Source organism: Balaenoptera physalus, assembly GCF_965194825.1.
Source record: "Balaenoptera physalus genome assembly, contig: HAP1_SCAFFOLD_1323, whole genome shotgun sequence".
NCBI classification, from domain to species: Eukaryota; Metazoa; Chordata; class Mammalia; order Artiodactyla; family Balaenopteridae; genus Balaenoptera; species Balaenoptera physalus.
The window spans coordinates 38,075-110,163 of NW_028125473.1; the positions used below are offsets into that span (position 1 = coordinate 38,075).

General features: G+C 42.1%; 2 long non-coding RNA genes and 1 pseudogene across 3 annotated transcripts; 2 read left to right on the forward strand and 1 right to left on the reverse strand.

Moving 5' to 3' along the window:
* Positions 1-15,566: 15,566 nt before the first annotated feature.
* LOC309653853 (myosin-8-like) lies at positions 15,567-40,866 on the reverse strand (annotated as a pseudogene). The gene is made up of 36 exons: positions 40,756-40,866; positions 40,514-40,670; positions 38,125-38,152; positions 37,916-38,024; positions 37,740-37,832; positions 37,542-37,605; positions 36,150-36,248; positions 35,955-36,058; positions 35,661-35,799; positions 34,449-34,567; positions 34,222-34,371; positions 32,928-33,098; positions 31,707-32,025; positions 31,540-31,607; positions 29,818-29,904; positions 29,615-29,732; positions 29,132-29,255; positions 28,904-29,040; positions 27,182-27,437; positions 24,928-25,175; positions 24,659-24,835; positions 24,438-24,583; positions 24,263-24,353; positions 23,788-24,176; positions 23,227-23,353; positions 22,774-22,892; positions 22,450-22,646; positions 21,130-21,313; positions 20,880-21,045; positions 20,660-20,784; positions 19,415-19,723; positions 18,248-18,451; positions 17,149-17,274; positions 16,895-17,065; positions 16,606-16,710; positions 15,567-16,045 (listed from the first exon to the last, which is right to left on the reverse strand). The product of its transcript is annotated as a myosin-8-like (transcript).
* A 6,596-nt stretch (positions 40,867-47,462) lies between these two features.
* LOC309653854 lies at positions 47,463-50,878 on the forward strand. Its single transcript, XR_014259571.1, has 2 exons — positions 47,463-48,612; positions 50,322-50,878. It is a non-coding gene; the product is annotated as an uncharacterized lncRNA (long non-coding RNA).
* A 2,927-nt stretch (positions 50,879-53,805) lies between these two features.
* Positions 53,806-60,274, forward strand: LOC309653856. The gene is made up of 3 exons (XR_014259572.1): positions 53,806-54,092; positions 59,846-59,932; positions 60,196-60,274. It is a non-coding gene; the product is annotated as an uncharacterized lncRNA (long non-coding RNA).
* The last annotated feature ends 11,815 nt before the right edge of the window (positions 60,275-72,089 follow it).

Consider the following 72,089-nt stretch of genomic DNA (forward strand, 5'->3'; position numbering starts at 1 on the left):
AAACAAAAAAAAGGAGTCATAAGTTCCATGGGAAGTTCTAGAAGTTCTAATGGAAATACATGGTCTTTGTGACAACTCTTATGGTTGCTCGGGGTTGTTTTTTGGCTGAAACATAAGTAATGTTTGACTATGTAGGAATTACCATACATTTTAGAAGTTAGAGCCATTTATAGCAATACAGTCTGACTTGTTTATGTTGTATATGATCAATGTGTACTGAATTATACTCAATATTTTGTAATAACCTATAATGGAATATAATCTGAAAACAATATAACTGAGTCACTTTTCCGTACACCTGAAACTAACACAATATTGTAAATCAACTATACTTTAATTAAAAAGAAAAAAAGATTCTCTAGTCTTCCAGTGGGTAGTCTCATATAGGTGAGGCATTTCCAAGGACAGTTTGCATTAGTCAAAATGAAATTGTGGACAAAGGAGAAACAGATAGGAATAGGACTTCCACGTAGCATTTTCCAAAGTAGATTTGACAGAATGCTGATTCTGAGAGAAACTGTGAAATAAAAGGTCCCGTGGCTAAATGAGTTCAGGAAATGTGGCCAACTCTATTCCCTGTTGCTGGAGATTCACCATAAATACTAGCATGTTAAGGGGCCTGAGAAGCCTTTCAGTAAAAAAATATGAAGAACTTTTTTGTACCTGGTGATCTGATGTTAGAACACCATCTTACTCCCTGCTTGAGAAAACAAGAGAAGGCTGAAGGCTGCAATCCACAGAGAACTTGTCTCATTTTTAGTACCATTTGGCCCAGAAGAAAGCAACAGAAAGTGATCAGGCATAAACACAGCTGCTTTTATCCAAGGGACAGTCTTTTGTATGTAACAGATGCTCAGTAGATTTTGTTCCTGTGTATAAATGAATAAGGACGATTCATGGGGAATCTGTGTTGAAAGAGGGCTGAAGTGATAAGACAGAAAAGAATGGAATCAGACTCAGTCTCACTTAATAGTAATAGTTTATATTTATTAAGAACTCACTACGTGCCAGGCTTTATCCATATTGGCTCACTTAAGCATCATAATAATTTTGTGGGGAAGGTGCTAACATCATTCCCATTTTATGGCTGAAGAAATTTGGGCCACTGAGAGTTTAAATAAACTGCCTAAGGCCACACAACTAGTAAGTGGCAGAAATGGGATTCAAATCCTCTCTGGCTCTAGAGCCAATGCCTATAACCTTTCACTTTTGCAAGCCCATCACTTTTGAGTGCTGGCAATGGGGAAAGGAGATATGAAATAGGGACACTGCTCCAAAGGAGGAGATAATGGACATGGGAAGAGAGTACATAGACACGAAAAGATAAATTACTTTTCGAAGGTTAAGTGCCAAGATGAGTAAGATGCACAGTGGACTAGATGTATGGACAAGGTATTTAAAACCCGTAAGGTATGTTGTTTATGTAAAATATTCTCAGAATTGTTATTAATGATAATGATACTGCTTTGGAGGAGAGAAGAGATCTGAAAGGGATGGTGACTGTGGAGGTAATAATAATAATAAAAAATAATAATAATAATGCTTTTTGTAGTTCTTTCCAGTTTACATAGCACTTTTGTATATTTTATTATGTTTATTTTTCTCTGCAAGCCTTAGGGGGTTATACTGTTTATATTCTTATTATTCCCATTGTCCATATGGGGAACTGAGGCCTAAGGGAGTTAAGTGATTGACCAAAAGGCCCCACAGCTAGTAGGCAATGGAGCCAGAATTGGAATCCCAGGTTGTTGATTCCAAAGCCTCGCCTTTTCCTCTATCCTCTACTCTCTCTTAAAGGAGGCAGATTTTAAGAGTACAGGGAGGAGGTTCCAGGCTTAGGTAACATAGGGATTGTGGTTAGAAACAAGACTTCCCAGGGTGTGTTTCAGGAAGGTGGAATGGGCAAGCCTGGATGGAAGGGTTGGGGGTAACACGGAGGTGAGGCTGGAGAAGTGGGCTGGGCTTGTCTGTGATGGGCTCCCAATGCCCATGGAAGGAGTCAGGACATTATTCTGAGATCATTGGGGAACCTTTCAAGGTTTTAAGCAGAAAAGTGAACGTGTGTGTGTGTGTGTGTGTGTGTGTAGACACACACATATATCTGAAGATTAGTATAGAACTGATGGTGGGATATAATGGAGAGCGAGAACCTGAGGTCCTAGAACCACTTAGCAACTATTTAGAAAATCTTGGTGTACAACTTGCCAAGATGATTATACAGGCTCTGATATGATTTATGGGAGTAGGTGGGCAGTTAGAATTAACCCCTGGATGACCCTATAAATTCAGATGTGTGTTAAAATTCTCCATAGCACCAGAGGGCTGGCTTTCCCAGTGATTGTCCCCTGATATCTCCGGGTCCATCCCGTAGGTTCAAGAAGAGTATTGTGTGGGCTTGAAGTTGTCTGCCTCACTGTCCCGTTTAGGCCTGGCAAAAAGAGAACCCCAGGAGGTGAAAGGAATATGTTTCTCTCATTTAAGACCTCTCTGAGCTCTAGACTTATTATTATTATTTTTAACATTTATTTATTTATTTAGGCTGCTCCAGGTCTTAGTTGCGGCATGTGAGATCTTCGTTGTGGCATGCGGGATCTTTAGTTGTGGCATGCACGTGGGATCTAGCTCCCCGACCAGGGATCGAACCCGGACCCCCTGCATTGGGAGCGTGGAGTGTTACCCACTGGACCACTGGGAAGTCCTCTAGACTTATTTTTCGAGGCCCTATCCCACATTAATATATTACAGTCCTCTCAACATGATATTAAACATGCAAGTGATATCTATTTGCATTGAATATAAAAATAATCATGGTGTAAAATGAAGAGGGCCTTGATTAAGCAGTACAGAAATGAGATGTAAAAGGAAAGAGAAAACCCAAGGGATACCCTGAAGGCAGGATCCACAAGACTTTGATGATGCCGAGTTTGAGGAGGAAAAAGGAATCAGAGGATCCTACCTTTCATCCAGCCCTCATTGCAGCCTAGAAATCTAGGGGCATGATACCTGCCCAGGAGAAATAGTGAAGGGGGGGAAATAGGAATTTCGATTTTGGACAGATTGAGATTGAGATGATGGTGATATCCAGCTAAGTAGGTAGAGATAAGGATTCAAAGTTTACATACAGGAGACATTAAGACTGAAGATGTAGGTCTGTGAGTATGAGGGTGTCACCTGTATGCAGTTGATAGTTGAACTTATTAAGGAAGCTGGATTCTCAGAGAAAGGCTGCATGTTGAGGAGGTGAGAGGCGGAAATGAAGACAAAAAGAGTGGGAAAAAAAAAGGTTATTCTTCAGGTAAACAAATACCTGAGTGAGATCTTGCTGGAGTCAATAGAGCCACGTGGATCCATAATTTACTTCTGTCATTTTACTGCCATAAATGGCAAGTCCCATCACCTCTCTTCGCAGCTGTGATGTTTTCTCCTTCAGCTGTAAAATCAGAAACATAATTCTGTTTCTGCCCAAGTCATGAGGACAGTGTGGGGATCAAATGAGATACGGTCAAGATGTGGCTGTCTCCGCAGTCAGTCTCTTTCCAGCCAGTGCCAAACAGTATGCTTCAATCTGTATCAACCTTGACACAGACCTTGGCAAATAATCCACTAGCAGAAAAAACATAGGTGAGCAATGCAGGCTTTACTGAAGATTTTGTAGAGCAGACTAGAAGAGGATTATATTACATCCCCTAAAGTATTCAGTTTCCATCAGCAATGACTTCCACGAAGACCATTTTCCTTCACACTGATGCAGGTGGTTGATTTCCTTTCTTCCCCTGAGGTGTCTGCCCGACCCCTACAGGTACTCAGTTGTTCCTCTGTTACATGGGGCCCTTTAGCTCTGCCATTGACCTTCATGCCTACTCATCTGGTTACTCAACAAAATAAAAGTCCTCAAGTAAAGAACACCACTTTTATCCTTAGAAAGTTTGGTGATCACCTATTTTTACTCACATATTCCCCTTGGGAGCTTCATCTTTATCCCACCACTATGCCCTGTAGTCCCCAGCTCACACCCCACACCATCATTCCATCTCTCCCAACCCTGAGAGGAGTTCTGTCAATGAGGGTTTTCTCCAGTCTTGTTACAAAATCATTTTGTCAACTCTAAAGTGATGGGAACTTCATTATTAGTGTCAGAAGAAGTCAAGGGAGGTGGTATCTTCGAGAGGGTGGTATTTTCAAGAGAGAGGATATAGTAAAAAGCTCTACAGAGAAGATGGAGAAAAGGAGGACCATGAAAAGGGCATTGGGTCAGTGAGAGAGGTGATCCTGACATTAATGTCAGCAGGATGGTGGGGGTGGAAGCTTTGAAGGCAAGGATTAAGGAGTGAGCAGGTGTTAAGGAGGAGGAAAAAGTTTTCCTGATTTCCCCAGGAGCAAATCTCTCCACCAATCACTATATAAGGCGCATTCAGAGGAAATGCAGATTTGGATGGAGAAAGCAGCAGCAGGGCCAAATAGAGAGGCCCAGGAAACAAGTGTAATCAAGTTCATTCCGCAGAGGGCTACTTGAGAAGAAAGGGCAGTTAATTGTGCTGCTAGGAGGATCATCCCTTACCCGTTACAACTATCTAAGAGCTATGTAACAGATGAAATTTCCAAAAGCAGCAAGAAGTTCCCCAGCCAGAAACAGAAATTTCTGGGCAAAAGTCACAGGACAGGTATATTAGTGAATGATACAAATTTATATTTAATCGCCTAATTAAAAATATTGAGTGAGAATATTAGATCCAGAACTAGAGGGGAACCTTGAATATTACCTAATCTAACCCTGATGTTACAGAATCAGAAACTGAGGTTCTGGACAGTTTACCTAATTAATGCTAATTAATTAGACAGACCCACTTCCCATTCTACTCTCAGATCCAAGAGCGCTAGTTCAGAACTCTTTCAAGTGCAATACATAAACTTCCATACTGCTAGCATTTCTACACTACAGTTTTGCAAAGCAAAAAGTTGATGGGGGGTTATCCAGAGAAATATTTAAACTGATTTTCCTTCAATCAGTGAGGACATAGATTTATCAGTTTTACAGGTTGGAAAACTGAGGCTTGGCAAGATTAAGTGACTAGTCATACAGCTAGTAAGTGGCAGAATGGGAGCTAGAACAAGTCTGGTTTGAATCCAAGTCCAGTTTGTGTTTTCGCTACAAGACAGCTGTTGCTGGCTTTGCAAGATCCTGTTAAGACACTAACGCTCTCAGAATTATACATGCTTCTCAGAATTACACGCAAACGAGGCATCCTTCTCTGAAGATATCATGGAGAGAGTGTGTGCATGGCCTGGGAACATTGTGTTCAGAGAAGAACTTCTACCAGTTAGGTCTGTCCAGTAAACTGGCGACTTTCTTATCTGGCCTCATAATCTTGACTGATGCCTGTGAGACTTAGGGTCCATGTCATTTGCCCTTTTTTGTCTAGTAGTTGTATTTTTTTTGTTGGTTTCTTCAGTGCTTAAAGCCTCATTAGAACTAAGAAACGCGTGATCAATTACTTTTAATTTCAACTGTTGGGGTATGAAACAACATAGCCTAAAAAAAAAAAAAAAAGATTTTATGCCCTTGGCTAGGCATAGCCCAAATGCATATTTACATTGTTAAGAGCTGCATGATAATGTAGTGACTAAGAGTGGACTTTGAGAGTCAGAATACTGAGGTTCAAATCCTGACTTCACTATTTAAACTATTTGAATTTGTGCAACTTATTCTACTTTTCTGAGCCTCAGTTTCTTCATCTGTAAAATGGGGATAATAACAATACCTAACTCATGGGGTTCTTGTGACAACTGAGTTAATAAATGCATGATAGGCTACTTTTTGAAAGTGACATGGAGTGGGTGAGGCCATGTCAACAGCAGAGCCTGAGACTTAGAAGCCAGGAACTTTCTCTAGAGAATGTACCAACCATTGCCTGTGCCAGAGGGCTCCGGAAGCCAGGACAGCATCTTCTATGTTGTTCTTTCATCTCTTTTTTGTTGCTGTTTGGTAAGGCCCATCAGCTGACCACAGCCTCACTACTGGCCATCCAGCCCTCCCATTCTACCCACTACATATAGCCAATTTCCTCTCCAGATGGCCCAGAACACTCTTAAGTCACCGCCACCCCCCACCCCCCACCCCCTCATTCCACACACTCACAATAATAAAACAAGACGAGGAAGATGGAGCCTAGATACCTCAAAGCAGGGTGACCAACCTTCCTAATTTGCTTGGAATTGAAGAGATTCCTGAGACTTCAGTTTTAAAATCAGGACAGTCCTGGGCAAACCCAGATAAATTTATCACCTTACCCAAAAGGTGGTTGGGGGTATGATGGTAAAATCCTCAAACTTGACCAAGATGGGGCTAGATGGAACCAGCTTGAGATCTCTCACAAAACCAGGATGGTGATGAAATTCACATATGGAATTGCTAATTTTGAAGCTGTAATGCACAGAGCCGGTAACAGGGAGCATGCACGTATTCAATTGTTTATTCATCAAACATTCATTGAGGGCTTACTACATGCTGGGAAGATTTTAAGCACTAGGGAACAGAGCAGGCAAAGTCTCTGCCCTCATGGAAACTCTATTCTAGTGTGTGTGTATGTGGGGACAGACAACAAACAAACAGATATCAGATGTCAATGAGTGATAAATTCTCTGAAGGAAAGGAAAATTAGGATAAGGAAACAGTGGCTGTGTGGGTTTGAAATGGATCAATCAGGATAAGTTTCTCTAAAGAGATGGTATTTGAGCACTTAGAGGAAGAGCAAGCCAGGAGAATATCAACGGGGCACAGTATTCCAGGCAGAGGAAACAAATGCAAAGGCTCTGGGAGGGGAACTTGCCTGCACAGGAACAGAATAAAGGCCAGTAGGGCAGGAATGAACGGAGCCAGGGATACAGTAGCAAGGAATGAAGTGGCAGAAGTGGCTAGGGGCCAGATGCTTAGAGCCTTGCAAACTAAGGTAAGGATTTAGGGTTTTAAATGCCAGCTGTTATTATAAAGGTAACGCTATTCTTCCATATTCTCTGCTGAGCGTTGGCTCTGTTATCTGCTGTTTTTCTACTCAGCTTTGCTTCACTCTGTCAAACAAAAAGTTTAGCTGCCCTTCATTTAGCAAATGGCTTATAAAGACACCATTCCAGGCATTGGGGATTAGAAGTTGGTTCTCTCAAACAGCTTACCATCTAGTTCGGGGAGGGTGGGTGGATCACAGTATTGAAAACATGTGAAAAAATCAGCAGCCGTCGACTTCCAAGGAAACACACGGTAACTACCGAGAAGAAAGGCGGTTTCAATTTCCCAGAGAGGTGAGGAGTTGCTTCCGTTGCGCCCTGGGGCATCATGGGAGGGGTGCGCCCCGGGGCATCATGGGAGGAGTGCGCCCTGGGGCATCATGGGAGGGGTGTGCCCCATGGCATCATGGGAGGAGTGCGCCCTGGGGCATCATGGGAGGGGTGCGCCCTGGGGCATCATGGGAGGAGTGTGCCCTGGGGCATCATGGGAGGGGTGCGCCCCGGGGCATCATGGGAGGGGTGCGCCCCGGGGCATCATGGGAGGAGTGCGCCACCGGGGAAGGAAAGGCTGGAAGTGATTCCGCCAGGGTTGGGACCAGCCTGGAGACGGTGAGGGGCCCTGACCGGTGAGTGTACGTTTGGAGTTTGTGAGAGAGGCAGGCCTTTCTCGTCAGCTCCGCGATTCCAGAGCTTAACTGTGCGTGTGGTGGGAGGGTGTGAAGCCGGAAGTGGCGAGGGAATTCGAACCCCCGGCTCTTGACGTGACTGGGCCGCAAGGAAATTTCTGAAAATTCTCAAGTCGCCAAATTCCATTTGAAGTTTTTCAGTACGTTTGTAGGCGTTTTATTACATTGCATATACATGTACTTATGTAATATATAGGGCTAAATCCATTTTTGGGTACTAAAAACTGTGGATATCAATAGAATTATTTTTCAGACTATACCGGAAAAAAATATGATTCTGTTGCTCCAAAGATACCACCTTTCTCATCCATCCTCTTAACACATTTTTCATAATTTGAGGGCTCCCCCTGTGTTGTACCTCAGTTTCCCCGAGAGAGAGCCATAAGCCGTTGTTTCTGTGAGGAGCTGAGAAAATAGCCCGCCCTCTTGGGAAGGTCAGGCTACTATAATATAAGAAAAACCCTGTTTTGGGTGTGTTCCCCAAGGGGAATGTTTTTCTCCTTCATCAGCAAAGAGGCTTTCTTTTTCTCTCGTGGGCTCTGGAAGCAGCATCTTGGTGGCGCTTGGAGCCAGGAGGGAGGAATCAGGCTGGTAAATTCCATCCTTAAGGAAGTAAGGTTCTTTGCAGCTGCCCACAGCTGATTCTTCAGCCTCCCACTTAGGAAAATGGGACCGACTAAGTCCGCAGTGAAGGTGCCTGGGGACACTGGTGTCAACGTAACATGTGCCCAAACCTCTGTCACAGCCAGGAGGCAGAATTTAAGTTTGCTCACCGACAGCTGCTGTGTTAGCCCTGGAATGGTAATGCTTACGGAAAACTTGGCTGAAAGGCAACAGCTTTTAGTAGTTGTGCTAATGGTCTCGTCCATCAAATGACCCTCTCCTCTGCACCTTTCTCTTGTCAGTTATACCCATGTCTTTGATGAGAATTGGATATGAAGTCCTCTTAAGAAGCACGTTCCTTTTATTTATTGTATTTAAAAAATACGAGCCTTTAAAAAAATTCCCAAAGTGAGGTACACATTGTAGAAAGATTGAAAAACATAATCAAACATACTGAAGGAAAAATTTCAATCACTCCTAAGATTTTAGCATAGAAGTAATCTCTACCGGAATTTGGATTAAGTCCTTTTACACTTTTTTTTATGTTTGTAAACACATACACAGTTTTGTTTTGTTTTTTTAAACACGTGCTTTAAACAAGTACACAATTAGGGTATCAGCCTGTAAGCATGGTTTTGTATTCTGCCTTTGCAACTTAACAGATTATGGGAAATTTTACCATGATATTAACTCTTCTTCTACATCATGATTTTTAATAGTTACATATCGTTCCATCCTATGACTGTACTTAGTTTTCTATTTTGGGGCACTTAGGGTGCGCTAATTTTTTTTTCTTTTAAATATTCCTGTAAACATATGTGTGCATATGTTTATGCATATCTTGACGATATTTATAGAATAGACTTTCTGGGTATGACTGTTTTAAGGTTTTAAGGTTTGCAGTAGTACAATGCCTGTTATTAGAGTCTCCACAGTAGTGATGTGGCATAAGAAAACAATAAGTATTCTCTAATGATCGTTATGGAGCCCAAGCTCATATTGCTTGCCGCACAACAGGTCAACAAATCGAGAGACGAGTGGTTGGGGCAAGGAATAGTGACTTTATTCGGAAAGCCAGCAGACCGAGAAGATGGTGGGCTAGGGTCCTCAGGTAAGATGGGCTAGAACCATCTTCCCCGAGGTAGAATTCAGGCTTTTTTTATACTAAAAGGGGAGGGAGTGTTGTTAGCTGTTGCAAACTTGGTGTCGGAATCCTTTGTTCTTGTAGCTGTCCACTTAGGTCAGGTCACGGTGTTCCTGTAAACCTCCAACAAGACAAACGTTATTCTCTGTTCTGCAACTTTTTATCTCTCTATGAATGGAAAAGTGTTACACCTGTAAAGGCCAGAGCCTTGAGAATTGGCTATCCTGTATATTTCAGGCTATAGGCAACATTAAGTTGTAGCAAAAACAAAGTACAAAGGTTAAAGTAAAAGAAACAGATCTGATATGGAGTCAGTTTTGTTATTCCCTAGTACATGAGCATACTGATTATCAGGTGTTGTAAATATGCAATAGTCAGTGCAACATGACTGCAAAATAAAATGGCAAATACTGCAAAATTTTCAGAATTTAATGAAGTTGATGAAAGTGGTATTAGAAACCTGCTTGAATTTTGCAAAGCCACTGGCCAGGGTGATGCAGCAGCACTGAACTAGTTAATAATTATAAAATTCTGAACATGGACAATGATGATACAATAAGTGCTTCAAGGGAGTGAGTTTAGGATCAAAGGATTAGGAAGACCCCTAAAATATCAATGAACATCATACAGTTTTTGCAAAAAAGGACATTCTTTATGATTGCATTGCAAAAGTTAAACGTAAAGGGTGCCACATCATACAAGATTGTGAGAAGGATGTTCCTTTCCTCCCAACTCCAACATTGATTCATTCTTTGTTCTAAGAATTAACAGAGATGCAGTTATAACATAAATCTTGTGAAGTATAAGAGAAACTAAATTTATTTCAGTAGTTCTGGCTTGATTTTTATGATAAAATCCCAATCAGACTTTTTCCCCACAGTTTACTGTGTAATTTTGGACTTCATTTTAATTAATTTAGATTCACCTTAAGTGGTTGTTTTCTGAGGTACATGATTGTTGATGTAGAAAATGCCAAAGAATTTCCCCCCAAACTCAGAACTATGAAGTGAGTTCAGTAGGGTTTCAGGGTATGACATAAACATACAAAAATCAGTTGTATTTCTTTAGGCTGTATGCTAGCAGTGAACATGTGGACACCAAAATTAGAAATACAGGGACTTCCCTGGTGACGCAGTGGTTAAAAATCTGCCTGCCAATGCAGGGCACACAGGTTTGATCACTGGTCTGGGAAGATCCCACATGCCGTGGAGCAACTCAGATCGTGCACCACAACAACTGAGCCTATGCTCTAGAGCCCGAGAGCCACAACTACTGAAGCCCGTGTGCCTAGAGCCCGTGCTTCACAACAAGAGAAGCCACCGCGGTGAGAAGCACGCGCATCGCGATGAAGAGTAGCCCCCGCTCGCTGCAACTAGAGAAAGCCTGCGTGCAGCAACAAAGGCCCAATGCAGCCAAAAAACAAAAAAACAAAAACAAGAAGTACAATACAATTTACAATTACTTAAAAACAAAAAGAAAAATAAAGAAGAATTTAGGTGTAAATCTAACAAAACATGTACAGGACTTGTATGCTGGAAACTGTAAAACAAGGAAGACAGAAATTGAAGAGGATCTGAATAAATGGAAAAACATACTTTATTCACGAATTGGAAGAATCAACATAGTAAGTAAGCTAATTTTCCCCAAACTGGTAAATAGATTTAATGTAATTCCTATCAAAAATTATAACTCTGGCTTTAAAGTTGGACATACAGTATCCTAATTATTATTTTCCCAAAGCACTATAATTGTAGTATTTCCCCCAATGAAAAATTTTAACAGCTTTATGGAGATATAATTGATGTATAACGAACTGTACATATTTAAAGAGTCTCGACATACGTAGACACTGTGACACCATCATCTGAATCAAGATAATGAACATGTCCATCACCCGCAAAGTTTCCTCCTGGTCCTTTGTAATACATCCTACTGTCCTTCTGTGCCTCCCATAAATCCTGCCTCTCTATCCCTAGGCAACCACTAGTCAGCTTTCAGTCACTATAGATTCATTTTTTTTCCCTAGAATTTTATATAAATGGAATAATAGAGTCTACACTTTTTTGGTCTGGCTACTTTCCATCAGCATTATTATTTTGAGATCCATCCATGTTTTTGTGTGTGTTAATAGTTTATTTTTATCATTTTTTTTTAAAAAAATTATTTATTTTATTATTTTATTTATTTATTGTTTCTGGCTGCATTTGGTCTTCGTTGCCGCGGGCGGGCTTTTCTCTGGTTGCGGCGAGCGGAGGCTACTCTTCGTTGCAGTGTGTGGGCTTCTCATTGCGGTGGCTTCTCTTGTTGTGGAGCACGGGCTCTAGGTGCGTGGGCTTCAGTAGTTGTGGCTCTCGGGCTCTGGAGTGCAGGCTCAGTAGTTGTGGTGCATGGACTTAGTTGCTCCACGGCATGTGGGATCTTCCTGGACCAGGGCTCGGACCCATGTCCCCTACATTGGCAGGCGGATTCTTAACCACTGAGCCACCAGGGAAGCCCAATAGTTTATTTTTATCATTTTGTAGTATTACATTATATGGATTTACCACAATGTGTTTATCCATTCACCTGTTAATGGCCATTTGGGTGGTTTTCAGTTTGGGGCTATTACAGATAAATATGCTGTGAATATTTGTGTGGACATACATTTTCATTTTTCTTGAGTAAATACCTAGAAGTGGAACGACTGGAACAAATGGGTAATTTCTTAACTTAAGAGGCTGCCAAACTATTTTCCAAAATGGTTATGCTGTTTTACATGACCACTAGCTGGTGTGAGAGGTCCAGTACCTCCACCTCTTGGCCAACACTTGGACTTTTAGTCATTGTAATAGGTGTGTTGTGATATCTCATTATGTTTTAATTATTAGTCCCCTAATGATTCATGATGAGCATTTTTCATGTGCTCTGTGTATATCTTCTTTGGTGAAATGTTTGTTTAAATCTTTTGGCTCTTTAAAAATTGGGTGATTTGTTTTCTTTTTAGTGAAGATATAGATTTCTGTATGTGTTCTGGACACAAGTCCTTTATCAAGGGTATAATTTGCAAATACTTTTTCTCAGTCGGTGGCTTGTCCTTTCATTCTGTTTAACAGTGTTTTTCAAAGTGCAGAAACTGAATTTTGATGAAATCCAGTTTATCAATTTTTTCTCTCATGGCTTGTGCTTTTGGTGTTGGCATCTAAGAAATCTTTGTGTAAACCAAGGTCACAAAAATTTACTCTTATGTTTACTTCTAGAAGTTTTTGTGATTCTACTTTTGGTTTCCTCTTTGATCCAAAATTTAATTTAGGAGAGTATTTTGAATTTTTTTGTTTTAAACTGTTATTAATTTTAGACATTTTTGCGATTGAGGCCTGTGCAGTTTATACTGTAAAGGAGTGAGGCTGATAGGGGTTGGGAGACAAGGGAGTGTGGATGGTAGAAGGTGGAAGAGGGACAGGAGTGCATAAAGTACAATTTTTGTCAGGATTGCATTTTTGTTCTACTGCTTCCTCTCTTTCTAGATACCAAACTCCTCATGTTTATACTGCACTAAATCTTTCTTGTTTTATTCTTCCTCTTTTCATAAGTCCTTTCTCTCTCTCTCTCTCTCTCTCTCACCCACTCATCCATCCAATGTGTCAGAAAACCCTATGTGCGCTAGGGCTACCTTCACAGTACATCTAGAATCCATCTGCTTCTCGTGATCTCCCAGTGCCTATCTCTCTGGTCTAAGCCACTGTCATTTTTTATCTTTTATTTTGCAGTAGGCTCCTAACTGGTCTCACAGTTTCGACCTCTGCCCCCTTCAGTGTATTCTCAATGCAGCAGAGTGACTCTTTTTTTTTTTTTTTTTTAAAGACTTATTTATTTATTCATTTTGGCTGTGTTGGGTCTTCTTTGCTGAGCACGGGCTTTCTCTAGTTGCGGCGAGAGGGGGCTACTCTCCTTTGCGGTGCAGAGGCTTCTCATTGCGGTGGCTTCTCTTGTTGCGGAGCACGGGCTCTAGGTGTGAGGGCTTCAGTAGTTGCAGCATGCGGGCTCAGTAGTTGTGGCTTGCGGGCTCTAGAGCACAGGCTTAGTAGTTGTGGTGCATGGGCTTAGTTGCTCCGTGGCATGTGGGATCTTCCAGGACCAGGGCTCGAACCCGTGTCCCCTGCATTGGCAGGCAGATTCTCAACCACTGCGCCACCAGGGAAGTCCCCAGAGTGATTCTTTTAAAATGTGTGTTAATATCACTCCTCTGCTCGAAACACTCCAAAGATTTCCCATCTCACTCTGAGTGAAGAAAAAAGTCCTCAGGTGGCCCTGAAGCCCTACATGATCCCTGGGGTCCCAGGTTCCTCTCTTATGCCGTAACTATCTTGTTCATTCTCCTCTAGTCCTGCTGGCCTCCTTCCTGTCCCTGGGACATGCCAAACTGCCCCTGCCTCAGGGCCTTTGCATTTTCTTTTGTTCCCTCTGCCTGGAATCCTCTTGCTTCCTTCAGGTCTCAGCTCAAATGTGTTTTTCTTAGAGAGGCCTTGCTTGACTCCTCTCTACATAGTACTAACTGCCTCCCTCTTACTTTTTTTATTTCTCATGAGCACTTACCTGACACATTACACAGCCTCTTATATTTTTGTAGATCTTTTTACAAAAATTTTATGTTGGAGTGTAGTTGATTAACAATGATGTGTTAGTTACAGGTGTACAGCAGAGTGATTAACTTATACCCATACAAGTATCCATTCTTTTTCAAATTCTTTTCCCGTTTAGGTTATTACAGAATACTGAGCCGAGTTCCCTGTGCTATACACTAGGTTCTTGTTGATTATCTATTTTAAATATAGTAGACACAGCTTCTTATTTGTTGACTGCCTTTCTTTCCTTGCAGAATATAAGTTCCCAGAGGGAGGGAACTATGCTTTGTTCACTGCTATTCCCATAGTACTGAGAGCAGTGCCCGGCGCATAGTAGATGCTCAGTAACCACCTGTGGAGTGAGTGCATGAGTGTGTCCTGTCTGAAGGGGTAACCTCAGTGAGTGGTTTCCTTAGTAATTTGTAACAATCTAGAGAGACTTAATAAAATTAAGTCCAGTAAAAGATAATTGTGTGTGTGTGTGGTGGAGCTGGAAATGGGAAAGGGGATGCGGGGTGGTGAGGGAGGTACAGATATTGAATGTCCCACAAAGCCATATATAATGTTAGAATAATAATAGCTAGGTGAGAACTGTGTTTGAGAATAAGTAATTTTGGAAGTAAATGAGTCTGGTTCAGTTTATCAGTTCACTGTAGTTTTTATTTATTCAACATGAAGAGAAAAACATCACAAAGCAAGTGACCCAAAATAGCACATTTTGTGCATTTCTTCAGCCCCTTGGCAGCATCAGGCAGATGTGTTCGCTCTGCACTGACTTGTGTGTGAATCTCCCGGCTCTTCACCCGCAGCTTGTTGACCTGGGACTCGGCAATGTCAGCCCGTTCCTCGGCCTCCTCCAGCTCGTGCTGGAGCTTGCGGAATCTGGCAAGATTAGCATTGGATTGTTCCTCCTAAGAATAAAGTTGTGAGAGTTAGACTTTGTGGTTCTCATTGCACTTGTCACAAACAGGATTATTTCCTCAACTCAGATATTTCCTTCTTACGGTTTGTTTCTCATATCTGATTTCAAATCCAGGCAGAACTTGTAACTTCAGTTACATTTTTTACTCTAAAGAATGAAAGAAGAAATAGTTTTGAAATGGAAGAGACGAGCTCATTATGTCAAACCCATGTATACGTGAAGTCTATTTATGATGTATGGACTGAGTGGAAAGGAGGAAGAGACCCATGTGCGCTCGCTCACAGAGGTTAGACAGTAAATGTAAGGTCAAATTCTAACTTTGGGAAAATCCCAGTTGAAGTGTTTTTGCCATATATTTTGACTCTGGTATACAGAGACGCTGCGGGTCGGGGGATGGGGATAGGAAGAAAGTATGCCCTTTGTTGGTTGCACTTACTACCATTCGTGCCTCTCCCTTTCGTGTTCCCTTTTCTTACCTCTTACCCACTACATTGTGTCTGGAAGAGTGGGGAACAACCAGGAAAAGTGAAGCTGGAGAATCTTCCAACACATCCTAATTTGCTACAGCGAATGTGCAGAGATAAGTCCCTGCTGATGACAGTGGTAGTGAGGGAAGGAGTCAGCTGGGGTAAAAGATTTCTGTTTGGCTTTTGGGAACAATTGATTTTGTGCATTTCTAGAGGGAGAGGAATATTTATCATGGTGTTAGATTTTCTGCTGGATATTCTTTGCAGCTATCAAGTAAGGTGGGTTATTTGGAATTTTCTTTTTTTCCCCCAACCCCTACAAATTGCTTAATAATAAAAATATCTCATCTTGAGGTCTTATTCTATAATTAGGATTTGGGGGTAAATTCATATTTATATCATCTCTCTTAAAATAAGAATGACATATTCTTACTTGGTCTCTTTCTTTCTCATTAACACATTCTCTTAATATACTTTCTAACCCCAACGAAGTTTCCTTCTTCCCTCAAGGGCTTAAAGATACTTACAGCCTCCTCAGCTTGTCTCTTGTATCATTTCACCTTTGCCTGTAATTTATCTACCAGGTCTTGCAGCCTGAGAACATTCTTGCGGTCTTCCTCAGTCTGGAAGTTTGAAAAAAATGGTCTGCATTGAATCCAACAAAATCAACCCACTACAGGTGGTGAAGTAAATCACTTTGATATGATGGCAGGTGGGCCTGGGGTAAATGTGGTCAACTCTGAGGCTTCCTTCATAGTATTAACAGTAGCCACTCTTGTTAAATGTCCACTGTGTGCAGGCACTATATTGGAGAGTTATACACGTCTCTAATCCTTACCTCCCTACTCTGGTGAGTAGATGTTTTTATTCTATTTTACAGGTGATGAATTAAGGTTGAGAGTGTTAGGTAACCTATCCGAGTTTAAAAAGTAAGAGGCCAAACTAGGACTAATACCAGTTTATCTGTCTTTGAAACCTGTATTCGTTCCTCACTTACACGATTTTCTAAAGGCCTTCCTGATTTTCCTAGCTTAGGAAAGGGTCTGTGATAGATGATTGTGTCATTTGCCCCTTATGTATATCGAGTTAACATGTAGCTATTTGTGAGTACCACATAGTCACCAGGTTTTCAATTTCCCTTTGTGCAGGAAGTCTGGATATTCTAGAAAGCTCTTCCCCTTACCTGGTAGGTGAGTTCCTTTACTCTTCTCTCGTGTTTCCGCAAACCTTTAACAGCCTCAGCATTACGTTTCTGCTCACTTTCAACCTCTCCTTCAAGCTCACGTACCTACAATCAAGAAAGATACTTATATAGTCAGTTTTGGGGGATGTTAATTAACTCAGGACCTACTGACGATATTGGGTGGCTGTCCCCAGCCACAGGATAAGGATGGGAATCAATATACAAGAAGAGAGAAGGATGGGGGAGTGCCGTTTTCACTTCCCGGATTCAGAGAGATTGAGAGACCCACCCTGGCCTCCAGCTTCTGGATGTGCTTCTTGCCGCCCTTCAGGGCCAGCTGCTCAGCCTCGTCCAAGCGGTGCTGCAGGTCCTTCACCGTCTGCTCCAGGTTCTTCTTCATCCGCTCCAGGTGGGCGCTGGTGTCCTGCTCCTTCTTCAGCTCCTCGGCCATCATGGCCGCCTAATTAGTAAATAAACCAGTATAATAAACCTGGTAATGGCAGGTAACACACAGTGTCGTTAAACAAATGCTCATTTGCTCACGTCAGTGATGGCCTTCTCGGCCTTCTCTTCTGCATTGCGCGATTCTTGAATTACTTCTTCCACTTCACTCTGGAGTTGTGAAACATCATTTTCCAATTTTTTCTTGGTGTTGATCAGGCTGGTGTTCTGTTAAAAGTAGTGGAAATTTACAAGACCTGCAGTTTGCACACTTGGGATTTTACAAATGTCTTACTCGTTGGCTTATGCAGGGGACTAATGGCAAAATTTCACTGAACTTTAAATATTTGTTCAGTGCAAAATGTTAATCTTTGCAAGGTTGGTTACCCCGCCCCGCCACTGCCCCAATGTCCATCTGATTTATGCATAAGGACATGGAGGTTCAAGAATGTCTATATTAGTTAATTGCTCTTTCAATTATATGTCAACCAGACATCGCTAGTGTTCTGTCCTTAAAAGGTTGGAAATATTAGAAAAGAGTCGATTCTTTTTGTGAGAGCCTGGCACTGAGAGTTTCTCAGTTAGAAGGAATCTATTCTCTGTTAGCTTGAATGGTTTGCTCCCTTGGGGAATACTGAATTACTCTTACGAAACATTTTCTTAAATTTCAACCCAGTGGTTCTCTAAGGGAAGCAATATCACCTCAGTGGGTATTTGGAAATGTATGGGGGTGGATATTTGTGGTTGTCAGAATAACTAGGGCGTGCTACTGCATTTAACGCCCGGGCTGGTCAGCGATGCTGAGTGTCCTGCAAGGCACAGGGACTGTGAACATAGCAGTGCTGAACGCTGAAGCGCTCCTGATGGGAAACGCTACGCGGAACATTTTCAGATTTTGGAGTCAACAGATATCTTTATTCAAGTTTATTCCACACCATGGTTTTCAAAATAATCTAGTCAAATCTTTTTAAGTAAAAAAAGTAATACCCCTGCCCCGTTTTGGTAGAAAATCTTAAAAAGAACACACAGCAAAAAATCATCTATAATCGCATCACTTCTAGGTAATTGCAATTAATATTTTAAAGCATCTCCCCCATCCTTTTAAATATACACATATATATAAAAATAGCATACTTCCATATTATAATTCTGATTTGTCACTTTACAGTACACCAGCATTTGTTTGATGTGAGGGTCCCACCTGGGTGTGCAGGAGCTGGACGTGCTCGCTGGTGTCCAGGAGCTCCTGCTCTGCCATCTTCCTGCTCCACTCCGTCTGCTCCAGGGTGGCCGGCAGCTCCTCGATCTCGGCCTGCAGCAGGTTGGCTCTGCGCTCCACGATCGCCAGCTGCTCCTTCAGGTCCTCTTGGCCCCGGAGAGCATCATCCACGTGGAGCTGGGTATCCTGTTAAGTTAATAAAAAGGCTTAGACACTCTGAAGAGGATGTGAACATCCCAGGAGATGAACTGGAAGAATGGGTTGGTGCCAGGAACGGGAAATGACAGGCCTGTCATTTGAAGGAGCATGAAAATGGGGATGTCACCTGCTTAGGTGAGAGAGGATTATCAGGAGACTGATTCTTGTTGTGTTTTATTCCATCAACTTGTTATTTTTCATGTGTGAGTCACCAGTATCTATAATTTATGGAGCATTTTCCATATGCTGTACCCAGCACTTGACATCTGTCTTCTCACTTCATCCTCACAAGTAACCCTATGAGGTGGGTAGTTTCATTCTTAATTAGTAGAAGAAACAGAGGTTCTGAGAGGTTATAATAACTTGCCTAAAATCAGGCAGCTAGTAAGTGACAAAACTAAGACTTGACCTCAGGCCTATTGGTGCCAAAGTCTTTTAATTTCTCTCATATCATAGCTTATCTCTGGGCTTCTGTTTGTTCTTTTATAGAACGTTTCTTTAAAAATAATATATTCGGACTTCCCTGGTGGTGCGGTGGTTAAGAATCTGCCTACCAATGCAGGACACATGGGTTCGAGCCCTGGTCCGGGAAGATCCCACATGCCACGGAGCAACTAAACCCGTGTGCCACAACTACTGAGCCTGCGCTCTAGAGCCCATGCTCCGCGACAAGAGAAGCCACCGCAATGAGAAGCCCACACACCGCAACGAAGAGTAGACCCTGCTCGACGCAACTAGAGAAAGCCTGCGTGCAGCAACAAAGACCCAATGCAGCCAAAAATAAATAAATATATATTCTATGTGTATTTATTTTTAGCTACCTCCATACTATGAACTGTATAATTTGTTAAAAGAAAAAAAAAAAGGATGGTGTAACAAGAAGGTGTTGTGATGAATGGGAGACGGGTCACTTCCCTGACTTGTCTGGGCTGTTAATGTGGACCCATCTACCTTCAGGATCCCTTGGGTGTTCCTGTAGTTCCTCAAGCTCTCTGCTGCCAAGCGGTTGGCGTGGTTCAGCTGGATTTCCATTTCATTCAGATCTCCTTCCATCTTCTTCTTGACTCTCAGGGCATCATTCCTGCTCCTGATCTCAGCACCCAGTGTGCTCTGCATGGTCTCCACGACTCTAATGTGGTTCCTCTTCAGCTGGTCAATTTCCTCATCTTTTTCAGCAATTTTCTTATCAACTTCAGACTTGACTTGGTTCAACTCCAGCTGGATACGCAGGATCTTTCCCTCTTCATGTTCAAGAGGTGCCTTAACAAAACAGTGATCAATTAATTAATAATCAATTAATAATGGAAAATGAATATTTGGAGGGTATTCCCTTGTGAGCCAAACTCTTATTAATATCAGTTTGTCTAATATTACAAAGTATAATAAAACAGCTCTAGGACCCTACTAGGTAAATCATCCTTTAATTTATTCAGTCATAGACTTTATTGGGCAACTCTGTAATAAGGGTGCTTTGTAAAGTATAAAGTGCTATACAAATATTATTCATATGAGTAGTAACAAAAATTATATGATTAAACTTATGTGTAGTAAACAGGAATTCTCTCCCGTTCTATAAATTAAAATGTTCATGTGATTCCTGTTGTAGAAATTCTCAGTTTTAAAACATATCCATATTTTTGATTACAAAATATGTGTCCATTGTGGAATGTGGGGTAATTTATAAAAACAAAACCTTCTTATTTTGCCTCCACTTAGAGGCACAATTTTAATGTGGTACATTTTTTTCTAGTTTTTTTCCTATTTATATATATTTATACATGATAAAGTTCTATTATATATGCAAATGTGTGTCTTGCTTTAAAAATTATCCTCTACCATAAATATTTCCCCATATTAACTACATTTAATGGCTGTAGAAAATTGCATCATATGGATGTTCTATAGTTTGCTTTACCTTGTTTTTGGATTGGACATCTTGTGTGTAAGCTTTGCCTACATTTAGGATAATTTTCTTGGGATAGATTCTTAGAAATAGAACTGATAGGTCATATTATTACATTTTTAAGACTTTTGATAACTATTGCCAAATTGCCCTTCATAAAGGTTATATGAGTTCAGATTCTCACCTGCTCTGTAATAATGGATCCATCTCATAGTACCATTGCCCAATGAAAACAGTGGTGTTTCCACCAATGTTTATCTTTGATTTTCCCCCCACAACATCAATATACATACCTCTGCTTCCTCTAAGGCAGCCTGAATTTCACATTTCTCTTGTTCCACTTGCTTCTTTATTTTCTCCAGTTCATGGATTTGCTTCCCTCCCTCAGCAATCTGCCCAGTGAGGTCCGAAATCTCCTCTGTGGGTGAACAGAAGGGAGAAGTGGTCAGACTGATATAACATGGAAAGGTCTTTCCAGGGCCATATAGGGTAGGGAAGTTCAAGAGCACTCATGCTGCAAGTTCTTATTTTCTCTCTTTAGCATTTCAAGTTGTTCCAGGGATTCCTCGTAGGCATTCTTGACCTTGAACAGCTCAGTACTGAGAGAACAGGACTCCCTCTGGGAGGCCTCAAGTTCAGCCTGGGTTTCCTCATACTTCTGTTTCCATTCTGATAGGACCTGAAAAGCGGTAAACTGTCAGCTAATGGAAGGAGAAAGGGAGACTAAGTAAAACATCGGTGGAGTTTGAGCAGGTTGGGCCACCTTGTCAAAGTTCCTTTGCTTCTTATCGAGAGCCGCGCAGGCAGCATTAGACCGCTCCACATTAAGCATGAGGTCCTCCACTTCATTCTGGAGCCGCTGCTTGGTCTTCTCAAGGGAAGCGCATTTGGCGTTCACGGCTTCTACGTGTTCCTCGGCTTCCTGCAGACGCTGGGCCAGTTTCTTCCTGAAAAGTTAGCCAGGCAGTTAAGGAGAGAGGTCAGGAACAGGGGCAAGTGCTAAACTCCTCAACCCCCTTTCATAGTCCTTTTTCTACAATGTCAAGTAGCATGGTTTTCAAAACTGTGGTAGCCAGAACTGCTTTCCAGATGGATTAAACTGTGAAAAGGTCCAAAGTGGTGAACAACTGGACTCAAGTCCTTTTTGTTTTTGAATTGTTAGAGGCCATTGTTGGAGCTGACATTGTATGTATCTTACAGCATATGATTTCAGGATTTTCAGGGCTTCTGATTGAGTATGGTATGGAGAATGATTAGCCAGAGCAGTTCTATTGATTGATTTATATCTCATCTCATTCCAAAAAGGATTTGAGACTAACTAGATATTTTATTGGTCACAGATATACTGGGCATATTCTTTTGCTTTCTCAGACTTTACATTTTATTTTATATACTTTTCTTCCTAGAGAAAAATAGCCAGTTTCTTCTAATAATATATATTTGGTCAGTCTCACCTGAGAGAGGAATGGATAAATAAATCAGGATAATTCATGTAGTCTAAGCAAAGGCAGGTTTTTCTTTTTATTCCTTCTGAATTGTCTACATTCTTGCTTTACTCCCAATTGTGTGCCAACTATACATGCCTAAGGTACACAAAAACCTTTAGCCGTAATGCTCTAGAAGATCTACCTGAAGGTCTCCTTTGGTCTGTACCCAGACTAAGGCTTTACTTTATTCAGACTAACCCTGAACATTATGCACAGTTCAGATGGCCTCCAACATGAGTTTTAAGAGATCTGTCTTTGTACTACAATACTTAAGAAGGTGGTCTCTGGAATCAGAATGTCTGGTTCTAATCCCAGCTGTACTATTTATTAATCATATGCTCTTGTGTTAGTTGGTTAACCTCTCACAGTCTCAATTTCCTCATCTGTAAAACAGGGATACGAATAATAATACAATGTAATGTTGCTATGAAAACTAAATGAGTTAATAATAGGATAGTATTTGACACAGTATGGCACTTAGGGTAGCTTCTGCTTTTGTTATGTTATCATCATCATCACAGCTGTTTCTGGGAGTTGCTGAGTTGGGCAGCTGGGAAACCATGTCATGTCCCTCCTCTAGAGTTCACAGTACACACTTGGCCTCCTCCAGCTCCTCTGTGCGCTGGATGGCGTCCGTCTCGTATTTGGTTCTCCACTGGGCCACCTCGCTGTTGGCCTTGGACAGCACCCTCTGCAGCTCGGCCTTGGCTTCCTGCTCCTCCTCATACTGTCCCCGCAGCAGGTCACAGTCGTGGCGGGAGGACTGCAGGGCGTGGGCCAGGGCGTTCTTGGCCTGTGGAAGTATGAGTTCAGTGACTTAAATTCATTTCTTCAGTGATATTTAATTTATACACTTAAAGGAGAACCTAACTGAATATGTTTAGATTTGATCAGTCGAGAATACTTTTGGTAAAACTTACTTTAGTTTCTTCCTCTAGCTGACATTTCAGCTCCTCAGTCTGCTGCGTAGATGCTTGTTTGGTCCTTGAAAGCTGAGAGACCAAAGCATCTTTCTCATCCAATTGTCGGGAATATTCACCTAAGAATTACCGAAGTAAAGGAATTTGTTCATGGCATAAACAAACAAGCCTAAAGTTTGTATATATAATTATATGTATATGACAAATATATACTTTATCTAATTATAAATATTGTTACAGAATTGGCTAGATTAAAAAGCAGCATTGCTATTGTAGTGTAACAAATAAACTAGTCTGCTGATTCTTTCTTGCTTTTTTTTATTTCTTCTAACCCGCTCAGCAAATTCCTATAGTTGATTATTCCCCTCTAATATGGGAGTATTGCTGTTAATTCAGAACCCCTGGGATTGCTTTTGTCTAGTACATAATTGCGGGACTGAGGGAAATCTCTACCCGCTTCCGTCTGCAGGCGTGCTCTCTGAGCCGTCAGGTCATTGATCAGCCGCTGCTGCTCTTCCTCCTTTGTCTTAAGTTCACTCACTTGATCTTCTAGAGCGTGGCACATCTTTTCAAGGTTTCCCTACAGCACATGTACCCGTGAAAGATGAGACATTGAATACAGTGAAAAAAAAAAAAAAAGTTACCACTGGATTCTTAAAATATTTTTAGAGTGAATAAATTTATGTCAAGTGTGAGTAGAAACTTATGGCACCAACTCTATGGAACATGCTAGGATTCAAGTATGACGGGTGCATAATCTCCCTAAAGTGCTCATTGTTGGAACTCATTCATTTATCCCAGTGATACTTGACACTGATACTTAAAGTAGATTTGGAAATAATCTTAACAAATTATATCCAGTATTTTAAAAAAATGAAATAAAATGGAATAGATTAGAATACAAAATTTTAGATCAGTGCTATAAACTGCCTACAAACCAGTGTTTAATGCCAGAGAACAATGAGGGTTCTTGCAGGTTATTAACTCTGCTCATTTAAAGACAGTATTGGGTACCTTGGCTTTGGAAATGGTCTCTGAATTACTGCTAAGGTCGTCAGTCTCCATCTTCAGCTCACTCTTCTCCTTCTCCAGCTTCTGCTTGACCCTCTGCAGGTTGTCAATCTGCTCCCCCAGCTTGGCCACACTGTCCGCGTGCTTCTTCCTCAGCGTGGCCGCCGTGGCCTCGTGCTGCAGGGCGGCCTCCTCCAGGTCCCTGCGCATTTTCTGGAGCTCGGCTCCCGCTTCTTGTTCATCTCAGTCTGGGCCGAAGTGGCCCCACCGGCCTCTTCCAGCCGCTCGCTGATCTCCTCCAGCTCCCGGGAGAGGTCCGAGCGCTGCTTCTCTGCTTTGGCGCGGGAGGCCCGCTCCGACTCGATCTCCTCCTCCAGCTCCTCGATGCGGGCCTGGCAGTGACACAGCACATTAACATGAACTCATCTCAATTTCAGTTTTTTTGGGTGCAGAAACAAATGGAGGTGAGATGACTCACCTGCAACTCTTTGATTTTCTTCTGTAGTTGAATTTCTACTGCCTGCTCATCTTCAATTTTGCTTAGCAGATTGCTGATTTCAAATTCTTTCCTTTAGACAGAAGAACAAGGCGTATTAGTACCCATACGAATTGAAAGATGATGTTGCATAGAATCTTTTTTCTGGAGTTCCTACTTTTTAAGTTTCTCATCAAGTTGCTGTTTGTCATTTTCTATATCTACTATGGATTCTTGGGCCAATTTTAGGTCACCCTCCACTTCCCTCTTGGCTCTTTCTAGATCCGTTCGAAGTTTCTTTTCTTGTTCTAGAGACCCTTCAAGCTAATGAGAAAATAAACTTTGTTAAAAATTGAAAGTATATTAAAAAAAACTTTCAAATGGGTATTAAAAACACACATCATCCACTTGCTGCTCTAGCTTGGCTTTAGCTTTGTTCAGGGTGTTCACTTTGTCCTCTTCTGCCTGCAGGTCATCCAGGGTCCGCTGATGGGCCTCCTGGAGGGCCTTCTTCTCCTTGGTCAGCTTAGCTATGACTTCGTCCAGGCCTGCCATCTCTTCTGTGAGGTTTTTCACCTAGAAAGGTTAAGGAAGAGATTATCTCTGCTCTAAAGCAGCTTAGTTAGATGGCAGAGTCTCTATATGCTGTATACAAATATATTTCATACCTTGTTCTCTGTGGCATGTTTCTCCTTCTCAACCTTGGCCAGTGTCAGCTCAAGGTCATCTATGTCTTTCTTCAGTTCTGAACATTCGTCCTCCAATTTCCTCTTCTTGGCCGTCAGCTCAGCATTGATCTATCTCTTCCTCATCCTCAGCTCTCTCAGTCACTTCCTTGATCTTTGCCACCAGCTGGATTTTGTTTTTAATCAGTTGCTCACACCTCTCCTCTGCATCAGCCCAAGGCATCAGCTTCCTGTGGAGAGATTTGCTGAGCTGTTTAGAGAATTGTTACTTATTTTGAACTTGTTCTTTGCACAAAGTTGTAGTGTTTACTGAATGCTAATGAATTTTTCAGTATGAATATAAATTAATTGAACATCATTCCATTGTCTGGAGAAATGTAGCTAATTAGATATGGCACTATAGATTTAGAAGCAAATTAGGCTGAAAAATGACTGGATTGAAGCAATTGACTATTTTAAAAAGTATTGTGTAGAAGAGTGGAAGGACCAAAGGAAGCCTGGGTTCTTGTCCCAAATTTGCCTCCATATGTATGACCTTGTGCAAATTGATTTACTCCTCTTACCCTCAATTATCTCATGTAATTAAGAGGATTGGAATAAATGATTGCTAAGAGCATTTCAACTATAATATTCAAAGAATTTTGACTTAGTCAAATTGGTTAGTTTTGATCATTCCCTACTTGCCTCAAACAACTAGTCGCTACATTGAATTTTAAAAAGGAAAACTACGTAAGATTATGCCTATAAATACATTTCCATGAAGCATTTTTCATGTACTCAAAACCTCCCTGATAGACCATAACAGTGCTGTATAATTGTCCAAGGTTTCCATTTCCATTTTAAGAATTACCTATTAGTCTCAAAATGAATATTAGACTATATAAGAACTTGTAATTTTGAGAAACTACATAACTCAATGAGGTTTTTATAAATGATTAAAGGACTCATAAAAATCAGTTCAGCCACGACCTTATTACTCTGGGCTGGGGAATTTCTTTAACTTCTCAGTGTTTGTTTATATCTTAAGTTTTTAAAATGTTAAAACTTTTGATAATGAGGCCTTCCAGGGTTCCTTTGCTTTTATTTTTTTATTTTATTTATTTATTTTTTTTTAAATTTTAATTTATTTTTATGGCTGTGTTGGGTCTTCGTTTCTGTGCGAGGACTTTCTCTAGTTGCGGCAAGCGGGGGCCACTCTTCATCGCGGTGCACGGGCCTCTCACTATCGCGGCCTCTCTTGTTGCGGAGCACAGGCTCCAGACGCGCAGGCTCAGTAATTGTGGCTCACGGGCCCAGTTGCTCCGCGGCATGTGGGATCTTCCCAGACCCCGGCTCGAACCCGTGTCCCCTGCATTGGCAGGCGGATTCTCAACCACTGCACCACCAGGGAAGCCCCGCTTTTATTTTTAATAGTCATACACTCAGTATATATTTACTCACTGACTAATGATAATACCTATGAATAGAGGTTAAGATGAAGAGGCTGTGATTGGGAAAATGTAACCTTCATATAAGTGAACTTGTCAGAAGGAAAAGTTGAAAATAGCTTAAACATTTTAAGAAAACTATCCTTTTTTTTTTACAGATTTCTTCATGACATTGTTGGGCTTGTTGGACCAAGAAAATGGGAGGTTGTATTTGGCCAGAGTGCTGATGCCAAGCCTACCCCCACTCTGATTACAACTTCTTCTTTAACCAATAAACAGAGGCCTTGAGAACTCAGGATCAGTATCAAAGGAAGAATCACAGCGGTCACTAGCTCTGTCTTCCACCGTGGTAGTTCAGTTTAAGTAACTGCAAATGAATTTATTGAGCTAAATCCTGGGGATTGAGGAAAAGAGATACAGAGAGAAATAAGAATAACTGTCTTTTATGAGTTTAAGTACAATCTCATACACTTGTATTCAGGAAACAGGGCTCTTAAGACTGGGATGAAGCAGGCAAGGCAGATGAGTAAAATGACTGAGATTTGGGGGCTTGCCTTTAAACTGCTTCCTTCATGCCTATTGAATTTGTGATATTGTTAAATAAATTCTTCAATCTCCCATTTTCCATTTGCAATTTGGAAGTAGTTGGTGCCTTACTTCTTCACAGGAATATTGAAAGTTAAGTGAAATACTGAAAAAAGCAACTAGAAATTTTCTTTTTCAAGAAAAGGCCATTTGTAAATCCAGAGTGCATGTGAATTCCAGAAAAGCTTCCATGACATGGTGCATTCAGCACACAGAGTACTCACAGATTGAACCTGGAGCTGCAGCTCATTTTTCTCTTTCAAGAGAGTCACCATTTTTTCCTCCAGTTCCTTTCTTTTTGCCTCTGACTTGGCAAGTTCTTCTTTGGTTTTCTGGAACTCTTCCTTCATGGTGGCCATCTCCTTCTCTGTCTTCGCACTCTTCAGCAGAGGCTTGATCTTGAAGAAGAGTTTCATCCAGGGCCAGTGCTTGACGTTCATGAAGGCACGTACATTATACTGGATGCAGAAAAGGACTTCTCTGAAATGACCGAAAAGTATCAGTGTAGATTGATCCATTAGAGACAATGTTATTGTTAGTATTAATTTTTTTACATACAAACTCCCCTTTTAATGACCCCCCCCCACATGTAAATGATGTGGCAAATTCTGTATATTTTATATGCAGGACACACACACACACACGCCCTCACACTCAGAGCGGTCCTCAGTATGACCACTTTGCTAATGTGCACTGCTCATACTGAACGATTGTGTGTTCTCAAGTCCCTGTCACATTAGCAAAGAAGCTGACTTTAGAGGAAGAATACTTTGTATATATGAGCAACACGTACCATTTTAAGAACATTTGAGAAATCACAATATTAGTGACTTGGGAGTGGCTGTGGCAGGTGTAAGTTAATTGTGCTGCTTGGCCTTCGGCACACTGACGTGACCTGTGAAAGGGCATGGCTTGCTTTCCTAATTGCCCACCTAAATTGAGCTTATGGTTTATCCTGTTTTCCTTGAAACCTCTCCTCTTATTTTAATTGCTGCCGAATTATCTACTCCATAAACAACTTTTGTTAGTTTCTTCACATAATAGACTGGCTTTTCTCAAGTCCTTTCAAATGCCTACTTCTTACCTGCTCAGTTAGATTGTTAATGTCTGAAGAGCATTTAGCTACAAAATTTGTTTTATTTAAATAACATTTTAAAATAGTAATAAAAGATATTCCTGCACACTGTAGCAATAGACTGGCAAGGTTTACCTGCCTTATAACAATGTGTGTGCCTCTTCAAGCTTGTTAAAATGGAGATTCTATTTCTGTAGGTCCAATTTATAAGAACCATATCTCTGAGAAGGCAGATATCATGACATAAACCATAATGTTGACACATGGAAAAGACTTGGGAACACTTATACCACAGAAGTAAATAAGTACAGATGAGCAAAATGAATGCAAAACGTGTGTGTAAGGACAGGGAATGCAGTAGTGCTGGGTGGATGGGTTGGATGAGGTTAATTAGAGGAAGCGGAAATGGAAGTCTTGAATTGGTAAAGAGATAAATTAGGCTGAGAGGGGAGGGCTTGTACAAACAGGAGAGAAGGAGATAAGCAAATTGTTTAGCCTGGCTGGAAAAGGCTGTGTGGTGGGAGATGATAGATGAGGTAGGGAATAGAGAGTGGCCTTGACAGACACACAGGCAACTTGGATTTGATGTGGGAGACCGTGGGGAACCGCAAACAGATACGGCATGATGAAAATAGTGCTTACTGCAAATGATTCCTGCTGCTGTATGTGAGATGAGAGAAACTGAGGGAGGAGAGAAGTTTTGAAGGGAATCCCAGTGTGAGGGGTTAAGCAGAGGCTGATGTGTTGTAAGAGTGAGTTCCGAACTGGGTGAGAAGTGCATGTTAACCACAAAATGAAAGAGTTACTGAGTAAGGAAGACCGATGTAAAGTCTCTAAGAGACCTTACAGTCCTTATCCTCTGCATGGTTACCTCCTTTGCAACATCTTCTGATATTCTACCCTCATTAGGAATCCCCTACAGATGGCTTGAGTTCTTGTTATAATCTGGACCAACTTTTCATCTCTCATTTCTTCCAGAAGACCCAGCAGGCCAGCTTTGAAGAAAACCTGGAGAGAGGGAGAGTTCCAAATCATCCCCAGACTACAGGAGATCCAGCCATGGCAGAGGACTTGGATCAGGTGTAAGTAATAGCCATACCTCTGTACGTCCAAATTTGTACTGGGTGTGATCAATATCAGTAGAGGCAAGAAGTTTCTCAGAAGCCTGCTTGCTGTCAATGAACTGTCCATCTGGAATAGCACTTGCATTTAAAGCTCTGTATCTGTTCAGTCGAAGAAAAGAAGAATGATTAGGAAGGTGTGATCATATATGAAAACCAAACGACACCAAAAAACGTCAGTAAAAAGAGAAAAAGCAAAAGTAGAAAATCCAGCTGTCCTTTTAGGTTCAGGTAGTGAAACAATATGATTTTTCCACAAGCTAATGCATGCTTCCGTCCTATTTTTAAGAAATGCCACCTTCTCTAGCCTGTATTCTGTTCTTGCACCACAAGACTATATTATTTGACTTAATTTCGTAGTATTGATGAAGCAGGATACATAAAAACAATGAACAGAGGACAACAGTGAAAATGATTAATTAGTCACAGCATTCAGTGAAATATGACAGAGGGAGACTGGCCTTTGTTTAAAATCCCCATATAAGATTCGGCTTGGGAACCCCTTCCTGCCGATGCGGATGGCCTCCAGCACACCGTTGCACCTCAGCTGGTGCAGGACAAGATCATGCTCCATGGCGCCTAAAAATAAATCAGAGTACTTACTACTGGGCACTGAATTTTCAAACTTGTGCCTGTTTGATTATTTCATGATCTTAGATCTTACCAGGAGTTTGGTTTCGTTGGGAATGATACACCGTACGAAGTGAGGGTGTGTGCTCCTCAGATTGGTCATCAGTTTATTTAAATATTCCTAGAAAACCAGGTAGAAGGGACTTGATGAGAAAGTTCTATTTCAGATTTCCTTTTTTGGTAATTATATGGAAGGAACCTAGGCACTTTCTTAACTATATTAGGTAAAAGTCTATGAGGCTTCAGTTGCTCTGTGTTTTAAAGGTCTCAAGAGTTCTAGCCTGCCAAATAACTGAAAGGCTAAAGTGCTGGGAAGAAATGCAGCTCTCCCTGGTATTCATTTATGACACCTAGGATCTATCCTGTAAACAAACTGCAAATTCAGTAGCCTTGACACACAGCAAGTATTCTTGACCGGGAATCAGAAGACAAAAGACTACAGTCTCGCTTTGCCACTAATGAGCTCCTTGACTCTATAAAATCCCTTTTCTCTTTCTGGGCCTCATCTGAAAATAGTTGAGATTACCTCTAAGGCCTCTTTCATCTCTCTCTGCGCTAATATGTTTCACAGTAGTAGTTTACAGTGGTAACCTAGGTTAGCCACTGTCCAATGTTTGCCATTCCTTCCTTGAGTGTATTATTCCCTGGGACCTGTAACCTCTTGTTTTTTGGTTTTTGTTTTTGAAAGAGTCTAAAATCATAAGACTACATGACCTTGTGTGAGTGGATCTTGGGTACCTGAGAATGATCACAGTCTGAAGCATATGGGGGGAGTTATTCCAGAAATAGAGTAACTGATTATGACAGACAGTGGTGTTTTACTCCACCACAGAAAATTAGCAAGTAGCTATTTCTCAGTATTTCTTAGGTATATTCGTTGAGAAGGCAGAGGTGTTTTATTTTTCATATCTCAGTTAACTATTAGGAAATAAAGTGAGTAATGTGAGTTTCTAATCTTGCAATTATGTACAAGGATAAGTTGATGAAACAAGGGCATATTTGGTGAAATAATGCAAATTGGTAGTGAGAAAAAAAGAACAGGGCTGTTTTCTTGTTTAGGTCATACATAGTATCTGCATTTTAGTTTTAAAAAGAACGAGACTTAGCCATAGAAATCCTGACAAAGCAACCATTAGACCAGATGCTCCATATGTTCCCCTTTAGAAGAGCCAGTTTTTAAGCCATCTAAGAGAATCACATTATTTGTAGTAATGTTATTATTACTGTTATTCTTAAGAGAGATTTTTCTATCTTAATCATCAATCTAAATCACTAGGTTTGGCTTTAGATAATTTTCAGCTATTACAAAAAATTAAATCCACCTCAGAGGACAAAGATGTGATTTGGTGGAAGGATGTCCTAAAGGGTGTGTCTCAGGCTCAATTCTCAAAGGGGAACTCAGGAACATTCTCAAAGGGCAACATTAGTGGAATAAAGATACGGCTTTCCACAGGGAGACCTTTGAAGTTCAGCTGTGCTTCCTTAAAAATCGGCCTTATTATATAGCGAGAAAGCTTCGAAGGGCATTTTGGAATTCCTGAATACATTAGATGAGCATAATAAGGAATAAGAGGTAAAACATTCAGCCCTACAGGAGGAGTATTGCTTTGGCTGTACCCTGACAAGAAGGAATATTTGAAGTAATTCCTGTTAACATTCCATTCCCTCCTAATTTATTCTAAATCCTTTATTCTTATCCTAATTATGATAAGTCATAGAAACTGAACAGATTTTTCGAATGAAATTTGTACTTCACCCTGAAAAGGGCTAACACAGTCTGGAAAGAAGAGCCCTTCTTCTTAGCACCTTTCTTTGCGCCGCTGTCTAAGATAAAAAGAAAACCCATCAACGAAAGTAGAGTCCCAGAGGCTGGAATGGTATGTGAACGTTCTGTGGGGAGAGGTTAATTTAGATCAGGGGCACAGAAAGTACCAGCTTCAGCACTAGCATATGTGGAAAAGAGACTGGCCAGAGTCTTCACTGCAGACGTCTGGTACAGCCCAACCACACTGCCGTTCAGGGGGTCCTTGTTCTTGTCCAGCCAGCCGGCGATGTTGTAATCCACGGTGCCCGCGTAGTGAACCAGTGAGAAGTGGGCCTCGGCCCTGCCCTTGACCACTTTGGGCTTCTGGAAGTTGGCACACTTGCCCAGGTGCTGGTCATACAGCTTGTTCTTGAAGGAGGTGTCTGTGGCCTTGGGGAACATGCACTCCTCTTCCAGGATGGAGAAGATACCCAGTGGCTGAATTCAGAAAAGTAGACATTGGTGTCAACCTATCTGGTCTCAAAAGATATAGACATAGTGGCTGTCGTTTGATTGAATTATGAGCACTCCTAATTAAATATATTTATAAAGTAAACCAGGGTCATAGCTCAAAGAGGTCCTTTTGTTATCACTAGAATGACTTTTCCACCATTCTTTCTCACATTCAATCCATAGCATTATTTTCAATTAAAAGAATAGCTGGATATAAACTCCAAATGTCAGCACTGCATAAGTGGGGGCGACTTATTAAAATGTTCTGTGATTATGTGATTACCACATTTTCCCCTGTTTGGTGAATTAATCTATTGTCAGAGTTTCATTTTTCTATGAAAAGGACTTACTGACTTAGAATGATGTTTACTTTATATGCAATAACTTAACGGTATAAATAATGCAAACCTTATTTAAGACATTTTGTGCATTTAATCCCTTAAAGATAGATTATGAAGAAGCATAGCAATTTGACTCTTGACTTCCAAACAGGTTACCTTTGATATAAGCCCTAGCTGTGTGACCTGTGCATTAATTTTGATTTAGAAAATAGTTATTTCTATTGTTGACATCTTGGATCATAGTGGAGATAGATTTAGAACAAATGAGGTAGTTCTTCTAGTGAAGCAGACCATCTCAATAGAGATGCTGCTTTAAACTTAGATCTGAGTCAGTGTTAGAACAGAACTTGTTACGACAAAATGAAGCTAAACACTCTCTGATTCTTCTTACGTAAAAGTTGAAAAGAGAAAGTCATTTCTAAAGTAATTTTCTAACTTGTTCTGATATCAGTCTATTTAAGATTACAGTAATACATTCTGGAGTTGCTTAAGGCACTTGGGAAAGTTATCCTTTCAGTTCGGGTTTCCTTTAGAAGTCAAACAGACCTTCTCGATGAGCTCAATGCAGGCGGCCAGGTCCATCCCGAAGTCGATGAACTCCCACTCGATGCCCTCCTTCTTGTACTCCTCCTGCTCCAGCACAAACATGTGGTGGTTGAAACACTGTTGCAGTTTCTCGTTGGTGAAGTTGATGCACAGCTGCTCCAGGGTGTTGAACTGCACAAAACCAAATTTCCAACATTAAGTGGATTTTTATAGCAGTAGAATTCATTACTGAAAAATCTTTTATTGAAAATATGTGGAATACAATAAAGAAATAAAGTTTAAACTGATTGTTGTCTCTTCAGAAATCCCAGGGAAAAAATAATCATTTTTGACATGAACCCTTTTCATGATTTCTGAGCATTATTTAAAGGCACAGCTGTCAATCACACAGCAAGAGTTCTGGTAGAATCTACCTCTTTCCACCTCTGAAGATTGCATGGGCAAAAATGTGCATTAAAATTATAACCATGATCCTATGAGTTATGGTTCAGATTTAAGGGTGAAAGTAATTCATTACAAAGCCTCACTTCTTTTACCCCCCCCCCCATTCAAGATAAAGGTCACATTTTCACTTTTGGCGTCACCTTATTAAGGAAAGCTTTTCTTAAGACCTTTAGTTGATGTGCAGAGTGAAATTAATAGGCTAATTGCTCTTCTATTCATATCAAACATTTGGTAAATCCTCATTGTCAGGTCTGTGAAAGTGGGGACCTGATGTGGTATAGAAATTGAAGATCTGATGGAGTCTTTATAATAATTGACACCTTCATTTTATAGATGAAAAAGCTGATGCCCCAGAGGGGAAATGGTGTGTGTCAGATGAATCTGGAAGAGGGAAGACTATGAACTGTCACTACGCTTCTACCTCTAGGCCGTTTCTCCTCCATGGGAGGTACCTTGTGTATGGACCAAACGTTACATAGCCAGGTTCCTGTCGTGGCTTTGCCTTATATGGCTGGAGGATCTTTAGCAAGTGTTTTGATTTTCTTGCATCTGTTTCTCCACATGTAATTAGAAGTAATATTAGTTACTCCTTCATGGGTTGTTGTGAAGATTAAATGAGGTAAGATTTTGAAGTGCTTAGTAGAGAAGCCAGAAATACAGGCTTCGTGATAAATGTTAGCTATTATTATTACTTCTGTTATTATCCAGTTACCTCCTAGCTGTTTCGTTCTAGGTGCCATGCTGGAGAGAGCAATGTAGACACTACAAGTGTAAATGAATAATAATACTCAGTATATCAAAACCCAAATTGCCTTTCTCCCACTTTTTATTAATATGAAGATAAACTCACATCAAAGATCTCAAAGCCAGCAATGTCCAAGACCCCGATGAAAAACTGCCTGGGCTGCTTGGTGTCCAGCTGCTGGTTGATGCGAGTGACCATCCACAGGAACATCTTCTCGTAGATGGCTTTGGCCAGAGCGCCCACTGCATTGTACACCTTCATAGACAGAGTAATGTTTGTTGGCACCATGAAAGGCCTGGGATGTGTGTGATTCATTGAGGTTGTGCGCTTACCTGCTGCACAGTCTGGCCTTTGGTGACGTATTCATTGCCGACCTTGACCCTGGGATAGCAAAGGGCTTTGAGTAGATCAGCAGAGTTCAGACCCTGGAGATAGGCAGCTTTGTCAGCAACTGCAGAGACACAATTCAAGGAATGTTGTTTAACAGCAGATACTTCTTCAAGGTAGTCTTTCCATTTTCCTCCATCCATTTTCGTTATTATATAAATAAAAAGCTTTAAATAATTCTACAGAAGATCAGGTGAGTCTCTCTGTATATTAGAGCATGTACTTGCTAATAAATGGTCAGTCAGTTACACTGGCCTTTGGTGATTTGTTGCAAGCAACTCCTGAGAAATTTAACAACAATAAAAATATGTCCAGTGTTTATGGAAATAATTTATGTAACACAAAAGCCAGAGTCCCTGCTCTTAAGACACAGTAGGTGGGGGTGGAAGGTAAGATAAATACACCTTATCTCAATTTAGCTCCTCCCAATTTAACCTCAACGAATTAGTTTCTTTATCTGAAAATGTGAGGATTAAATTTTAGTGCATGATTCCTACAGAGTCCCCTTCAAAAATTTTGTCAGTGACTATGATGTAAATGAGGGAGAGAGAATGTCGAGCCAGGGTGGTCAGGAAAGGCTTAAAGGAGCAGATAACTTTAGCTTCCGTGGTAGATCCTGTAAGTTCCATGTTCTTTCCATACATAGAGTATATGATTTTTCTTTCTCAGTTTCTTTTTTATCTTACTTGTTACCTAGATTGTCTGAAGGTTAAATGTAGACAACACACACACACATGTGCACAGATGTCCTGCAACCCCAGCTCTGTGTTTGGGCGAGACCCTGTATCCCTCCACTAGGTTTACCCAGCTGGTGCTGAAATAGACCAATATGCCAAGTTATCCTATATACCTTCTCGCCATTGCTAAGGCAAAGCAAGCTCATGGTTCTGTCTCATTCCCTCTCTAATGATCTGGCCCCAGGTTGTGCTTTTTAGATGTATCCTTGCAAGTGGCTATTAGGGTTCATTTGGGCTGCATAGAAAGATGGAGATATGGAGATGTGAGGAGGGAAAGGGGGTGAGGAAAGCATGCAGTGTGTGTAAATGTGTACCTGCCCCTCAGAAGTCCAGCTACAAAGGAAATGTGAGTTTAGAATAACCTTTTTTTTTTCTTGCCATATTCTCTAATTTAAACCCAGATGGAGGTTCATTTGGTACCTTCGGTGCCATCTGGCTCCGCTTGCTCCTCACGCTGCTTTTGCTTGAATTTCATGTTTCCATAATGCATCACAGCCCCTGTGAGCTTGTAGATGGACACTTTCTCCTCAGGAGTAAAGCCCAGGATGTCAATGGCACTCTGCCAGGAGAAATGACAGGACAAAGTTAAGGAAGAAGAGACTTAACATATTTTGGAGAATTTACTCTATATTCTAAGGTAACCACACTTATAGTGTGGTTGCTATTGTCATTTCCATACATAATGGATTTTTAAAAAGTGAGTGTGTGTCTTACATCAGTGGCCATTAGCTCTTCTTGGTCATCAATGCTAGTGACTGTGATCTCCCCTTGACTGACGAAGGCATAGTCATATGGGTTGGTGGTGATCAGGTGCATTTCTGGATACATAGAATTCAGGGTGTATGTTTTACATTAGAAGTTGTTAACAAAAATATTAACTTTTGTCTGTGAACTTAAGTTCATCCTTACCAATCAGATCTGCCTTCTTATTGGAAGTGATCTGATAAAAAATATGGTAGCTTCTTTCTGCCTTTAACCAGAAAGTAACTCTAGACTTTTCTAGAAGATCTGGAAAGAGAGGGAAATAGACATTGAATTAGAAAAAAATATCAATGCTGCTGAGATATTAAATGAACTGCAGTGTCTTTGGCTAAAATTGGGGACATGACGTTCGGCTCCATTGAGATTTCAACGTGATGATGGATCCTGTTGGTACTACATGTAAGAATTCCAAATACGTATGGCAATTAGCCAAGGTTCTCACCATCTAAGAGCAGAGAGTGAAGTATGCATGCTCTAGTAAAAATCAACTTTGCATATGGATGACCTGCGACCTCTGTATTATAGTTGATCCTTAATATCCCCTCCTTCCTCAGATCACCTTAGATTCTTTGGTGAGGGACTTACCTTGGAAACACCTACCAAAGCTCAGATTGGGCTTCCCTGGTGGTGCAGTGGTTGAGAATCCGCCTGCCAATGCAGGGGACACGGGTTCGAGCCCTGGTCTGGGAAGATCCCACATGCCGTGGAGCAACTGGGCCCGTGAGCCACAACTACTGAGCCTGCGCGTCTGGAGCCTGTGCTCCGCAACAAGAGAGGCCGCGACAGTGAGAGGCCTGCGCACCACGATGAAGAGTGGCCCCCGCTCGCCGCAACTAGAGAAAGCCCTTGCACAGAAACGAAGGCCCAACACAGCCAAAAATAAATAAATAAATTTATTTAAAAAAAAAAAAAAAGTTCAGATCAAGAGCAAATCACAGGGGGCTTCCCTGGTGGTGCAGTGGTTAAGAATCCGCCCGCCAGTGCAGGAGACACGGGTTCGAGCCCTGGTCTGGGAAGATCCCACATGCCGCGGAGGAACTAGGCCCTTGAGCCACAATTACTGAGCCTGCGCATCTGGAGCCTGTGCTCCGCAACAAGAGAGGCCGCGATAGTGAGAGGCCCGCGCACCGCGATGAAGAGTGGCCCCCACTTGCCGCAACTAGAGAAAGCCGTCGCACGGAAACGAAGACCCAACACAGCCATAAATAAATAAATAAATTAATTAAAAAAAAAAAAAAAGAGCAAATCACAGAAATGTATTGTAAGCCTATAGATAACTCATAGGAGTCCATAGATAGTCCTACTGTTTTTCCTGGAGAAAATGTCATAGTTGCTTCTGAGGCAGGAATTGCAGAATGTGTTATAGAGCCATCAGTCTGAGACTGAGGTAAATAGAGCACGCAGCGATTATGGATAAGTTTGGCATTAGCTCACGGGCAACACCGCCAGCAGGCTCAGTGCTCAACAAGTGTTGCAAAATATCCCTGCAAATGACATCACTTGTTTCTCTGTTTGATTTTCAATGGTCCTGTTACTCACATGTTTCAATATCAGCAGAAGCCAGTTTCCCTGTGGTACCGAAGTGGATCCTGATGAATTTACCCTTGCAAGTGAAAAAGATGATGTTATATACAAAACTGTTAGCACACGAGTAACAAGAGGTTGAGTTAATAACTCAGACATGCCTTTTTGGGCATTTAATACCTGAGAACACCCTTCTGTGACCCAGAGACTCACAAAGCGAGAGGAGTTGTCATTCCTCACAGTCTTGGCGTTGCCAAAAGCCTCCAGCAGGGGGTTGGCACTGATGATTTGATCTTCCAGAGTCCCCTGCAGAGGCAAGAACAGTCCTCACATCTGGGGCTTCCTGCACGCCCTGCCAGTCTTGATTCTGACACGCCAGTCAGACGCACTTGCATTTTGCCAGTTTCCTCCTTCTTCTTCTCTCCAGTAACTGCAATTGTTGCAAAGTACTGGATCACACGCTTCGTGTTCACAGTCTTTCCTGCCCCAGATTCTCCACTGTCAAAGAGAAACCAGAGAAGAGATCAGAACTACAGCTCACATTGTCGACATCTAAGACGATCATCACAAACCAGAGAAGAAGAAAAAAATCACATACGTGATCAGGATGGACTGGTTCTCACGTTCTGTAAAAAAGAAATCAAGACCATCAGTTTTTAAAGATAGTACACATTCAGTACAAAGATTATTGACTCTGTAAAGATTAATCAGTTTATCCTTTTTAACATTTTGAAGATGTTGCCTGTGATCTTGGTTTTGTGTGTAGCTCCCAGATAGTACTTGCCTCTTGGAGTAAAACTTATGAAAATGAGAGGCAAAGAATCATCTGTTTCTTCTTAAAATATTATTAATTTTAAAACCTATGGGAAGTTTCAAACGTATACAGAGGTAGAGGCAATAATGTATAAAGAGCTCCTATGTACCCATCATACAGTTTCAACAGTTATTATTTGGCCAACTTTGTATAACCTGTACACCCATCCTAAACTCACTTGGTTATTTTAAAGAAAATTCCAGGCATCATATAATTTCATCTGTAACTACTTCAGTAAGAATCCTACAATTCTGAAGTTTCATTTAACAGATGAAGAAACAAACCCAGAGAGAAATAAGTGACTTTTCCAATAGTTACATAGCTTATCAAGATGTTTAGGTCTATTTGACTTCCAGTTTATATATTTTTCTGCTACCTGGCCTCCTCCTGGTTTTTCATATGAATTTGACAGCTGGTAATACTAAAAAAAGAAGGGATCTGGAACTGTAAATGTTGGTGTTCATTTACTTTTATTTTCCTTTTTATTTTATACACGTTTTTAAGTAATAAAAATAAAAATTGTCACTAGTTATATGACTGATATGTTGGATATATACCAATTTTCTGATTTGTTAAATCTTTAATTCTATACTGACACAGATTTTAGAGAATTCTCAAATCTAAAAAAATCTATTCAGAGAAATAGATGCTAATTTGGGTGCCATTTAGATGTGGATATAGACTTTAGAGAACTTCAAAGCTCTATTCAGGGAAGTAGAGACAGATTTTGGAACATATTCAGCTTGATTTCTTTTTCCAATAGAAGAAAATACAAGAAAGATCATATCACATCTAGTGGGAGCATAGATAAGAAAACAATGTTCTAGTCTCTAACCTCGTCAAATGCCACAGTTTGGGGTGGTTTTTATACAAAAATCATGTTTGGAGATAACTAATCTTGAATTTGGAGCAGCCCCAAAACTTGGGGGAGTGGGGACCTCTGTAGGGGTGGTGGTGTACAGAGCAGTGTAAATGCAACTGCTAAGTGTTAAAACCTCTGGAATGAGCCCACATTTGGATAATTTCTGGAAGGTAGCTAGCTTCTGCTGACAACTAAACAACAGTTTCCTGGCATGATATCCTTGTAGAACTGCTGGCCAATTTGTAATGGAAGATTCCTATTTTATCCCTTTCTCTTCCCTCTTCTCCTTTAAAAGACAATTTAAAAACAGTGCAAAAAAACAAACAATCAAATAAAAAAAACAAAAAGGAACAAAATCTTCTCCAGTTTCTAATATCTCATGGAAGAACAGGAAACTCAGGAATTTAGAATATTTCCAAAGGCAACACATTTGGTGTGTGCCGATAAAAGGTTTCCATGCTGTATTTGGGCCTACAGTTCGCATCAAAGCCATTTGTTTATGCTTTGATAAGACAGGAATAACAGACTTTGATATAATTTTTAAAAAATATTTTCGGGACTTCCCTGGTGGTCCAGTAGTTAAGACTTTGCCTTCCAACGCAGGGGTTGCAGATTTGATCCCTGGTCAGGGAGCTAAGATCCCATGTGCCTCGCAGCCAAAAAACCAAAACAGAAAACAGAAGCAATATTGTGACAAATTCAATAAAGATTTAAAAAAAAATGGTCCACGTCAAAAAAAAAAAATCTTAAAAAAAAGTATTTTCAAAGAAAGAGGGATTTCTATTTTCTTCTATTCTTGTAGGAAAATGCTTCAAAATCTTTGAGAGGAAAGTCATAGCTCTTTCTTTACTCCTGTTCTACCCCAAAGGCTAGTGATATTAGCTGTGTCTTTTAAAGATAAAGAATTCACAAAGCTTTCCCGCTAGGGCTGGTAACTATTTTCCTTGATTGCTGTGGATGTGGATATTTTTTAAAAATCTACTTGAACTTTTTTTCTGTCCAAATCAGAAAGTAAAAAATGTGAGAAAGCAACAACAAATATGTTTACAGAGGTCTACTAATTATTTCAACTAGGTTTCTGGCTACCAGCTGGGTTAGCTTGGGTAGGTCAATGAATTCAGTGAGCTTCACTTTACTCATCTATAGAATGGCTGCAGGGAAGAATATGTGATATTACAGCTCTGAAAGTTTCTTGAAAGCAGTGAAGCCCCATGTGGCTGCAATGTATTATTGTAATCAAAGCCCAAAGTCTGTTTGTTCGTTAAAGATTCTATTTCCACATTTCTGTAAATAGATGCATCACTCACTCACCAGTCATCATGAACTGATAGGCGTTGTCAGAGACGGAGAAGATGCGGGGCGGGGCCTCCTGGCGCTTTTTGCCTCGGTAGGCAGCCCCCACCTCGGGGTTGTACACCGGCAGCCACTTGTAGGGGTTGACGGTGACACAGAAGAGGCCCGAGCAGGTCTGAGAAAATCAGAATATTCAACGTGTGGGATTTGTTTTTACTTGGAGAGATAGGTGGAATAAAGAGAGGTTGAAGGGCGCTCGCACAGATCATCCAGGCTGCGTAACGCTCTTTGAGGTTGTACAGCACTGCTGGCTCGTGCAGGTGGGTCATCACGACCATGTCCTCAACCTTGTCGTATTTGGGAGGGTTCATGGGGAAGACTTGGTCTTCTCTGACAGAGTCTGGCAAGTAAAGTAAGAGACAAGTTTGTATTAATGGTTGGAGGTAGGATTTATGTTTATCTGCTTTAATTATAAGACTACAGTTGTGGACACTTTCCATTATATTATTCGGTGTCTTTTAAATAAAGGCATGAAAATACATTCATCTTAGCGTTTGATGGTTAAGAAAATCTGTTTCCTCTGATGAGCTAGAATACGTACTACTCTTTAAAAAGTACTTTTTTCCTCCCACATTTCCTTGTCCCAGGTTTATTTATCAGTTTATTTCATTTTACTTAAATGGGTTTAATTTTTCATTTTCCTGGCCATTTATTACAAGAAACTTCAATTTGGGGGACAGTAATGGGGATATTAATACATTGTTTATCTAAGTAGATAGTAATTGTTTTGATAGGAGAAGCTAGTTTTTGTTTCTCCCAAGTTTGGGGATTTAGACTGGGAAGTGAGAAATTGAAGGGAAATGCTGGAGGCCAAGCCTAGTGGCTTTAAAGTCCTTTGGGTAGTTGGGAAAGGGAGAAATGAGGTTACTGCTGAGAATTTCTTCTACCTTCCAAATCTGATGTCTGTTAATGGACCAGAAGGGTGTCTGTATTGGCAGTAGGCTTAGAGATTCTGAGCAACGAAGGCTTCAACTTGAAGCGAGGAGGTGGAGGAATAAAGCAGGGAGTATTTTCTCCTTATGTTTTTACTTACTGCTCCACGTTCTGTCTTTACAGTTACTTTCCCTCCTTCTTTGCTTTGTATGATGCTCTTCACATAGGATTCCTTGGGCTCCGCCACAAAGACTGATGATTTAGCATTGAAGGGCCTGTTTTGGGCTTCAATCCGCTCCTTTTCCGATTTTCGAAGGTAGGGAGCAGCTTCGCCAAAAGCAGCCATCTCACCGTCCAAACTCGCACTCATGGCTGCGATTTATTTAGAGAGAATTTTGCCTTGGGGAAAAAATGAAGGATAGGAGAAATAGAACCCGGAATTTATGCATGTGAGCTAGGATTTGAAATGAAAGAAATGTTGAGGCTCCATCGCCTGCCTTGGCTGTAACTATTCTTCCAAGCTGTTGCTGACCAGTGTTCTCATACAGTAACCCTAGCACAGGGCTGGTTTGGCATGAGACTGCAGTTTGAGGCTTCATTTTTAGGGCTTTGAAAATTTCCTTCCCAGATGGTGTATCTTGATCTTCAGGGCTAGGGCATCTACAACTGAGTGAGAACGGAATCCTTGCATGTTTTATTCTCTAAACTGTAACAATATCTATAGCTAAGACTGTTGTTGATGGATTGTTTTATAGCAACTGTCATTCTTTAATCCCCACTTTTCCTTCTGCATAATGTTTGCATCTGCCATTTGCTAGGACAGTCATAGAGTTAGGAGGGAAGGTTTGTTTTGTGCAAATGGAGATTGATATCTTCCAAGCTATCGAAAACATCTTTGCCTTTTAGATGGCCATTTTTTCTCTCACAAGCCAAATAATTATTTTTAATGTCTACTTAATGTTAATATTTGGTGTTATATCTCTTGGTGGGTCATTAAAAAAACCCATAATAAATTCTTATCATTCTAGGTTTTTTGTTTTTTTTTGTCATTTGGCTTGTTACCAAGAGACTTAGCATTGCCTTAATTCCAAAATCTCTTTTAACATTCTCCTTTTGGCATGAGAGATTTCAACTGTCAGTTAACAGATCTAACCACAGAGAAATGAGAGCTTCAGCACGAAGAAGTTTCTTTATCCCACATAAATTCCACAGGCTTCTTTTCTTTCCGTCCAGAAAAAGAAAAGAGACAAAAATTTAAGAGTTCATCGCATGTATGTGAGCCATTGTCCTCCGTCGATAGGTATGTCTCTCAGTGTTGGTGTGTTACTTCGGTTGGGTCTTCCCTTTGCTCTCAGGCAGTGAATTACTTGGGGGGAGGGCCAGGATCTCTTCTAAATTAGGTATGATATTTAGCCCTCTGTGGGTGTAATACTTGTGATTTTTTAAACGAACAATAACAAACCTTTCTAAAAACTACAGTGAATCATGAAAAGGTAGCTAAAATACTATGGTTTTAACAAGATGTTTGTTTTTGTTTACATTTTTAGATTAAGAATTTTTCTGGGTATTTAAAAATTATTGGTAAAATGTATAAGTATTCAATGCTTGTCAGGAGGGGGAGGTTGGCCCTGGACAGTTCTAAGTGCAGCTGAGAACTCACTGTCAAAATTCATTCTTTCCTAAATGGTCCTTTAATCCTGGAATTCAGGTGAGGGTGGTCTCTGAGAATAAGACATTCTGAAAAAATGATTTCCCAGCATTTATAAGCAGACGTTTAGAAGCACAATCTATTTACATAACTGCAAAAATATGGAAATGGTGTACAGTGAAGAGCTGCCCCCAGCTTCGTTAGCCTAAATGAATCCCCTCTGTCATCAATGAATGAATAAAGCAGAGTCTTACCTCTGGCTTCCAAATGAAGATGCAGGTTCAGAAGCGTCTAACACTATAAAACAACAAGTTTCTTATTAGTGAAGCTCTGAAATTCCAGTAAGGTAGTTACAGAATTAAAGTATTTCCCTGGTCTGAAACTTGGCTGTATGAAAATAAAAGTCAAAGTTGGGAGGAACAGTCTCATGCTCAGAGATGGGCCACGGGGTAAGCTGTTTCTGCCCCCGGAGTCCTTCAGGTCCCAAGGCCCCCATCACTTACCTCTGGGTTCTTGGTGGAGACGAAGCAGGAGGGCTCCTTCGTGCTTATATAGGGGCTGATGTGCTGATGCTGCAGCTACCTCCTCTTTGTTAGAGCAAGACATTCGGCAGCATGAACCCTCAGAATAACTTGTACTGACGTTTGTCATATTTGGATATAATTAGAAGTATTCATATCACTTTGAGTATGTGAACCAATCTCCTATAAATAATTTGACAGCGACCAATTTGCTGGCAGAGATTGCTTTCTAGTCTGCTGGGAAGGTAATCTTTGACAGTGCCTGGTGGGGCCTCCTAAGAGCTATATTCATTTTGGCAAACTCTCTCGCACATGCCTGTGGTGACCCAGTGATCACATACTCAGCGACACATTGCTTTCAGGACCCTATAACCACTTTTCCTTCTTTGGTACCACAGGAACCCCCACCTCCTCCACACCCTTGGGCTGCTGCCAAGGCTCCCCCTTGGAGTCTGGGCTCGGGCAGCAGGGCCAAGGTGAGAGGAGATGCTATCCTGAGTCTCTACCGTCGGGTCAGTGCCCATCCACCCAACACTGAAAAAAATGATTATTTATTACAAAATTATATGTATTCATTGTAGGAAAAAATACAGATAAGCAAAGAGAAAAAAGCTCTATAATCCCAATATGCAGAGATAAGATATAGACATATAAGTACATATATGTCTTACAGCCTACTTTAAAAATTATATCACAGGTAATTTTCATACCACTAATGAAATTTACACCCTTATTCTTTCTTTTTTAAATTAATTAATTAATTAATTAATTTTGGCTGCGTTGGGTCTTCGTTGCTGCGCGCAGGCTTTCTCTAGTTGCGGCGAGTGGGGGCTACTCTTCGTTGCGGAGCACGGGCTCTAGGTGCACGGGCCTCACTAGCTGTGGCATGTGGGCTCAGTAGCTGTGGCTCGCGGGCTGTAGAGCGCAGGCTCTGTAGCTGTGGTGCACAGGCTTAGCTGCTCCGTGGCTTGTGGGATCTTCCCGGACCAGGGCTCGAGCCTGTGTGCCCTGCATTAGCAGGCGTACTCTTAACCACTGCGCCACCAGGGAAGTCCCTACACCCTTATTCTTTAGAGAAATTATATTATGATCATTCTTTTAAAATTAGAATCTTTTCTTTTTTTAATGGCTAGGGATATTGAGGTATAATTTATATACAGCAAAATTGACTCTTTTTAGCTGACGGTTATATGAAAGTTTTTCTGCTGCTATTTAAAAATTTTTTTTAATTTACAATAAAATTCACTTCTTTTGTTTTATAGTTCTATGAGTTTTTGCATGTGCACTCTTTCTTGTAACCACTGGTATAGACAGGATGCAGAACTTCATTTCTGTGAGTTTCGATAAACATGTGCTGTTGTGCAACCTCTTACGTTCTATTTATACGAAAAATTAAAGCCTTGTAGATTAGACTAAAATTAATTGGATTGCATCTAATGTCTCATCAAATATGATATTTGATGTATACTTTATATCTGGTTTTCTAATCATTGTAATCATAAATGTGAATTAAACTGTTCCATTTGTAGATATAAGGCCAAGAGAATTGAAAGCATACGCTTATACAAAGACTTGCACATAAATGTTCATAACAGCATTATCCATAATAGCTAAGTGGAAACAACCGACATGTCCATCAACAGACAAATGGATAAATAAAAGTGGTATATCCATACAGTGGTATATTATTCAGCCATGAAAAGGAATGAAGTACTGATACATGATACAACATGGATGAACCTTGACAACACTAATGCTAAGTAAACGAAGCTGGATGCAATGTGTTCATATTTGAATAACAAGAACAGGCAAATCCACAGAGACAAAAAGTAGATTAGTGGTTGCCAGACAATGGTCTGGAGAGGAGAGATTGGGGAATGACCGCTAATGGGGTTTCTTTTTGAGGTGATGAAAATGTTCTGGAATTAGATAGTGGTTATGGTTGCATAACTTTGTGAATCTACTAAAACCACTGAATTGTTCATTCAAATGGTGAATTTTATAGTATGTGAATTATATCTAAAAAAATGCATTGGATTTTACCAGTGTTTTTTCTGTATCTATTGAAATTATATTTTTTTCTCCTCTCACTTGTTAATATAATGAACTGTGTTAGATTTCCTCACTTTTACTGTTCTGCAATTCATGAAATAAAACCTATTGATTTAATGTTTAATTTCCTGCTGCTTTAAGTTTACGCATTTTTTTTTTAAATGTGGGATTTCTGCATCTGAGTTCATGTGGGACTAGGCCATAGTTGTCTTTTCTTGTGCTATCCTTTTCTGGTTTTGATATAGGATCGTGCTAGTTTTGTAAAATGAGTGCCTCCCATTTGTTTCTATTTTCTTCAACAGTGTGTTTAGGATGTGAATAATCTGTTCTATGAAGGCTTGGAACAGTTCCTTCAGGAAACTCTTTCTGCCTGTAGCCTCTTTGGAGGAGAAATCTTTCACTCTAATTTAAGGTTTTTCATGACTATTGATTAGTTTGTTCAGAGTTTCTACCTTTTTTTTTTTTTTTTTTTTTTTTTGCCCATTTGGAGAATTTATATTTTCCTAGAAAATTGCCCATTTCATGTGGGTTTTTAGATTTTTTTGTGCCTATCTTTTTATAGTTAAAAAAACTCCTGTGTAGGCATCTATTCCTTTTAATTTTTTTAACATATTTTAATTTTGTTCTTTTTATTTTAAACCGTATTTGCCAAAGTTTTGTCTTTTGTGTTGGTCTTTTTAATTTAGATTTAGCAAATAAGGTTTTTTCTATTTTATTATTTTCTGCTTTTAATCTTATCCATTCCTTTATTTCTTAGGTTTATTATATCGGTCTTTAATCTAGCATCTTGAACTGAAAGCTAACTTCATTTATTTTCATTCTTTCTTATGATCGTGCATGTTTATTTATGGTTATAAATTTTTCTTTGGTTACTACTTTGGCTAAATCCCATGGGTTGATATGTAGTACCCTTGTATGATTGTCCTTCAATTATAATTATTTTAAAGCTTCTATTTCCATTCCAACTCCCAAATTATCTAAAGTTTTTTTTTTTTTTTTTAATTTCCAGATGTATAAATTTGGGCTTTGGGGAGAGGATTCTCTTTTAGCTGATAGTTCTTTTTATCGTATGTGTGTGTGTGTGTGTGTTAGATTCTTCTATTGATATTTGCCTTTTAATATGTCATTATATTGTACATTAGTCATTTCCAATTCTGTTTGCAGTTAATTTTGAAAACATTGATTCAAGTTTATCTATCCACAGAGGATCTGATTGATTGAAGATGATGAAGGATGGTTTTGGGATGCAGAATTTTCTAAATCCTCCTGGAAGTCTGGCAACGTCTCCCTCCAGCCACAAGGCCCTGCCCCACACCCTGCAACAACCAATCTGGAAAACCAGACTTCAACCTCTGCAACAATAGGCCCCAAGGGTCAGGACTTGGCCAGTGACTCACAGCTTCGTCATTTTCAGTCTTTTCCATGTAGAACCAAATGCGGGGAAAGCCAAATATATTCCCCTAAGTAATCACTTAGGACGCCCCTCTTCCTATCAGCTTGTCTCCAGCCTCCCCCATCACAAGCTCTGGGCAGGACATGCCTTCCTTTTTTTGCCACCAGAAAGTGTCCCCACTCTTATGTGTGCCTGAGTCTCAGCCTGATGTGAGTGGTGGTGGCTGACTCCCATGCTCTATAGACAAGTTCTGAGTAAATAGTGTCTGTTCTCATTTGGGGGGGTGTCTTTTTTCATATACACAGAGCTTAATATGACAGGAAGCAAATAAAACTCATGATAATGTTTCCCATATTATTTAAAAAACACATTTATTAATCACCATTTTTTAAGTTGAGACATAATTCACATACAATAAAATTCACCCTTTGAAAAGTGTAGAATTTAGTGCTTTATAGTCTATTCACAAAATTGTGCAACCATCGGCACTAATACCAGAACATTTCATCACCTCAGAAAGTCTGAAAACTCTAGGTAGGATTCAAGTCTCATGGTTTTCTTCTCTTTCCTTCGATTTGCCTGCTTAGAGTAAACAGTGTCTCTGAGAGAGAATACTAGCAGCTGAGTTCTTGGCAATTTGTCCCCAAGTGAGTGGGGACTTGCTTTTTCTCCTGAAACGGTAGCTCTGTTTCCACCACTTGAAGTGAGTGCTCTAAGTGTATCCAGGAGGGAGTCAAGGCTCTGAGCACTAGTCCTGTCATCTGGCATCTCTGTGAGGATCGTGGAGTAGGGCAAGCGCTAATACAGCAACCTTCTCCTTTCCAACATTTACACCGACGTGCTCCAGACTCCATGAAGGCAGTGATGGTAAAGAGGGCACATGAGAGGTTATATTTCTCTCCCCTCAGCCATGGTCTTGACGAGGCTGTGACTCACTCCATAAGCGAGTCTGCGATGCAGTGAGCTCTGTCATGTGATGGACACAAGTGGAGGGATGAGCAAGGGCAGAAGTTCAAGGCCTGGTAGGGGAGGAGGTGTGTGGACGGGTAAGTTCAATACGTCCAGGGTCAGAGGTGCTGGCTAGAGGGCTGTGCAGGGCTGAGGGGGCAGGAGAAAGAGAAGAAACCCTTCAGCAGGACTGGCCCAGAGGGCAGAGTGGAGCCAATTTTGCTTTTTTTTTTTTTTTTTTAATCCAATTTTTAATCTGTTTTCTCAGAATACAATTGACAATTTTGAAAACTCTAAAAAGTCAAAACAAAATACTCCCCTTCATTCTTGTTCCAAACCAGCCATTTTCCCCCTGTATAGGTAACTTTGTTCAGAAACTGGAAGCACTTTACAGAAAGCATTTTTCCCTTAATTGGTGCATTGAGGAGGATATAGTAGGTAGAGGAAAACTTAGGATACTATGGCCATATTTGAAGCTCTGGAGAGTCCTGAACCATCGAGAGTCTCCTATTAGTCTGTGAGCAGGGAAGACAGGAGGAAGCTACAGGAGACACAATGATAGTCAAAGTGGTGAGGTCCCAGGAAACGAGGAGGGAAAGAGGGACCTCAACCCACAGGAAAGGTCAGTCGGGGATCATCTTATCGTTTGGTAGCCCCGAGACCACTGGCTTGTGAAGTTGAGCCCGTCTGTCCTCATATCTGGTCATGAATGCATGGTATGTGTCGAGGTTAGGGAGGCAGCAACTGCGGACCCCAAGTTTGATATACACTCTGTTCACGCACACAAAATGGTGGACATTGCATCAAGGCTCTCTGACTTTTTAATGACTAATTCACCTGTAGCTTTTATTTATTGGGTTTTGTTATGTTCAGACATGTCATGTCAACTCATTTAATCACTCAACTCTCTTGAGAGGTTATTAAAGTATTTTCCACATGAGAACAGGGAGTTTTTTATTGGGGAATACTTTGCCTGTAGTCACTGCTGATAAGTGGAGGAAAATGTATATTGCCCGCCTTGTGCTAAGTCTGTAGATTTAACTGAAAGCATTGGGGAGAAGGGATATTTATGAATTCCCAAGTACACATTTTTGAATTGCCAGTCAGCTCACAATTAACATTCTGTTGTGGACTGTGCAGGTTATTTCACACCACCCTGCATGTGATGCTCCTTTATCATGAAAGTCACTCTGTATTCAGAGTGTGCCCAGTTCTGTGATGCATCTGAAAAACATACGCCAAGTCAGCCCAGAGGAACATTGGACTTGACATCAAACAGGGTTTGAGCTTTCGATACACACAGCTGCCTTTTCTCAGTACTGTCGCCCTCGACCATCACCTCTGGACATTTGGGGACATGGGGCAGCCTGAACCAGAATGTCCAGCATGTTTTTAGGAATCAGTGACTTTCAAGTCAGGTGACTGTGAACTTCATCCAGAATTGGGGTAATGTCAATTGCAGGTTTCTTTGAGTGAAATGTCTCTGGAATCTTGTTGAAGTCAATGTAGAACAATCCCTCCAATAGTGCCACAATTCTGTGAACGTATCAATCTTATTAATCTAACCTTCTGCATATTCCTTGGCCTTAGAGGAAACGATGGCTCTGTTGTTACTGGTGCTAAGCTTCAACACAGCACCCACTGTTTCAGTCCCTCCCTTTCGGCGCTTTTCCTCATCTTGATCTCGCCAACATCCCACCCATTTTATTTTTCGTTTGTTTTACCCTTAAAGATATATTCTAATTGTCAATATCCTATAATATGTTTCCAATTACTGGTATATTCCTCCATTTCATACCTTTTCTCTGTGTTAAAGATCAATATTTTAAACATGTTCACAGACGGTAGCTTCAAGAAGAACCCATTTAGCTGAAGGTCAACAGTAAGTTTATGGGGATGAACCCCGCTGTCCACATTAGAGACATGATCTTAGGGTAAGAGGAATTCAGCACAACCACCTGACTGAAAGTGGACTTAAACGCTGGCCCCACAGAGGTTTTTGAATACTTTGCATTTGGAACCATATTGTCCCAAAGGCAAACTGTACCTTGAGTTTCAAAAGGGCAGTTGCTTAAATGTAACTCATGTATATAGTGTTTGAAAAACAAAGAAGACCTAAAAGTTAATCAGAAAACAATGGCAGTGAGAGGCTACGAAATAGAAAAATCTATGTGAATTCAGCAAAGTGAGACTCTGTGAATGTAAGTAACATGGGGGGTAGTTAGTGGAGACCATCACTGAGGGAGCATCCTAGAATTCATGTGTAGAGAACTAAAGAAATGAATTTTATGTGAGCAAACTTTTAACAGTCTTTCCTTTCCTTATCAGTAGCAGAGACTTCACACTGGAGAAGAGCCCACTGAATGTAACAAATATGAGGCGATTCACATAGAACTGAACTTTCACGCCACATGAGTGGCTTCTCACAGGACAGAAACCCTATGCTTGCAATCAATTCGGAAGAGCCTTCAGCCTTTATTCATCATTGAATTCGCATAAGCTAATTTATACTGGAGTGAAACCATGCAGGTCTCATCAATGTGGGAAGGCGTTCAGGCAATGCTGTAACCTTAGATGACATGAGAAAACTCACCCTGAAGTGAACCCCTATATAGGTTATAAATGTGGAAGATAGTTTAGCTGGAGCCTCACATTTAAATACACCGGAAACTCACACTGGAGAGAAACCTTAATGTGATAAATGTGGGACACACTTCAGCAGAGCCTTAACTTTTATTCACACTGATGAACTCACAAGGTGAGAAGCCCTCTCTCTCGAAACACTGTAAAATCTGGGGCTTCAATTATTTTATTCCTTTTATGTTTTCACTTAATGTGCCCCTCATAACTTAAAATTGAATTATAAATAAATTTAATTTTTCACAAGAGTCCTAGTCCTGGAGAATTTGTGGACCCTGCCATGAAAATCCCAAGAACTCAATCAGGCTGGGGTTTATTCCTTCATCAGTATTTTTTAGCCAAAATGTTTTTTTCCCCACCAAGAACAGATAGATATGTCAGGACCGAGAAGTTGGAAGATCATTCCATAAACACAAAAATGTAAAACAACTATACCCCAATAAATAAAATAAGGTAAGATAAAATAAAATAAATCATTGCAGACATGGAGCGTTCCATTTTCAGATTTGGAGAGGGTAGGGGCTGCATGATACGGTCTGGCTCCTCTTCAGATAAATTGCTTTTACTTTGTTGGCCTAAAAACATTCATTATAACCCTAAAGTCCACTGACGTCTAATGGGTGAAAGCATGGTATTGTAGGGGTCTCTAAAGCATGGGATGTTGCCTGCAACCTTTGTGTGTCTGTGTTCCTGTCTGTGTACATGCACACGCACACACACAAACATGCAAGCAAGGGAGAGAGCATATAGCATCCATCTGATCCTGAAGAGAAAATATGAGTCTGGAATCAATGGCATAAATGTGTCATCAGGAGAAAGAGCATCTAAGTTACCTTATTCATTAATGTATCAAATTTTCAATTACTAACAAATATTTACTGAAAGCTTCCAGGATTTCAGAACTTGGCTTGTTATGAGGACTAAGTTGTAAATATTACAATGTTCCTATCTTCATAGAACTCTACATAATAACGCAGTCAATTCAAATATACTGCAAAATAAAATTTCTGATATTAAAAATCAACTATACATAAGGGTTTACAAATCGTGTAAGTACAAAATGTTTGCTACTAATTTACAAAGAAAAGTTGCCACTTTATAAAATAAAATTGAGGTTTATAACAGTGTCATTATAGAACTTTGGAAGGCCAAAAATTGTCAAAAAGACTGGGTTATTAAAAAATATTTTACAAAATTCTGAACCTTTGAAAAGCTATTCTGCAAGATTTGGGAAGAATAAAGATAGATTTCCATTTCTAACAGCCAAGATAATTGTTCAAAATATTATGAAATGAGTATTTTTAAATTAATTGTTCAATTACAAAATACACTTTTGAAAATCAATAATGGTTTTTATTAGAATACAAAAACTGCTGCACATGCCTATTAAAATACATTTAGCATCCATTTTATTCGAGATTCAGTGGGGCAACATTTTATTTATTCATTTATCTTCTTCCAGTTTTACTGAGATATAACTGACATAAAGCACAGTGTAACTTTACAGTGTATAATGATTTGACTTACATATGTTATGAAATGATTATCACACTAAATTTAGCGAACATTCAACATCTCATATAGACACAAAATTAGAGAAATAGAAAAAGGTGTTTTTCTTGTGATGGGAACCCTTAGAATTTATTCTCTTAACCACTTTTATGTATAGGAGACAGCAGTGTTAATTATCTTTATCATGTGCTATGTTGCATCCCTAGTACTTCATCTCTCTTATGGCTGGACGCTTGCAGTTTGGGCCACCTTAATCCAGTCCCACCTCTTCCCACGCCCTGCCTCTGGCGACCACAAATCAGACTGTTATTGGATGAGTTTGTTTGCTTGTTGGTTGGCTGTTGAAATATAACTGATCTACAACACTATGTTATTTCTTGTTACACAACAGAGTAATTTGGAATTTCTATACATTTCAAAAGGAGCACCGGGTCCTCTTCATGGGGAGGGGCCAGGGCACTGGCGCCTCTGAGGCCCTGGGCCCCGCCGCCAAGCTCAGGGACAGGCCCCTGTCTGCGGCGGAAGAGGTAGCCTCCAGGGGCCAGAGGAGATGCTGGGATCGCGCCCCTTCTCTCCGTCCTCCGACCCCAAGTTCCCGCGGCGGCGGCTGAGACCCCGGGCCGGGGTGTGCGCCGAGGGAGGGAAGCGGGTGCGGTTCCGGCCCCGCTGGGCTGAGCCCGGCTGGCGGGAAGCCCTCTGCCGGGCCGAGGAGCCGCTGTACCGCCCGTGGTGCTCCCATGACTGCCGCTTCCCCTGAGCCCGGAGGAGCGGGACCGTCTCCTGGGCCTGTAGGCCGCCCCGCTCCTCTCCTCGCCGCCTCCAGGGCTCCCGCCACGCATCCAGCACCTGCGACGTCAGCGAGTGGGCCAGGAGCTCGTGCGGGGATGGGGGGATGGGCCCAGCCACGATCGCCGCCCCACCCAGGAGCCCTGCCGTGTGCTCCGCCCACCCCGCGGTCGCTCCTTCCCGGACCTGCCGGCCGAGCTGCAGGCGGAGGCAGGGAGACAAGGAAGCCAGAGGCGCCGTTGGGGGTCTCCCGGCCGGTCCGGGGACACCGGGCCGCTTCCATTTCTGGCTCCAGCGGCTTCCCGGTCTGTAGCCTCTGAGCCGGAGGACGCAGCGCTGGGCCGCTTCGCTGTCTGCACGCTGCGCGCAGGGCCGGCACTGGAACAACAACGCGGGGGTCAACTACACACTGCACCCTGCGTGCTACTTCTTTGATCTTTGTCTCTGGTGTGAAAGGGCCCAGATTTCCCATCCTGGGCGAAAGAAATGTTCTTTATAAATATTTTGTAGAAGGTGTTCTGTCCCCTGCCAAAATAAGATGTTAGGTGACTTGAAGTGTCAGAGTCATCCGCTAGTGTTGGCCGTGAGGCTGAAGAACAGGTCATGGCCCCAACCCCCTTTGGGTGCACAGAACCCGCAACAGCTGCCAGACTCCGCTGGCCATTAGCCCTCAGAGAAGCTGGACCCTTAGCGGCTGGACTCCAAGCCAGGGGTGGGGCTGGAAAGGCGGCTTTCTGTCCTTCTGGGAGCCACAGAAGTTAGTGGTGAATTGATGGATGAGGAACTGTGCCCAGCGAGTAACTATTGCTCAGAACTCTTTGGGCCCCTGCACGCGGCCGGACAGGGAGCACAGGGACAGGGCAGTGTCACTCACTGCTGGTGGCTGGGGACGCCAGCACGAGGGGACCATACATGAGCACAGGCGGGCACCCTGGGGGAGGAATTTATCCCCTCACATCTTGGGCAGATTTTGGTAATTTGTTTTTTGTTTTGATTTTAGTTTTCATATTTTCTGGCGCAGGGCTAGTACAATCAATTCGTTTTGGAATGCTGGTCTCTAAGGAGGGATGTTTGCACTGTAACTCGAGAGAACAGGCCATTGCCTCCTACATCCCATCGACCAAATTCCACACCCAGCTTGTGCTGGTAGGAACTGCAAGCTAAGTATGGTTTTTATATTTTTAAATGGTTGAAAATAATTCATAAAAAGACTATTTGCAACACACGAAAATTATATAGCATTCAAATTTCCTTGTCTATAAATAATGTTTTATTGAATCACAGTTATACTCCTTTATTTACATTTTACTGTAGCTGCTTTTTGGCTACAATGACTGAGCTGAGTAGAAACGACAGACATCATATGGCGAATTTAAAATATTTACTCTCTGGTCCTTTACACAAGTTTGCCAACCCCTGTTCTAGAAAAGTGGGGAAAAAAATTTTTTTTGAAACATGTATGCTGGGATTTATACTTTTAAAACAGTTAAACTTTTAGCGAATTTTGTCCCTGGAAACAAACTTAGGTAGAAGTAAATATGTTACATTACTCTCAGTAATCTCAGTTATAACAAACACTAATTCACAATTATTCCTGCACTGAGGAAGGGAATCCACCTGCAGATTTTTTCATTTTCATCTAAGAAATAATCACAAATTAGTGTAACTAAAACCTAGCACCCATCTGAATTAGCATCAACTGCAAAAACTGCTAGATATTTCTGAGCCTCAAAATAGGACATTGTAAGCCATAAAAGTATTTACTTTACATTTTGCTTTGGTGACATCTCTTGACTGTGGCAGTGTTGTTTACTAAAGTTAATTGATCATGGAGAATTTCATCAAGAATCATTTTCTAGTAGAAAACTATCAAGAGTTAACGCACTATAATTCACACTAGAGTAAAATAAACTAGAAAACAATCACACTGATGAAGCAATGAATATGTAATTTACATAAGAATATAAAAAGATGTAACAACAAAAAAATCACTTATTACCTTATTTTCTGTTATTAAATATAAAAACATATTATGCATCTTCCAGGTATTCTTGCATGTGGTAAGCCATTTCTTTCTTAAAAGGGTATTATTGCATAATGAAACACATAGGTAAATGCATTTTTAGATTTTTATTTTGTATTTAGGAAAACACTTAAGTTCAAATTTACCAATAGTGTATATAATCGCATTGACACTATATACACTACAGAACACACTGGGAAATTCTGGATTTTATGATAATAATGTGTTATTCTGGATTGTTTTAGATTATCAAAAAAAATAGAAAGAAATTAAGAGTCCAATATAAAGAGCAAGATAGCAATCCTCTTCTCTGTTATCCTTTAAAATGGTAACCGGTTGAATTTTGAATAAAATGGATGATGGAAGGAATTTTAAGAGGCACGTGCAGCAGAATTTTTATCATTGTAAGAATCGTTACTGATTTTCAAACATATAGTTTTGAATTCTAACAATTTTAAAAGTACTTATTTTGGAATATAGAGAACAGCAAACCTGGATCTTAAGACAGGAAATCTAGCTTTGCTCTCCCCAATTCATGCAGACTAGCTTTTCCAAAATTGAGAATTTTGTAAAATATTTTTACTAACCAGTCTTTCTAAAAATATATAACCTTTCAAAGTTCCGGAATTGAGACTGTTTTAAATGTCAATTTTATTTTATGAAGTGCCAACTTTTTATTGTAGACTGGTAGTGATATTTTGTAACTATACAATGTATGAACATGTCTTTTTTTTAAATGTCAGAAATTTTATTTTGCAATTTATTCTTATTGCCTGCATTAGAATACAGAGTTCTAGGAAGAGAAATGTGTTGTGTTATTTATAGTTTAATCATCATAACAATCCAAGTTCTGAAATGTTGGAAGTTCTCATTAAATATTTAATAACGGTAAAGTTGATAAATGAATGAACAAGGTGATTTAGCTTATTTCCCTCCTGCATGAATCCTTTATGCCAATAATTCCTGAGTCGCATTTTCCCTTTATGATCAGATAGTGGCTACAGTGTCCCTCCCTTGCATGGGTGTGTGTGTGTGTGCACTCAGATGCACGTACACACAGTAATGTTGCAGCTATCATCTTGGGCTTTAAAAAAATTTTGTTTTTAAAGATTTTTTTTTTTGATGTGGACCATTTTTAAAGTATTTTATTGAATTTGTTACAATATTGTTACTGTTTTATATTTTGGTTTTTGAGCTGCGAGCCATGTGAGATCTTAGCTCCCCGACCAGGGATCGAACCCGCACTCCCTGCATTGGAAGGTGAAGTCTTAACCTCTGGAATGCTAGGAAAGTCCCCATGATGGGCTTTATAGGCCCTAGAATACCATTTCTCAACCCATTAGACTTCAATGGACCTCAGGGCTATAACGAATGTTTTGGCCAACAAAGAAAGAGAAATTGAACTGAAAAAGGGCCAGAACTCATCATGCAGCCTGTATGCTCTCCCTAGCTAGCCTTCTTGAAGGTTTAATTGACAAAATAGACATTGTCTCTATGCTGATCTTTCTCCCGGAATTTTTTTTTTTTTTTTTTAATCATCAACTTTTGTGACCAGGATTCTTTCTTTATTTATTTACGGCTGTGTTGGGTCTTCGTTTCTGTGCGAAGGCTTTCTCTAGTTGCGGCAAGTGGGGGCCACTCTTCATCGCGGTGCGCGGGCCTCTCATTTTCGCGGCCTCTCTTGTTGCGGAGCACAGGCTCCAAACGTGCAGGCTCAGTAATTGTGGCTTACGGGCCTAGCTGCTCTGCAGCATGTGGCATCTTCCCAGACCAGGGCTCGAACCCGTGTCCCCTGCATTGGCAGGCGGATTCTCAACCACTGCGCCACCAGGGAAGCCTCGGAACTTTTTTTAGTACCATTTTTCTAGATGAAAGAGTAAAGCTTTAAACGTAGACTTACCAATGGCTCTCTGAGGGATCTCCTTTGTGTTTAAATGATTTAGTATATGCACCCCTTATTGTTCGAATACATTCTTAAAGTACAACTCTTTTTATGTCTGCAAAGATCATTCACCTTCTCAGTCCTGAAGATATCTATCTGTTCTTCTTGGACAAAACAAACAAAGAAACCCTTGGCTACAAAATGCTAAGTAGGGATTAAACCACCGTCTGACTCTGAATTCTTGAGTTCTTCCTGTCCGTGTACCCACAATTATTCACCTTTGTTTAAATATAATTAATATATAATTCTTTTTTAAAGTCATGTGGGAAATAGTAAATGAAAGTTAAGTAATAGAATTAATTGAAACAGCAGAGGTTAATCACAAAGTATGTGTGTATTTATCCTTGAAGCCATTCATCCTGAACGTGTATACACATATTTGGACGCTAATGTAAGAGTTAACACACATCATACTATGTTTTACATTTTCAGTTAACATTCAACGTTGTTTCCTGATTGATCCCAGTCTTTGTAATTATGATTATAATTTTATAAAGACAGAAAGTGTCTAACTGATCAACAGTGACAGAGTATTAACAGAAAATGGGCCCATTCTTACTCATCCCAATATTTCATGATTTTGAATGACACATACCCACTCAGTAGTGCTTACATATTTGCAAATACTGATCTACTGAAGCAGGTTTGCTTCGTTTCTTCTTACTTGATACTGAATATTGCTTTCAGCACTTCTCAAAACCCTTCACCATCTACATCTTTATATTGTATATTTAATAAAAAGACAATTGCTGAAGGACTTAATTATTGTCTCAATTGCATGCTAACACATTCTTTATAGACTATTTCCCCAGTATGAGTTTTCTGATGTGACTAGCAAGTGAAAGATTTTCCACATTGTCTTTAGAATTGGCATCTCCTCAGTGTGAGCACTTTCTTGTTCACTCAGGAATAAGGAATCAGTGAAGAATGTCCTTCCTTCATTACACTGAGACTATTTTTTCAGTGTGAACCCTCTCATGTCCAATGACGAATGTGACTCTAGCATTCATTTCATCGGATTTCTTCTACAGCAGTGATTAGATGGTGTACCCCTAGAGGGCTCTCCTCGTAGTAAACCTTGGGCTGTCTTCTCTACTGTGTCAGGGATGAAGCCCACTCTGAGTTCTCTGTGCATTCTGAGGCTGGAGCTCCACCTGAAGGCTCTTCCACCACGATTCCAGGGTCAGGGTTTCTCTCCACATGACTTTCCTGGTGGTTTAAAAGGGATCATTTCTGGCTGAAGGCTCCATATCACTGATTACAGACACAGGGTTTCTACTCTGTATAAATTCTCTGGTGTTTATAAAAGTGGGAGCTCTGGGTAAAGGCTGCACCACATGGATTCCAGACATAGGGTGTCTCTCCTGTCAGTTTTCTAGTGCGTGTAAACGTGAGAGCTGCGTTTAAAGGCTCTTCCACATTCATCGCATTTGTAGGGTTTCTCATCAGTGTGAATTCTCCCCGATGACTAAGGTTATGGCTTTGACTAAATGCTTTCTCACATAAATGATATTCATTGTGGTTTCTCTCCTGTGTGAATGTGCTCATGACATCGAAGTGTTGGATGGTCACTGAAAGCTCTTCCACAGTCATTCCAAACATAGGGCTTCTCTCCCGCGTGAGTTTATTGGTGTGAATAAAAGTCAGCTCTCTGCTGTATTACCTTTATAAGGTTCGTCTTCTCCAGTGTGAGCTGTTGGTGTATAAATGCGAGGCTTCAGATGAATTATTTCCCACGTTCAGGACATTTGCAAGAGTGACTCCAGGGTGCACTCTCTCATGTTGTCTAAGGTTGGAGGGTGACTAAAAACCTTCCACATCCTGAGATCTGTATGGTTTCTCTCTAGTATAATTAGCTTATGCCAATGCAGTGATGAATAATGGCTGAAGTCTCTTCCATTTGGGCTGAAAGTATAACACATGTGGATTTAAGGTTGTTGTATGTGAAATGTCCTCATATTCATTGCATTCAGTGGGCTCTTCTCCAGCATGAAATCCCTGCTATTGACAAGGAAAAGGAGGCTGTTAAAAATTACTTACATAATATTTATTCAGTCATTTCTCTACATGTGAATTCTAGGCGTCTCCCTCAGTGATGGTCTTCATTGAAAATCTGCCCATGTTACTCACATTCACAGGTCGTGTTACTTTGCTGAATTCACACAGATTTTCTATCTGGTAAACCCTCACTGGTCCTAGCTTTCTGATTAAGTTTTAGGTCTTCTTTATGTTTCAAACACTATATCCATGAGCTATGTTTAATCACTCACCTTTTCACTGAAGCCCAGGTTAGAGTTTGACATGTAATGTCAAATGACATGGGTCCTCAGGTTGCTCCATCCTCCATTACATTGATAGAAAACCTCCTGGCCACATGTCCAAAGCCACGGAGGGCAGAGCTAGGGTTGAGGCTCTGATGTCGCTGATTCCCACATGGGGAGGAGCCAAGGTGACTGAGGGCAAGGGCATCTGGTGGGGCAGGGGGTGCAACAGGGAAGGTGGGGTGCTAAAGGCCTGGAATGGGTGTTGGAGAACAAATGTTGGTGCCTTTCACCAAGTATTATTAAATGAGAATTTTGCGAGAGGTGTCCTTGCTGTGGAGACAAGACTCTCCAGGAGACCATGGTAAGGGTTACCTGGGAATTAGTGTTAATCCTAGGAACTGAATATTAATAAAATAATAACTTTGAACAGTAAGTCAAGTCAAAGTATAACACCCCATAATTTGCATTGTTTTCTGCAAAATGGGGATATTATATCCTCCTTACATGCCGAGTAGCCAATGCAGCCTTGTTTTTGACCATGGGAGGAAAAAGTGTTCCTTCTGTCTGCACATGACTGTGGGTTAGGTGGGAGGGGTCACTCCCAGCTGAGTGGTTGGGTATTCATGCCTGGTGTATCTAACAATACTTTGAAAGGCTGGGTTCTGAAGGCTGCTTTCTTTTTCCTCAGATTTATCTGCTTGATTTTCGGATTGTCCCTGCATAAGGGTGCAGAGGAGGGCAGGTGGTGGCAGAGTTCCTGATAATGAAACAACAGGTGAGAAAACAAACTTACTTTGATTCCTGAATTGATCCATCTTTTGCCAAATGGTCAGGTTTCTACTTTGGGTCCGGATTTTCTAAGTGCACCCAGGAAATATTAATGCCAGTTATGTTCACCACCCTGTTAGGGATATGGCAGGTCAGGGACCAATGAAGAAATACTCTCTTTCCCAACATTTACTTTCACTTGTTCCAGCCTCCATTAAGCTGTGACCTCACAGAAGACAGGAGAGGTTTTTTCCTTCTCTTTTTTTAAAGGTCATCCCTTGGGCACAGCGACCTCCTTCATCATGTTACTGGCTGCAGTGGACTTAGGAATGTGGTGAACACAGGGGCTAGAGAATGACTCAGAGCAGAAATCTCTAGGCCAGTGGGGAGCAGGCGTTTCATCAGGTGAGTCCTGTGTCATAGGTGCTGGTGTGAGTGGGGGTTTGGTGAGAGATAGCAATAAAGAATCATTTATTTTTCCTAATTTTAAAAAGATTAACTTTCTACAGAGTACTCATAAACATTTTGATAGCTTCAAAAAGATAAACGTAAGCTCCTTAACAAAGTTGTTCACATAACCCTTTTCCTTTGTGTTCTTAACCTTCATTCAAATTAGAAAGTTGAATGCAATGTCTGCAGATTCTTATTTTCTTAATTTGGACTGTGTATGGAGGAGAAGGGGCACAGTACAGAGAACAAAATGTAGAGCACTGGACAGCAAATGACAGTCTGGGGAGCTCCAAGACCTCACTTCGCCAGAGTGACATGAATAAAACAACCAGGATCTGCCTGAATGAGCTGGGGTTCTAGCCCAGGGAACCCCAGAAGTGGCAATAATGGGCTTTCTGATCCCACCATTGCCAGCCCTGGTAAGTGTTCTTATTAGACCCGGGGGATGTGTGTGTATGTGCTGTGTGTGTCTTTCTTCTCCTGGCACCCCTGGACTTGCCGAGTGTGCATCAGTGTTTCATGAAAGCCATGGCCATGTGGTGCTAAAGTTATAAGACCCTCTCAGTCTTGTATCTTCCTGCGTTGGATACATAAAATTTCTCTAATAGGTCCAGATGCAAATGTTCAGCTGTCTCCTTGGCTCCTACCTGCAATGGCATGGGGATGTCTTTTCCTTGGGAAAGCAGCTCTAGGCTCATGGAGAGAAGAGCGGCACACGTGTAGGGTGGGCAGAGATAATTGGAGCAAGCAAGTGAATTGCTAAGGTCTCCTGATAAGGAGGTAAGAGGCTGGGCACTAAGGGAACCCAGGTCTGCAGAGTCAGGGTTCCGACTGCAGAATTCTCCACATTAGCGTGAGGAGCGCGTCTCCTTCGCGGCAGCCTCCTGCCCAAATCTTCCCAGCCTTGTCGGCTGCTGGGGTCCCGTCGTGCCGTGCCGAGCCGAACCGGCAGGTAGCTACGAGGCGGACGCCCCGAGACGAACTCGAGCGTTTGGGCGGTCGGAGCTGATCCCTCGCCACCCAGCGATCAGAATCCATCCCGCTGACGTTCGAGCCCGTTGTCGGGAGCCACCAGGCGGCCGCTTTTATATTGTCCCTTCCCTCCTGAGCTTCGGTGACCTTCGCGAGGGATGTGACTCGCCCGCCAGGCGCGGGGCAGAGTTCCGGGAGGCCGCTGACGTTGGCGGCGACCATCCCGGTGATGCGGAGTGGTGAGCGCGTCCTGCTCTCACCGGAGACTGAATGTGGAGAGCAGTGTGTTGTGGGGCCGGCGCTGAGCTCCCTCGGATGGTTGTGGGGAGGTCTGCGCCGGTCGACCAGCACTCCCTGGTGCCCCTTGGCCCGCTGAGACTTCCCGTCCTGCTATGCGTGACCAGGAGAGGATGTCCGTGCACGACGTCGTCCTCCGTGTGTCACGATCCGTCGGTGCGTCCTCGCCGGCTTGGGGACCCGGGTCCATCCCGGTGCAGTCGAGGCGGTGGGGCTGCTCACCGTGGGCCACTTCAGTTTCTCCGTGTTCCACGCGAGGCGGTCACGGGGGCGAATCTTGCCCCGAGGCAGGGGCACGGGATGCTTGTCAAGAGACGTGATCCACCCGGCAGATTGAACCGGGGTCTACGCGGGGAGCTCCCGTCCCCACTCCTTGGTCACCTCGTCAGCGTGGCGCTTGCGTTTGTGCAGGTCTCCTCGCCGCGGACTGTCGTGGGCAAGCGGGAAGGGTGCTCGTGGAGGGCCGGCAGTCCCTCCTAGGCTTCGGTGGTCGTAGGTCGTAGTCGTTTCTCTTTGGGAAACAGGGACCGCCCGGGGCCTCCGGTGATGGTCGTGAGCAGACACGAGCCTGGCCGCGGTCCTGGGTGGGCGTGGTTGTCGGTAGCTTCTCTGAAGAAGCTCTGCAGACAGGGAAAGGCGTACAGATGCACGGGCGGACGGGAGGATCCCCCAGGGCGAGAAATGGGACCGATGGTGGCATGGGTCAAGGACGGGTGTCAGGGGCGTGGCGGTGCGCCTTCGCCGGTGTGCGATCTGGATCCTTCCTGTTGAGGTTCACACCAGTTACACGTGACTTGGCGTCTGCAGCGCAAGGTCGACCAGATGGCCGGATTTCGGTATTGGGGTAAGAAGAAAATTTAATGAATTAAATTTTTTTTTGTTGTGAGATTCACTACAATGTGAACATTAGTGAAATGAGAAATCCTGATGTTTACAGTAAATCGACATTACTGTAATAACTACTATCATTTGCAATTTTTTCACAAAATGCTGATTTATGAAATTTAAAATATATTTAGTACAATTTTTTGTGATACAAGTCTGCTAATGAGAAAACTGGAATTCTTTTGCAAGGGGGATGCCATTTAGCTTATTAGAGATTCCTATCATCAAAATTTAAGTTGTTAATCCTGACTTATAAGGAGATTTTGCATGGTTTACATATTTCATATTTGAAAATTCTTTTCACACATATATATACTACCAAATACTGCAGTTCATGAGCATATGATTTTAATTGAGCATATTCATTGCTTGGAAGGAATTTATAAAATTCCGTTAGATTCTTCTATTGATATTTGCCTTTTAATATGTTATTATATTGTACATTAGTCATTTCTAATTCTGTTTGCAGTTAATTTTAAAAACATTGATTCAAGGTTATCTATCCACAGAGGATCTGATTGATTGAAGATGGTGAAGGAGCGTTTTGGGATGCAGAATTTTCTAAATCCACCTGGAAGTCTGGGAACCTCTCCTTCCAGCCACAAGGCCCTGCCCCACACCCTGCAACAACCAATCTGGAAAACCAGACTTCAACCTCTGCAACAATAGGCCCCAAGGGTCAGGACTTGGTTAGTGACTCACAGCTTCGTCATTTTCAGTCTTTTCCATGTAGAACCAAATGCGGGGAAAGCCAAATATATTCCCCTAAGTAATCACTTAGGACGCCCCTCTTCCTATCAGCTTGTCTCCAGCCTCCCCCATCACAAGCTCTGGGCAGGACATGCCTTCCTTTTTTTGCCACCAGAAAGTGTCCCCACTCTTATGTGTGCCTGAGTCTCAGCCTGATGTGAGGGGTGTTGGCTGACTCCCATGCTCTATAGACAAGTTCTGAGTAAATAGTGATTGTTCTCATTTGGGGGGGGGGCGCTGTGTGTTTCTGTTTTCATATCCTAGAGCTTAGTAGGGCAGGAAGCAAATAAAACTCATGATAATGATCCCCATGTTATTTTAAAAATCACATTTATTAATCACTATTTTTTAAGTTGAGACACAATTCACGTACCATAAAATTCACCCTTTGAAAAGTGTAGAATTTAGTGATTTATAATCTATTCACAAAGTTGTGCAACCATCGGCACTAATACCAGAACATTTCATCACCTCAAAAAGAAACCCCATCCCCATTAGTCCATTCTATTCCACCTATGCTCAGGCCGTGGCTACCACAAATCTGCTTTCTGTCTCTACAGATATGCCTACTCTCAATATTTCATGTGACTGGAATCATAAAATATGTGCCCTTTATGTCTGGCTTCTTATACTGAATATCATGCTTTTGAGGCTCATGTTTTAGAATGTATCAGTAATGTACTCCTTCGTTTGGCCTAAGAATTTTTCTTTTTAAGTGATAAGATTTTACGTACATTCACATGCCATCTGGATTTGTTTTTCTAAAAAATATATTTTCAATTTTAACCATTTAAAGTCTACAGTTGACTAACATTAAGTACCACTTCCCTGCCTGACCCCAACTTACCCGACTCACCTGGAGCTGTCAGTAGGCCCAGATGACACAAGCCCAGCCATGCTGCCCTTCCTTGGAACTCCCAACGTCATCCAAACTGACCATGACCCCACTATTAGTGTCCCTCATTGTAGCAAAGAGAACTCCAGACACGGAGAGACTCTAGTGAAGAGGGCAGCTGCCCCCAGGCAAGTTGTTGTGCTTGGGACAAGGAAGCAGTGCCCTGGGACCTGTAGTCACCCAGGGGCCCAATTAGGTACAGTGCTGGTCTCCTGAGGGCGTATTATGCTGAGGTCCCCGCCAGGCCCCTATGGAGGAGAACCAGTGAACATTTGGGGACATCTCTTGTCATTCTTTTCTCCCTTCCTTCCTTTCTTTCTCTTTTTCTCTTTCCACCTGGAAGAGGTAAAGCTTGACAAGAAAAAACTAAATGACTCTCTAGACCATACATATTTCAGGGTTGCCTCATGCACCTGTCCTTATTTTCTCCATAAAAACCCTCTAAGGAACTAAGATGTGCTACGTGTTCCATGCACGCTCACCTGTGTGCCTGCCCCACACAGTCCTCCATCTTCCCTTCCCTCTTCCAACACTTCACTCCCCTGTAGGGGCTTAGGCAAGGGCAAAGATTGCTGTGAGTTCCAGCATGATGTCTGCCTCACCCCCTTCATGACTGTCTTGCTGACTCAATAGCCTGTGTTCTGGCTGCTCGGGAATCCCTCGTCTGTCCTCTGCTCAGGGACGCTGCTCATCTTTAGCAACACCCACCTGTATTCCTCACTGTTCAGGCCCTGGGAAATCGGCTGTCCTGACCTGGGACAGCTTGAAATATAAGAAACTGCTACCTTCTACCGCTGGGGTCAGAAGGCTGGGTGTGTGGTCCAAGGCTCTCGGAGGTGTTTTGCATCCTCCCAGAATCTCCTCTCACCTCCCTAAGAAAGTCAACTACCAGGACAGCTCCAACCAACACCCTCCATTAGATGCTGAGCTGTCAATATTTCCAGCCCAGAAAGTCCACAGCCTGTGCTTTGCAACAGGGAAAACCCTCCCCTCTACCTCCAGTCCATCCAAGTCTTCCCCTGTTCCTCAGCTCGCACAGCCCACAGCCGGTTTCTGAGTCTGTTCAGCAGGCGAGGTCCCATAGGTGTCAGGTCCCGAGTCTCTTCCAGCCACCATGTTCCACCCAACGCTACATGATGAGTCCACGGTCCGCTGGGAGTGCAGGGGCCCCTCCCATGTACCTCTTCTGGCACTGTTGCTGGATCTCCTTCCTCCTTATATCAGGGCAAGGAGCTTGGTTTCTCTGGGCCTGTGAGTGGGGAAGGGTAGGAGCGGACGAGTGGCCTAGAGAGTCCAGTCCATTCTGCATCCTGTGGGCCCATGACCCTGGTGGGTGGAAGCAGAGGGTGTAATGAGACAGCGAGGCTCTTGGCCTGCTTGGTGGCTCGGGATTTAGGGCACATTCAAGCGGAGGATGAACCTACTGGAGAATGTTGGTCAACAAACAGTTTCTGCATGTGTAGGAGCTGAACCAGTTCACCAAGCTCTCTCAAAACTAACATCCATTTATAAACACCCTTCTGGCAACAGGGGAAGGGCAGACGATGTTCCAGGAAACTCCTCCCTAACCTCCTGGGAACATTCTGACAGGGTCTTTGAATATGCAACAAATGTGTGCTTTGGTTAAGAAGACATTGGATGATTTGAAGGTACATTTTGGAAATGTAGAAAACTAAAGTACTTCAAAATTAAAATCCTATTTTATGATTTAGAATCTACTGTACTTAGATGACTGATAAATTGTTTAATGAAACCATTGGTAAAAATAAAAGCTGAGAGTTGAACAGTGTTAACATTACTTTCTATTTTCATAATTTTTACATGATAGTCTAAAACTGTGGCATGCTTAACTATTTGTCCACCTATCTCTCCTTCTCCCTCTCTCTGTAGTTTTAAGATGTTTGTCACTATTTGGTAGGTGCCAATGCTTCTGTAACATGCACACTTCATTGTGTAGGAGAAGTGGTAACGTTTGTTCACAGGAGTGTAAGTGAGGAGGTGATGCGCGGGCGGGCTGGGCCACTGTAATGTGGTGAAAGAAGGGCAGGCATTGTCCAGGGGATCTGGGCCCTGGCCCCTAGGCTCCTGCTTTTATCCAGACATCTGGGGCGCCCTGATTCACTCTTGACCCAGTAAACAGGAGGCCTAGAAAAGCTCTGTGAGCAGCCCTGGACAGGATCCCTTCACGTACTTCTCTCCATTTACATCGTGGGCATGGAGTTCCCTCAAAGATCTTCTAAGTTCTCAGTTCTTCTGATTTGTATAATCTTCGCTTTTCTTCTTGCCAAGGATGTCACTAACTAAATCAGCCTATGTATGATTAATATGAACATATATTATTGATATATTAATCAATATTATTATATCAAAATAATATTTAACATTTTATTTACATTGTATGTACATATATTTATGTAGTATTCTTTTATTATAATAAATTAAATTAATAAATATAAATAAACTATTAATATGAATATATATTACACCTGCGAGTCAGGATTTACCGCCTGGGTGCTCAACTCTGCCCACTGAGCCACACTGTGTGCCTGAAAAAATGAAGACTTCAGGGCAAAGTGAAATGTGAGGGGGAGGCAGGCAGAGAAGACCCAACCTGCAGTCACAGTGAAGAATGAGGTGTGTTCTCAAGACCAGCTTGAAGCGCACACTCTTAGTGAGGGGAGTGGATGCAAACACCTTTTCCTGCCCCGTGCACCCCGTCTGGAGTGGGGGTGGGGAGGAAGTGTCCTCCAGGCATTTCTTCTCCGGCTCCTTCCACCGGACCCACTCTCCTCCCCAGTCTCTGCTGTGACACTTGTGTTTTGCCACATGGAGGTGAATTTACCCCTCTGCCACTGTTCTCCTCCCTCCTGTCTCTGTTTTCTTTCCCCTCCTTGAGCCTCTCAGGCCTGCTATCAGCCAGGCTGGGGCCCTTCATTGCAGCCAGCGTGCTGTCCTTGCCCCATCTTCCTCCTTTCAGAGCTGGGATAACTGGGTACCTGCTGTCACTGGAGACTTCCCCTGCTGTTAGTCTCCCCCCGCCAGGTGCTCGGATGTGCAGGACAACTAAAGACCCCTCTGACTTTCCCCGGGTGTGCATGCTAGCACCGACTGGAGGTTGCTAAGGCTTGCCACCTAAGCACAGGCTGTGCGTTGGTTTAAGACATAACCCAAAAATGCAATAAGAAAAAATCTCCCCGATAAGATTGGCATGACTAAATATATTCAGAACTTCATTGAGCCTATTCTCATACACTCAATTTATTACAGCTTTAGAGGTTTCTAACTTCTACTCAGATTTGTAAAGATTGGTCACTGGGAAATTTATTAGCTGTCATTGTTTTCCAGATGGCAGAGTAAACAGGGACTAAAGGTAGAAACACCTGCAAAATACCTAACATGGTCAAAATTGTCCGACTACTTTTACAATGTTATTGTTTAACCATCCAGACAAATGAGAAATGCCAGAGAAAAGTCAAATATAGATATGTTTTCGTTCAGTCAAAAAGATGACAGTGAGAGGTGAGGTGAGGAAGCTGGCCCAGTGTGGGTGGTAGGACCAGGAAGTTGAGACCTTATGCAGGCAGCTGTGGCGGCAGCTCTACCACGTTCTCCATGGGGCTGGTCTCTGAGCCCCCTAGACGGGCAGCTTTTCTTGGTAAACTCAGTGTCATGATATCAGCCATTCATCAGGCACTTCTTTGGCTTCACACGTGAGCAGGACCCTTGTAGCTGCAAGGTTTACAAATTAGAGCCTCTGCAGTCACTAGTCTGTGCTCTGTGCTCTCCTCAACTGAGGCTTCTTCTGGTGTCTATCACAGCACCTATACCACGTCCTGAGTGTCCAGGCTTACAGTGGCTCTGCTTGAGACTGGGCTGTGACATTTATGTGTCTAGCATGTAGCAGGCAGTGCATGAACATTTATTGGGGACAAAGAGGCTAAGCTACACAAGCTTCTACTCCTAAGCTGATTCACACAGCTTGTGACTGCAGCTGAGCTCCAGAGACCTCACTGCCTGTGATAGGCGCTAAAGCTCTCACAGCTTGTTTCATCTGCGTGTTCTTTTCCCCCTGATAATATGACCCTTTTAGCTTCTCCTCCTAGAGGTTTGCATAGACCGAGTGGGAAGGACCAAAGTTGTTCCAGTCTTGTGTCAGGCTGTTAAAGCTCAACTACACTGAAAGCTCATGAGAGGTACAGTATCACGTGGGGGTGACTTTCAACAAGAGTTGTCACAGTGCCACTAACCTCAACAAGCTTATTCACTTTTTGTATAAAGGTTTTAGTCCAATACTCTGCTCAAAAAGTGCAGAATGCACATTGTGTGATGTTTAAGCCCGTTGCTCTTGCTCTAGGGCAAGATTTCTCAACCTGGGGATTACAGACATTCTGAGCTGGATGACTTTTTGCTGTGGGAGCTGTCCTGTGTGTTCTGGGATGTTGAGCAGCACCCCTGGCCTCTACCCACTAGCATCTCCTCAGGCGTGACAACCCAAAGTGTCCCCGGATGTAGCCACTTGTCCTCTGGGGATGGGGGATTGGGGAAAAATTGCCCCAGCTGAAAATTTTTTCTCAAGTGGCACCAGTAGATTGCAAGGAAAACCAAAACAACAGCTACAAAAACAACAACAACAAATGACTCACCAAGACTTGCCCAGTGATGGAATTATGACAAACTAAAGAATAGGCTTTCATTGTGTAGTAGCTTCAGGCTATTTTTGGATCCTTCTGTGCAGATCGGACTCAAAGTCCTCCATTCCTTAGTGGTATTTGGTGCAAGGCCCCAAGATGCCTTTACCTCAAGTGTGTTTAACGCTACGTTTGTTTAATATATTACCCCAGATCTGCCCCTCTGTGTGCCTGCATCAACAGCGTGTATCTACTTAGATTATACAATGTGAGAAAACAGAATCCTCATTATTTCAATAGCCCTCAAGGTAACAACTCACAATGAACCTAAACTAATTTTACTGATAATAGTGAGACTTTGCTCCAGAATATGTAGTAAATATTAGGAAACAATCTATTTTACAGGAATAATTCAAAATGCAGTTAAAGAAACTTAATCATCATGACTGTTTACCACCAGAATCAGGTAGTGTAGCATGTTAGGTGGTGCAGCAAGGTGAAGATGACAAGCCAAATATCTCTAACATGTTCCCCACTTACTCATCTCTAAAATATGGGGCACCACTCAGGGTGCACACGGATGTGCCACCCACACCTCTGGCCCAGAAAACACTCACTACTCAACTGCTGGAGTGCCATCAACAGGTATCTTCCAGCCAAGATCCCCTCAGGCAGCCTCACCCATGCACGGGTCCCTCTCAGGGCTGCCACACCCAATGGTCAAGTGCAGAGGGGCACTTACAACACCTGTGATGGCCACATATGCTTCAGAGCCCGAATGGGTTGAGCCAAGGATTCCTCAGGGCTGGACACCTGAAACTATGTCATCTGCCCATACCTGCTCCCTCTGTGCCCTGTCACAGAGGTTGACACCTAACTTGCACCCTGCTTGCCAAAATCGATCTTAACATTCCCTTCCAGAGAAACTGACTTGTGACGGGTGGAAAGCAATGACGAGAAGTATTTGGGAGCTAGCCTGCTCCGCATTGAGGCAGTCACAAGGACCCCTCCACGGGCTAGGTGGAGCACCCATAGTGTCTGAAAGAGCTGACGGTCCGGGTGTGCAAACTCTCACAGGGGAGAGGGTGGTAATTGCTAGTCACCATCGAAGCCAGCAGAGGAGCTTCCGGGTAGAAAGAAGGCAGAGAAAGCTGAACCCCCCACCCAGACCCAGGATTTCGATAAAAGATATTTTCACATATTGAGATATGGGGAAGTCGTCTGGCTTATACATGAGTTAACTTGAATGTTACGCAAACTAGAACAACCTGCGTGTGGCCTATCAAACATACATTGTGCTTCTGCTTTAACTGTTAAAGAAAAGAGTGCATTGAACAGAAGTAAAGAATGTACATGTTAAAAATAAAGATGAAATGCCTCCCTACCTGGGACGCCAGTGCTGAAGCTCCTTCAATAATAAGCCTCACTTCCCAGGTGCCAAGGCCATGCTGACTTGCTGTGTATGGGCTGATCTGTGTTTTGTTTGTTTGTTTTGTTTTTGTTTTTGTTTTCTCCCCTGAAGCCTTAAAGGAATGTATCCCTGAGTTGTTTAATGTTCTTTGCTCTGACAATATATAAAACTGTAGTGAAAACCATGCTTCCATGGGACAGTTCCTCAGAGCTATCTGCGGGGTTGTCTTCCAGGCTATAGTCCACAGTTTGGCTCAAATAAGATGCTTCTCTGTTCCTATTGTAGATTGTTTATTGATTATTTTCATCAACAATTTATCAGTTACTCACCTGTGATGGGAAGAGAGATGGGGGCTGTCACATACATGAGATGGGGAGAGTGATGGGGGCTGACACGCAACTGTGATGGGGAGACAGCTGGGGGCTGTCACTCACCTGTGATGGGGAGAGAGATGGGGACTGTCAAACACCTGTGATGGGGAGAGAGGTGGGTGCTGTCACATACCTGTCATGTGGAGAGTGCTGGGGGCTGTCACGCACCTGTGATGGGGAGAGAGCTGGGGGCTGTCACACACCTGTGATGGGGAGAGAGATGGGGACTGTCAAACACCTGTGATGCGGAGAAAGCTGGTGGCTGTTACATACCTGTGATGGGGAGAGAGTTGGGGGCTGTCAGGCACTTGTGATGCGGAGACAGCTGGGGGCTGTCACATACCTGTCATGTGGAGAGAGCTGGGGGCTTCACACACCTGTGATGGGGAGAGTGCTGGGGGCTGTCCCTCACCTGTGATGGGGAGAGAGGTGGGGGCTGTCACACACCTGTGATGGGGAGAGAGCTGAGGGCTGTCACTCACCTGTGATGGGGGGAGAGCTGGGGGCTGTCACACACCTGTGTTTGGGAGAGAGATGGGTACTTTCAAGCACCTGTGATGGGGAGAGAGCTGTGGGCTGTCACATACCTGGGATGCGCAGACAGCTAGTGGCTGTCACATACCTGTGATAGCGAGACAGCTGGGGGCTGTCACGTACCTGTGATGGGGAGAGAGTTGGGGGCTGTCAGACACCTGTGATGCGGAGACAGCTGGGGGCTGTCACATACCTGAGATGGGGAGAGAGCTGGGGGCTGTCACTCACCTGTGATGCGGAGAGAGCTGGGGGCTGTCACACAAAAGTGATGTGGAGAGAGCTTGGGGCTGTCAATCACCTGTGATGGGGAGAGAGTTGGGGGCTGTCAAGCACTTGTGATGCGGAGACAGGTGTGGGCTGTCACATACCTGTGATGGGGAGTCAGCTGGGGGCTTTCACACACTTGTGATGGGGATAGAGATGGGGACTGTCAAACACCTGTGATGGGGAGAGAGCTGGCGGCTGTCACATACCTGGGATGCGCAGATAGCTAGTGGCTTTCACATACCTGTGATAGCGAGACAGCTGGGGGCTGTCACACACCTGTGATGGGGAGAAAGCTGAGGGCTGTCACTCACCTGTGATGAGGGGAGAGCTGGGGGCTGTCACACACCTGTGATTGGGAGAGAGATGGGGACTTTCAAACACCTGTGATGGGGAGAGCGCTGGGGGCTATCACATACCTATAATGCGGAGAGAGCTGGTGGCTGTCACATACCTGTGATGTGGAGACAGCTGGGGGCTGTCACTCACCTGTGATGGGGAGAGAGCTGGGGGCTTCACACACCTGTGATGGGTAGTGAGCTGGGGGCTGTCAAACACCTGTGATGGGGAGAGAGCTGGGGCTCACACATACCTGTGATGTGGAGACAGATGGGGGCTGTCACATACCTGTGATGGGGAGAGAGTTGGGGGCTCTCAGGCACCTGTGATGTGGAGACAGCTGGAGGCTGTGACATACCTGTGATGGG